Source organism: Caretta caretta, chromosome 18, assembly GCF_965140235.1.
Source record: "Caretta caretta isolate rCarCar2 chromosome 18, rCarCar1.hap1, whole genome shotgun sequence".
Classification (NCBI taxonomy): domain Eukaryota; kingdom Metazoa; phylum Chordata; order Testudines; family Cheloniidae; genus Caretta; species Caretta caretta.
In genome coordinates, this window is record NC_134223.1 from 2,148,516 (window position 1) to 2,220,323 (window position 71,808).

The following is a 71,808-nucleotide window of genomic DNA, read 5'->3' on the forward strand; positions in this document are numbered from 1 at the left end:
GATTTCTTCCCCTTTCTCTCCTTTCCCCCCTTTTTCAGCTTTGCCACTGAAAAAGGGGAAAAAAGGGAAAGGCGGTGACCCAGAACGTCAGCAATTTTTCAGTTTTATTTTTGAGGAAAAATCAGAAAAGAAAACATTTTCAAACATTTCCACGTAACCCAGTGTTGTGATTTTGTCATGAGTCTTTCAATACTTGGTGTTTTGTTGGAAACCCCAGCTGCCGCAGTTAAGTGTGTATATGAGGATCTCAGCTTTCTTTTTAAAAAAAGTAAGTTTCTAGCCTGCCTGGTTGCACAGAAGAGTTTGAAAACGTGACTCCCCGAAGGCACAGAAAAAGACTCCAATGTGTATTATATTTTAAAATCTCCTGATTTTTAAGCCAGTTTTCTGATTCTGGGGGGGCCTGGCTCATGGGAGTTGAAAGGCTGGGTTCAGCAAGAATATGAAATGGACTTACCATTTTTTAAAACTTTTGTTGCATTATTTTGAACTAAGAATCTCTTCCACTACAAAAAATAAAAACAAACAAGCAAACTAAGAGCCACTGATATTACAGGCTGAGGTTTACTGGTTCCAATCATGATCTATGCCCTTATTTTCTGCCCCTTACTAATGGGGAAAAAAGCTCAGCCAAAATCCACAAAGCTCCCCTTCGTCTCCATTCGAGTCCCTTCTCCAAACTCACCTCTGCAGCCAGAAAATCACCATCTGCAAATGGCAAGCCAGGCGGCGAGCTGTGACCGCCGCTCCTGATTGACTAAGCGTGGCCCATACAAAGCTAGCTGATGCTATCACATTTGTTAATCCCCACTCACCCCCTCCTTTGATGTATCTGCCTGCTAAGCTTCACCTACGGGCCAGGACTGTCACTGGCTGCATGTTTGTACAGCTCCAAGCACCACGGAGCCCTGACCTCAGCGGAACCCTTTCGGCATACTGCAGTGTAACCCGGAGGGCTGGTCTGTGTGGGGGCTGCACCTTCCAACAGCTACTCTCCTCTGCTCAGCTCAATCAGTGTGCGGCTCTCAGCACTGCACTCTCAGCCTGAGAGCTGACTTTCCAGTCATCAGGGAAGTCGAGTGCCTAGCCCAGGGGATTGGGAGTCAGGCCTCCATTCCTGACTCCACCACAGGCCTGAGAGAAGTCGCTGTGCCTCAGTGTATGTCCACACTGCAGTGTAAGCCCAGGCTCAGGCTCAATCCTGAATCCCCCTTCTGTCTACACACAGATCGTTCAGACTTGGGCTCAGACTCAGGGTCCGAGAGTTCCAAACCTGAGTCCATCTGGGACCCAGGGTTCAAGCCCTATTATTTTGCAGCGTGATGCAGCCATGACAGACTCTTCCCCGGAGAGTGTGCCAACTCTATCCCACAGCCCCCCTGGCCGGTGTTCCTTGTCATCTCTATCCCACAAGATGCCAGTCAACCCACTTTGTTCAAATACAGCGCAGCATCTAACCTCTGAGCTGCAAAGAGAGTGAACCTCCGGCACTTGCAATGGCCACCGACCAGCCCTTGTTTTCTGTCCCTTCCTTACAGGACAAATGCAGGACCCACAAGACCCACAACTTCCAGGTGGCACGAGCACAACCAGATTTCGGGGACTCTCTGGTGTGAGGCCAACAAACTAACCATTTGCTTTCACTAAGTCCAAGGAATGACTGCACCTACCCGCAAACAGCAAAGTGGCTGGCAGCGTTGGAAATTCCCCAGACCAGGCTGTCAATGCAGAGAGCAGATTAAGCAGCTCAAGAACAACCATTGCAAAGCAAGGGATGAGAACCCCACCTCTGGGAACACGCCATTATCATGCATCTTTTACCAAGACTTTGCCCAGGTGCTGGGCACTGCAGAGAATGGAAATTAAAAATCACAATGGCTTTTTTCTAAGAAGTGCAGACCAGTCCAGGCTCGGGGCAGGGCAGCTCCTGGGGTGTTCCACCTAAGGCGCCCCTACCATTTGAGGCATTCCACACCTTGAAGGACACAAGGGTTTATTCCCCAGTGGCAAGCCAGCCGTGTGTCCCACCAAAGTATTCAGATGTATGGTGATGACCAGCACATCTGTGAGTGGAGTGGGCTGGTCAGCTACCGAAGTGGCCCTGAAAAATATGCCCTTCCCCACAATGTGACTGCCTATCTGGAGTTCCTGCTCTGGGAAAAGTTTGCAGCTCTCAGCACCTGGGATTAGGTCACAATTCATGAGGGACACTACAGGATGCTGCATTAGCATCCATATGGGTTGGTGCCTCCCCATGGTGTACAGAACAGCCCATTATGACTGTATGGAGACACACAGAACTCTGCAGGCGCTCCCCTTCCTTCCCCCCGGCACATTTCTGGGCTGCACTCAACCCCCCAGCATATTTAATCCGAACAAAAGATTTTGCCACCTGTGGACCAGATGGACTACACTGAACTGAAATGGACTACAATTGTAAATGGACCCCATTTCAATCCCCCTTTCCCCAGTTCACTGTTAGCAGGCAGCTTGTTACATCGTTGAGTTAATTATGCCTGCTGAGAGTGTAATCTTTTGGCAGAGTTTCTGAGATCAGTTCCATAAGCCAAGGCAAAAAGGGATGAGCAGGGTCCCTAAGAGGAACAGTGGGGACACTAACTCCATTTAAGACAACGTCACTTGGAGGGAATAGTGCACAGCCTGTCCTTGGACGTAGATTCCTGATCAGCAGAAAACCCTGGCACCATGATCTTTCCCAGTGCAGCCAGGTTGTCATTCAGAAATCAGCCTCTGTGGTCCCCAAGGGCCTGTGTGCCAATGGAGTGGAACCTGCTGCAGTTTACATACCCATCTGCTCCTTGAGGAGGGCAAACTATGGGCACAAGTCCCATCAATGACCCCGGCCCAGTTTGGAAACCCCATTCTCTCAAAGCCAGCAGCTACCTCTGGAATATCTAACGCACGCCACTGTGGGGTAACCCACAAACTGGATCCCCTCAGAAGCCTCCGCCCCGCTGTACCCACAGTTGATTTTCCAGTCCCAGAGTGGTTGGCAATGGACCCGGAACAGTCTAAGGTAGTTTCCAGAGGACTCTAGCAACCAGCGTCAGGACCAGCGTGGCTGCCTCATGCATGCGTGGGCCGTGACGCTGGAGGGGTGGGGCAAGCAGCTCACTAAGCTCCACATATGTAGTTTTCTTCAGGCAAAAGTTCTGGACCCACTGCTGGTCACCTCAGGTCTGCATGACACCTCAGGTCTGCACTGCTCCAGACACGCCCGTCTAGGAAGGGGACATCAGCCGCTTCGAGTCTGCCATGTCTGTGTCCTCCTCCACCTGCTCCATCGTCAGCTGTCGGGTGCCTTCGGTGGGTCAGGTTGAGGCCTCTTGGGAGAAAGGTGTCCTGAGCGGGCGGGAGGCTCAGAGCCGGGGAGGATGGAGGGATAGCGGATCACATCAGGGAGGGGGCTTCTACCATAGGGGCCTCATGGAAGGAGTCCCAGAGACGAGAGGAGGGTTCTGCTAAAAGTGCCCCTTCGGGCATCCTCATCCCTGACTAAGCAGTGATGATCCCTTGCTAAGGTGAGCCTGGAGACACAGAGGGGGCCAGTGGCTTTGCTGGGGGCAGGACTGGGGCCAGGGTCCGTAGCACAGGTCTTGTGGCTAAGTGGCAAGTGATGTATTTGTTTCACAGCCACATGCTCTAACGTCCCGACGCCAGGGGTGTGGGAGCAGAACCATCTCCTGACCAGCTTAGTGCCATAAAGCAGAGGGGCAGGTTCGCTGACAGAGCCCGGCACAGTGCTCAGGACAGGCTCGCCTGTCTCCATGTCCAGCCTCTGCTGCTTGTGATTCACAGTGCTGCCGATCAACACTGACATTATCAGCGCTCCCAAGCGCCTGCTGGGAACGCGCTCGCTCCCTCTTGGTTAGACTGCAGTTACCCCGATCCCACAGCCAGGCAGCCCCAGGCCCAGGCTGGGCGAAACAGTGCAGGGTCAGAAGGCACCCACTAAGCTGCTCTGAAGAGACCAGGCAAGGCTATGTAGGCTTGTGCTGAGCTGGTCAAGTAAAACCCTAGCCTGCCCCGTGCTTTCCCTTAGCCAGCTTAGCACTTGTTTGGACCTGAGAGCGCAGTTCTTCCCCTAGGGAACATGCTGTCTCCAGCCCGGCTGTGGAGGAGGGGTACTCGACCTGTGCTCTCCCCCGGCTTCCCAGCCGTTAACGGTCTCTCTTTAACTGAACCTGAGTCTGATCTGCCCAATTACTCCTCCCCAGGTGTGCTCAATAGGGGCAATGATTTTCTGGGGCCCAGGTTCCCCTCCCCTGTGAAAATGCCTGGGGATGGGGGAGTTGGTGCATATCCCCCACCACGGTGCTGCCAGGGGCAAGATCCAGGATGAAGAACACAATCAACAGCTCCGCTCTTCTGGCCCAGTGGAATCTCAACAAGAGCAAAGCTCGTCTGTGCGGGAGACAGACCCTTCTCGGGGGCTGCTCTGACATGGCAGTGAACTCCCCCATCACACACCTCCCCACCTTCCAGTCTAAGCAGGAGCAGCAGGTCTGCCCTTCTCCCTGAGCCCCCGCCCTCACACTGCCCCTTCCCCCAAGACCCTGCCCCCACACCCTCTCTTCCCCCAAGGCCCCAGCTCCAAGCTGTATCTTCCCCCCAAGACCCTGCTCTCCCCTGTCACTCGCTCCACCCCTTCCCCCTGTTCTGGTGCCCCTGACTCCAAGTGTGAGGCATATTTCTTTGGCCTCCTTTGCTAACAGAAACACACAGCCAAGGTTATATGCACACACTGCCAAGCCAAGTCAAGCCACTGCACATAAGAACATAAGAGCGCCCTGGGTCAGACCAAAGGTCCAGCTAACCCAATCTCCGGTCTTCTGACAGTGGCCAATGCCAGGTGCCCCAGAGGGAATGACCAGACCAGGCCATTGAGTGATCCATCCCCTGTCGCCCACTCCCAGCTTCTGGCAGACAGAGGCCAGGGCCCAAGCCCTGCCCATGCTTCTTCCTTGGAGGCAAGCAAGAGAGACCAAACACCTGAGAGCTGTGTAGTCACAAGGCTCAGTGCATCACTGGAGGGTGTCTAGATGATCTGGAGAATGGTGTGGATTGCACCCTCAGCAAGTTTGCAGATGACACTAAACTGGGAGGAGAGGTAGATACGCTGGAGGGTAGGGATAGGATACAGAGGGCCCTAGAAAAATTAGAGGATTGGGCCAAAAGAAATCTGATGAGGTTCAACAAGGACAAGTGCAGAGTCCTGCACTTAGGACGGAAGAATCCCATGCATGGCTACAGGCTGGGGACCAACTGGCTCGGCAGCAGTTCTGCGGAAAAGGACCTAGGGGTTACAGTGGACGAGAAGCTGGATATGAGTCAACAGTGTGCCCTTGTTGCCAAGAAGGCCAATGGCATTTTGGGATGTATAAGTAGGGGCACTGCCAGTGATTGTTCCCCTCTATTGGACATTGGTAAGGCCTCATCTGGAGTACTGTGTCCAGTTTTGGGCCCCACACTATAAGAAGGATGTGGAAAAATTGGAAAATGTCCAGCAGAGGGCAACAAAAATTATTAGGGGACTGGAACACATGACTTATGAGGTGATGCTGAGGGAGAGCTGGCTGTATTTCAAGGAATCCCTGTTGAGGTTACAGGGACAAACCATCCCGATGAGTCGAAAGAATAGTAAATATGGCAGGCGACCAGCTTGGCTTAATGGTGAAATCTTAGTGGATCTTAAACATAAAAAAGAAGCTTACAAGAAGTGGAAGGTTGGACATATGACCAGGGAAGAGTATAAAAATATTGCTCGGGCATGTAGGAATGTTATCAGGAGGGCCAAATCGCACCTGGAGCTGCAGCTAGCCAGAGATGTCAAGAGTAACAAGAAGGGTTTCTTCAGGTATGTTGGCAACAAGAAGAAAGCCAAGGAATGTGTGGGCCCCTTACTGAATGAGGGAGGCAACCTAGTGACAGAGGATGTGGAAAAAGCTAATGTACTCAATGCTTTTTTTGCCTCTGTTTTCACTAACAAGGTCAGCTCCCAGACTGCTACGCTGGGCATCACAAAATGGGGAAGAGATGGACAGCTCTCTGTGGAGATAGAGGTGGTTAGGGACTATTTAGAAAAGCTGGACGTGCACAAGTCCATGGGGCCGGACGAGTTGCATCCGAGAGTGCTGAAGGAACTGGCGGCTGTGATTGCAGAGTCATTGGCCATTATCTTTGAAAACTCGTGGCGAACCGGGGAAGTCCCGGATGACTGGAAAAAGGCTAATGTAGTGCCAATCTTTAAAAAAGGGAAGAAGGAGGATCCTGGGAACTACAGGCCAGTCAGCCTCACTTCAGTCCCTGGAAAAATCATGGAGCAGGTCCTCAAAGAATCAATCCTGAAGCACTTGCATGAGAGGAAAGTGATCAGGAACAGCCAGCATGGATTCACCAAGGGAAGGTCATGCCTGACTAATCTAATCGCCTTCTATGATGAGATTACTGGTTCTGTGGATGAAGGGAAAGCAGTGGATGTATTGTTTCTTGACTTTAGCAAAGCTTTTGACACAGTCTCCCACAGTATTCTTGTCAGCAAGTTAAGGAAGTATGGGCTGGATGAATGCACTACAAGGTGGGTAGAAAACTGGCTAGATTGTCGGGCTCAACGGGTAGTTATCAATGGCTCCATGTCTAGTTGGCAGCCGGTATCAAGTGGAGTGCCCCAAGGGTCGGTCCTGGGGCCGGTTTTGTTCAATATCTTCATAAATGATCTGGATGATGGTGTGGATTGCACTCTCAGCAAATTTGCGGATGATACTAAACTGGGAGGAGTGGTAGATACGCTGGAGGGGAGGGATAGGATACAGAAGGACCTAGACAAATTGGAGGATTGGGCCAAAAGAAATCTGATGAGGTTCAATAAGGATAAGTGCAGGGTCCTGCACTTAGGACGGAAGAACCCAATGCACAGCTACAGACTAGGGACCGAATGGCTAGGCAGCAGTTCTGCGGAAAAGGACCTAGGGGTGACAGTGGACGAGAAGCTGGATATGAGTCAGCAGTGTGCCCTTGTTGCCAAGAAGGCCAATGGCATTTTGGGATGTATAAGTAGGGGCATAGCGAGCAGATCGAGGGACGTGATCGTTCCCCTCTATTCGACATTGGTGAGGCCTCATCTGGAGTACTGTGTCCAGTTTTGGGCCCCACAATTCAAGAAGGATGTGGATAAATTGGAGAGAGTCCAGCGAAGGGCAACAAAAATGATTAGGGGTCTGGAACACATGAGTTATGAGGAGAGGCTGAGGGAGCTGGGATTGTTTAGCCTGCAGAAGAGAAGAATGAGGGGGGATTTGATAGCTGCTTTCAACTACCTGAAAGGGGGTTCCAAAGAGGATGGCTCTAGACTGTTCTCAATGGTAGCAGATGACAGAACGAGGAGTAATGGTCTCAAGCTGCAGTGGGGGAGGTTTAGATTGGATATTAGGAAAAACTTTTTCACTAAGAGGGTGGTGAAACACTGGAATGCGTTACCTAGGGAGGTGGTAGAATCTCCTTCCTTAGAGGTTTTTAAGGTCAGGCTTGACAAAGCCCTGGCTGGGATGATTTATCTGGGAATTGGTCCTGCTTCGAGCAGGGGGTTGGACTAGATGACCTTCTGGGGTCCCTTCCAACCCTTATATTCTATGATTCTATGAACTGGGATTGTTTAGTCTGCGGAAGAGAAGAATGAGGGGGGATTTGATAGCTGCTTTCAACTACCTGAAAGGGGGTTCAAAAGAGGATGGATCTAGACTTTTCTCAGTGGTAGCTGATGACAGAACGAGGAGTAATGGTCTCAAGTTGCAGTGGGGGAGGTTTAGGTTGGATATTAGGAAAAACTTTTTCACTAGGAGGGTGGTGAAGCACTGGAATGCGTTACCTAGGGAGGTGGTGGAATCTCCTTCCTTAGATATCTTTAAGGTCAGGCTTGACAAAGCCCTGGCTGGGATGATTTAGTTGGGGATTGGTCCTGTTTTGAACAGGGGGTTGGACTAGATGACCTTCTGAGGTCCCTTCCAACCCTGATATTCTATGATTCTAGGCCCCTATACTGTGCTCAGCACCTTCGTGCTCAGATACTCTGGTGACGAACGCAGTATAGGAACCGAGACAGAACAGAACAGAGGAGCTGCAGCCTCAGCTCCGCTCAGGAAAGGACCCTGGAACCCCACAGGCCTGGCCCACTGATTAGGGTGACCAGATGTCCCAATTTTATAGGGACAGTCCCAATGTTTGGGGCTTTTTCTTATATAGAGGCCTATTACCTCCCACCCCGTCCCAATTTTTCACACTTGCTGTCTGGTCACCCTACCACTGATACACACACATCTCCTGCTCCATGGATCTCCTGCCCCAAGTGCCACGCCGGGGGATCGTTTGTGTGGGACGCACAGCTGCCGTATCTCAGGATAACCACGGAGCTGCCGCTGTCCCCGGTGCAGCCGCGCTCTCAGCATCACTCTCTATGGATGAGTAATGAAGATGCCGACTCACTGATCCAGCTAGTGCCGTGTCCCATCTCCTGCCCCTCCGGAGCAAACCACAGGGCTAACGAGCATCCAGCATCTTCCCTCTGACAGTGCCCAATACCTGATGCTCTGCCTGGGAACCCCACACCCTCAGATTTCTCAGCCCCCCTGGTGTGTGCTGGTGGGGTGCTGGGAATGGAGTGAGGCAGCAATAGGGATGGATTACCCATAGGCCTCTGCAGCAGAGCCCAGGCCACAAACTTGCGCCATGCCAGACACTCCCACCACCCATGGCACTAAGAAACCAAGGGCTAAACAGCACTGAGCAGGGCAGGGCCATCCTGGGATCCCTTCCATGCCAGGGGAGGGGCCGGAGAATCCACTCCAGAGGCAGGGGCAGCAGGCTGAGATGGAAACCCCACAGTGACTACACAATAGTCAGCAGACTAGATCCCTGGGCGGGTACCTGGGCACTGCCCTGTAGCCAAATCAGTGCCCACATTCCAGCAGTGGGACAGCTGTACCAGTCCTGGCAACATGAGGGCCAGCACTGGCTGGGCTCAGTGTCCCGAACACCTGCTGCATAGTGGGAACAACATCTGAGCCACACCCGTACCCGCCCTGCAGCTGACACAAGGAACTCAAATCCAGTCCAGGGCCTGCTGCTGAATACACCAGCTCCCACTGCTTGCTGAGCTCAGGCAGGGCTGACCCTTCCCACAGGCAGTGGGGTTGGTGCCTACCCTGTTGTGGTACAAAATAATCCTTACCTGCTGCAAGGCAGAGCTGTGTGTCAGTCGCACCCGCTGACTTCCACAGGGCCCCAGCCTGCCCTGGCTGCTTTAGCTCTCCTGACTTGAGAGCCTGTGTGGCTGGAGCACACGGTGCGGAGTTCAGATCCTAGTGGGAATCTCTGGCTGACTCGTGGAGTATTTCTGGTGGGGTTGGTGGTGCGTGAAGCCTGTGCACCATGCTGTGTCCCCACTCCTGAGGGATAATGGTCTCTAATGTGTATGTCCCACGGCCTTCTACTGGAATATGCCAGAATTGCTCCCCTCTAATGGCTCCTCAGGGCCGGCCAGCTGGGTCCCTGGGGCTGACAGTTACTGGTGTTGGAAGCTGCGAGTTCGAATGCTGCCAGCTGCGCCGGCTGCCTGTGCTGTGCAGAGGGCGCGTGGCTGCGGGGCCCAGCAGCGCTCGGCACGTATCACTGTGATCGCGGGCAGCTCTCCAGAGAGCAAAGGGCTTGGCAGATGATTTGTGGCAGAGCGGAGGTGACAGGGTGACCGGGAACATATGCTTTTGGTGTTTAATTTGTTGAAGGCAAATTGCTATTCACAGCTCTGGCTCCCCAGCAGGGCCGGTGCCTGCGGTGGCGAGGGCTGATTGGAGCAGCTCCTGCCTGCAGAATTGGCCCGGGGGAGATGGCAAGGAGTCGGTGCGCTGCTAACGTAGCACTCCCCTGGGGCCAGCCCCTTCATCGAGGCTGACCAGACAGCAAGTGTCAAAAATCGGGACAGGAGGTGGGGGGGTAATAGGTGCCTATGTGAAAAAAGACACAAAAATCGGGACTGCCCCTGTAAAATCGGGACATCTGGTCACCCTACCTTCATCTATCCCCTCCGAGGCTCAATCCGGGCCTGAAGCATCCCTTGACCAGCTGTGGGTGCGAGCATCCCCCATTTCCCTGCACGCTGGGGAGAGACAAGTGACGAATCTGCTGGGTCAGGCCCCGGAATGTCAGGCTGGCCCCCCCAGGGCAGCGTGTGTGCCACAATGCTGGGTGTGGCCTGGGGTACCCTGCCTGGCCAGGGGGTGGGGGGGAGGGGGAATGAGACACATGAAGGCCGGGGAGAATGGAGATGGGGAGGGAAGAAGCAGAGGCTGGGCAGGGTCGGGGAAGCTGCAAGCAAGGAGGGGGAGGATGGGGTCCAGGAAAGCAGATGATGGTGGGCCCAGGCTGCTGCCTGGGTTCATCTCCCTTCCCCGCATACCCCAGCGAGTGATGCTGGGTGGTGCTGAGTGCCCTCCCACCCTGCTAGAGTCACCAGTGGTGCTCAGCACCATGCAGGATCAAACCTATGCAGGCATGTTATTGTCTTAGTGGTGCCAGCAAACCGGGTCCGTACAGGGGGCACCACTGGTCCCAGCAGCTCTGCTCATGGCCGTAAAAGCTAGAGACTGTGCAGGGTCAGGCTCATTCAGAAGCCATTTAGTCTCTTTACAAGGGTGGTGATTTATGTCATCCTGCCCCCTGCTGGCCATAGGAAAATGGGCACCCTGACCAGACTGGCCAGGCACGTCTGAGGAGCAGGCCGGGGGCTGCTTGGGCTGTGCATTGCAGGAGGAGTCCTGACCCCCTGCTCTAATGACGGCAGTAGCCCAGGGTGGCCTAATAGAAGGGGCCTCCCCAGAGTGGTGGGGCTGGTGGGGAGCCCTCTGCTCCCCCAGCCTCTGGATGTGCAGCTCTGTGCTCCAGCCCCGGAAGGGGAGGGGAAGGTCTCTGATGATGAGCTATTCATCGTCTGGGAACAATCCCAGTTCCCTCAGCTATTCATATTTCAGCTCAGCTCCCAGCCCTCAGGGCAGAAAATCAAAGCCTATGAGCCTCAAATTCCCACCTCTGCCCAGGGACGGCAGGTTTGTATAATTCTTGGTGGTGCCCAGAACCTGCCCCTGCCCCTGCCCAAACTCTGCCCCCCACCTGCCCAAGGCTCTGGGAGGGAGTTTGGGTGGGGGAGGAGGTCTGGGGTACAGGCCCTAGGCTGGGGCAGGGGATTGGGGTGCAGGCTCTGGGAGGGAGTTTGGGGATGGGAGGGGGGCGGAGGGAGGGGTGCAGGGGTGAGGGCTGTGGGGTGTGGTTGCAGATGAGGGGATTGGGGTGTGGGAGGGGCTCAGGGTGAGAGTAGGAGTGTGGGGGGTGAGGGATCTGTCTGGGGCTGGGGGGGTTGGGGGCTTAGAGAGGCTCAGGGCTAAGGCAGAGGGTTGGAGTGCAGGGGGATGAGGGCTCTGGCTGGGACTGGGGATGAGGAGTTTGGGGTGCTGGAGGGGCTCAGGGCTAAGGCAGAGGGTTGGAGTGCAGGGGGATGAGGGCTCTGGCTGGGACTGGGGATGAGGAGTTTGGGGTGCTGGAGGGGCTCAGGGCTGGGGCAGAGGGTTGGAGTGCAGGGGGATGAGGGCTCTGGCTGGGGGTGTGGGCTCTGGGGTGGGGCAGGGCTGGGGATGAGGAGTTTGGGGTGCAGGCAGGCTGCTCCGGGACAGGGGCCAGAGAGGAGGACTCCCCCCAGCCCTTTCCCTGCTGGCAGCAGCGAGCTCTGGGGGAGGAGCCCCCCTTTCCCGCCCCCCCAGCAGCACACTCCCCCCCACCACTGTCCCTGCATGTGCTCCGAGGGCCCCTCTCAGGCCCAGGAATCTCCCTCGCCTCCCCCGTGGTGGGTGCCGGGGGGTGCTGCGTGCGCCTCCCCCCCTGCTGTTGTCCCTGACCGTAGCCTCACTGGGGGTGGGGGATGGGGCTGCCTCCTTGTCCAGTGGGGCAGGAGCGGTGACTGCGGGCGGGGGCCCCTGTGCGGGTGGAGGGTCCCGGCGGAAAAGGGCAGGGTCTGAGGGGGAAGGGCAGGCTCGGAGTCAGTCTGCCCTGGCCGTCGAGTTGGGGGCATTGGGACTCTGCGGCAGCAGCTGCTGCAGGGAGGCGGCATGGAGCTGCAGGGCAGAGGCAGGGCCGCTGGGCTGGGGTGCCTGTGGGCAGCAAGGGGAGGCCGGGGGACACTCGTAGGAGGCGCGGGGGGCGGGGGGGGGGACACTCGGCCCCAAATATGGGTGGAGCTGGGCCCCGGGCTCTGAATATTGCTGGTGCCAAGGCACCAGGTGGAGATAGAACTCATGCCTATGCCATGATTAATTACACTCATTAGCAGCCGGCCTTGGAGGAGGAGCCAGAGAGAGGCATGCTGTGCCTCACTGCCCTGGGCATCTGGAGGCCTGAGAGAGAAGAGAGGCTTGTTTCTGGGATCCACCTTCAACAGATGCTCTGGGGACCCTCCACGGGTGCCTGGGCCAGGTCACAAAGTCTCTGGTCTCTCTGGCTGGAAACCGCAACACACCAGACGGACACAGACCGGGGCACATGGGCTCCTTCTAGAGCCCGGAACTGGATTCCAGTGCCCCACCCCCAATAGTCTGTGCAAAACTAGAGGGGTGACCCACTGAAGGCTCTTTATGGGGGCACATCCCTTGTTGCCACCCTTTCATCTTCATCTCACCCCCTTGCTTCTCACTCACCCTCTGCTCTCTCTCTCCGTCTGTCACGAAAGAGTTAACTCTGATGAGCCACATTCCTCAGCCCATCTCCAGAGCTAGCCAAGGCTGCCTGCTGGCAGGATAATTGCACCTTCCTGTTTTAATTGGCCCGAGGCAGAGCTGTCATGGTAATTGAGCCTGGAGACCAAGGAGGCTGCCTGGGCTCATTATTCCCTGCAATTCAGCTCAGCTCCTTGTAACTAGGGCCTGTCTGGGCAGGAGGTCGCTCCAGGGTTGCAGGTGAAGGGACAGTGGGCGTGGAATGGCTGTTAGTGCAGCCCACAGCCCGCACTCCTCGGCACAGGAGACACTCACAGTCAGAGAGAGCCCTTGCAGAATGAGCTTAGCCCAGCCAGGTCCCCGTGCTGGGGAGTGACTGAACCGGACATGTGCTCTGTCTCTGTGGCTGTAGCAGAGAGGGAGAGACAAGGCCTCCCCTGACCCTTGACTGGGAGCGTTCCTAGAAAATGCCTGCCCTGCTTCCAAGCACATGGACAAAATGTCACCAAACAGGCCTTGCTCCTAACCAATCCAGAGATGGCTTAAATCCCCTTATCACCAGACATTAATGGTAATCTGGGCCCAGGCAAGAGTCCCAGAAGCCAGATGCCCCCAGGGGGAAGGAGAGGTCAGAACAGAAGTTCCCAGAGCCTGGGGAGTGGAGGAGCTGCCATGGATGCTCCAGTCAGACACAGTGAGTGCCACCCATGAAGGTCACATCCTCAGCCAACGTACATTGGATTTGCTCCATTGGAGCCACCTGCTGGGGATCTGGCTCAAGCCTTCACAGTTCTTCGCAGGAGTAGCTCCGTTACTCCCATTTCACAGATGGGGAAACTGAGGAACAGCGAGGCGACTTAGAATCATAGAACATCAGGGTTGGAACGGACCCCAGGAGGTCATCTAGTCCAACCCCCTGCTCAAAGCAGGACCAATCCCCAACTAAATCATCCCAGCCATGGCTTTGTCAAGCCTGACCTTAAAAACTTCTAAGGAAGGAGATTCCACCACCTCCCTAGGTAACGCATTCCAGTGTTTCACCACCCTCCTAGTGAAAAAGTTTTTCCTAATATCCAACCTAAACCTCCCCCACTGCGACTTGAGACCATTACTCCTCGTTCTGTCATCTGCTACCACTGAGAACAGTGTAGATCCATCCTCTTTCGAATCCCCTTTCAGGTAGTTGAAAGCAGCTATCAAATCCCCCCTCATTCTTCTCTTCCGCAGACTAAACAATCCCAGTTCCCTCAGCCTCTCCTCATAAGTCATGTGTTCCAGACCCCTAATAATTTTTGTTGCCCTCCACTAGACACTTTCCAATTTTTCCACATCCTTCTTGTAGTGTGGGGACCAAAACTGGACACACTACTCCAGATGAGGCCTCACCAATGTCGAATAGAGGGGAATGATCACGTCCCTCGATCTGCTGACAATGCCCCTACTTATACATCCCAAAATGCCATTGGCCTTCTTGGCAACAAGGGCACACTGTTGACTAATATCCAGCTTCTGGTCCACTGTCACCCCTAGGTCCTTTTCCGCAGAACTGCTGTCTAGCCATTCGGTCCCTAGTCTGTAGCAGTGCATGGGATTCTTCCGTCCTAAGTGCAGGACTCTGCACTTGTCCTTGTTGAACTTCATCAGATTTCTTTTGGCCCAATCCTCTAATTTGTCTAGGGCCCTCTGTATCCTATCCCTACCCTCCAGCGTATCTACCTCTCCTCCCAGTTTAGTGTCATCTGCAAACTTGCTGAGGGTGCAATCCACGCCATTCTCCAGATCATTTATGAAGATATTGAACAAAACCGGCCCCAGGACCGACCCTTGGGGCACTCCACTTGATACCGGCTGTCAAGTAGACATGGAGCCATTGATCACCACCCGTTAAGCCCGACAATCTAGCCAGCTTTCTATCCACCTTATAGTCCATTCATCCAGCCCATACTTCTTTCACTTGCTGGCAAGAATACTGTGGGAGACCGTGTCAAAAGCTTTGCTAAAGTCAAGGAACAACACGTCCACTGCTTTCCCCACATCCACAGAGCCAGTTATCTCATCATAGAAGGCAATTAGATTAGTCAAGCATGACTTGCCCTTGGTGAATCCATGCTGACTGTTCCTGATCACTTTCTTCTCCTCTAAGTGCTTCAGAATTGATTCCTTGAGGACCTGCTCCATGATTTTTCCAGGCACTGAGGTGAGGCTAACTGGCCTGTAGTTCCCAGGATTCTCCTTCTTCCCTTTTTTAAAGATGGGCACTATATTAGCCTTTTTCCAGTCGTCCGGGACCTTTCCCGATCACCATGAGTTTTCAAAGATAATGGCCAATGGCTCTGCAATCACATCCGCCAACTCCTTTAGCACTCTCGGATGCAGCGTATCCGGCCCCCTGGACTTGTGCTCATCCAGCTTTTCTAAATAGTCCGGAACCACTTCTTTCTCCACAGAGGGCTAGTCACCTCCTCCCCATGCTGTGCTGCCCAGTGCAGTAGTCTGGGAGCTGACCTTGTTCGTGAAGACAGAGGCAAAAAAAGCATTGAGTACATTAGCTTTTTCCACATCCTCTGTCACTAGGTTGCCTCCCTCATTCAGTCAGGGGCCCACACTTTCCTTGACTTTCTTCTTGTTGCTAACATACCTGAAGAAACCCTTCTTGTTACTCTTAACATCTCTTGCTAGCTGCAACTCCAGGTGTGATTTGGCCTTCCTAATTTCACTCCTGCATGCCCGAGCAATATTTTTATACTCTTCCCTGGTCATTTGTCCAATCTTCCACTTCTTGAAAGCTTCTTTTTTGTGTTTAAGATCAGCAAGGATTTCACTGTGAAGCCAAGCTGGTCGCCTGCCATATTTACTATTCTTTCTACACTTCGGGATGGTTTGTCCCTGTAACCTCAATAAGGATTCTTTAAAATACAGCCAGCAATCCTGGACTCCTTTCCCCCTCATGTTATTCTCCCAGGGGATCCTGCCCATCAGTTCCCTGAGGTTGTCAAAGTCTTCTTTTCTGAAGTCCAGGGTCCGTATTCTGCTGCTCTTCTTTCTTCCCTGTGTCAGGATCCTGAACTCGACCACCTCCTGGTCACTGCCTCCCAGGTTCCCATCCACTTTAGCTTCCCCTGCTAATTCTTCCCGGTTTGTGAGCAGCAGGTCAAGAAGAGCTCTGCCCCTAGTTGGTTCCTCCAGCACTTGCACCAGGAAATTGTCCCCTCCACTCTCCAAAAACTTCCTGGATTGTCTGTGCACCACTCTATTGCTCTCCCAGCAGATATCAGGGTGATTGAAGTCTCCCATGAAAACCAAGGCCTGCAATTTAGTAACTTCCGTGAGTTGCCGGAATAAAGCCTCGTCCACCTCATCCCCCTGATCCAGTGGTCTCTAGCAGACTTCCACCACGACATCACCCTTATTGCTCATGCTTCTAAACTTAATCCAGAGACTCTCAGGTTTTTCTGCAGTTTCATACTTGAGCTCTGAGCAGTCATACTGCTCCCTTACATACAATGCAACTCCCCCCCCCTTTTCTGCCCTACCTGTCCTTCCTGAACAGTTTATGTCCATCCATGACAGTCTCCAGTCATGAGTTATCCCACCAAGTCTCTGTTATTCCAATCACATCATAATTCCTTGACTGTGCCAGGACTTCCAGTTCTCCTTGCTTGTTTCCCAGGCTTCTTGCATTTGTGTATAGGCACTTGAGATAACTTGCTGTTTGTCCTGCTTTGTTAGTATGAGGCAGGAGCCCTCCTCTTTCGCGTTCTCCTGCTCATGCTTCCTCCCGGTATCGCAGGTCCCCAGTTTCCTCAGGGCTTTGGTCTCCTTCCCCCTAGTTTAAAGCCTTCCTCACTAGGTTAGCCAGCCTGCTTGCGAAGATGCTCTTCCCTCTCTTTGTTAGGTGGAGCCCGTCTCTGCCTAGCACTCCTTCTTGGAACACCATCCCATGGTCAAAGAATCCAAAGCCTTCTCTTCAACACCACCTGCATAGCCATTCGTTAACTTCCACGATTCGACGGTCTCTATCCAGGCCTTTTCCTTCCACGGGGAGGATGGACAAGAAGACAACTTGTGCCTCAAACTCCTTTATCCTTCTTCCCAGAGCCACGTCGTCTGCAGTGATCCGCTCAAGGTCATTCTTGCCAGTATCATAGGTGCCCACGTGGAAAAGCAGGAAGGGGTAGCGATCCGAGGGCTTGATGAGTCTCGGCAGTCTCTCCGTCACATCGCGAATCCTAGCTCCTGGCAAGCAGCAGACTTCTCGGTTTTCGCAGTCAGGGCGGCAGATAAATGACTCCGTCCCCCTGAGGAGAGAGTTCCCGACCACCACCACCCGCCTCCTCCTCCTGGGAGCGGTGGTCGTGGAACCCCCATCCCTGGGACAGTGCATCTCATGCCTTCCAATCGGCGGAGTCTGCTTCTGTTCCCTTCCCTCAGATGTATCATCTGGTCCACTCTCCGCATTAGTACCTGTGGAGAGAACACGAAAACGGTTGCTTACCTGTATCTGCCCTGCTGGTACATGGACGCTCCCCTTTCTTCTTCTGGAGGTCACATGCTGCCATATTTCTTCCCCATCCTCCTGTCCCCGCTGCGCAGCCTGCTCTGAATCTTCAGAACATTGTGCCCGTAGAAGCATATCCTGACGTCTGTCCAGGAAATCTTCAGTTTCTCTTATGCAACACAGGGTCGATACCTGTTGCTCCAGACCTTGAACCTTCTCTTCCAATATGGAGACCAGCTTGCACTTTGTACAGACAAAGTCGCTTCTGTCCTGTGGAAGAAAGACAAACATGGCACATCCAGTGCAGGTCACAACAGCTGAACGCTCCCCATCCATATTACCTTCCTTCTACGAGCTTCCTCAGAAGTTGTAGTGACTATTCAGAGAAGCCAGCAAGATGTAAGCCTCAGTGGGCTCTCCCTGGACGAACTCCCAGGCAAACTCCCTCTGTTAGCCTCTCTGCTGGTCGCTGGTTCGCAGCTGACTGGCTTTTTATAACAGTCAGGCCCACTCAAGGCTCACCTGGAACAAAGCACGCCCAATTCACACTTTTTTCAAACAACCAATCAAGCACACGGTCAAACTGTCAAACTGTTTTGACTTGCCTGATATCACACAGCGAGTCAGTGCCAGGGCTGGGAATGGGCTCCATGTCTCCTGAGCCCAGGTCTGGATGACAGCCACAAGCTCACCTGTCCCCGCAGCATCACCCAATGGAACACTTGGCACACCCCACTCTGTTGCCAAGGTGCTGGCCTGCTCCCTGGGCAGTAGGGCTGGCCTGGCTACTCCGTTCCCAAACACCCCATAATGCTCCCACGGGCCATGGGGAGCGGGTTTCTCTCAGGCACAAAGCATCAGAGCAGCCCATCGCTGTGGGGAGCAAGTGGCCCCGAGACCTTGCTGCAGAGCTGAGAAGGGTGTGAGCAGCGAGGTGCTGTCAGCCAGGCCACTGTGTCCCAGCCCCCCCCCCCCCCCCCCCCCCGCATGCTGCTTGTGGTGACAGGGCAGTGGGGTTCACTGAGCTGAATGGCCTGTGCACTGAGCCTGGGAAACAAGTGCCCCGGGTCTCAGGGATCAGAGATGGGCCCAAGCACAAGCTTTGCTACTGGGCCCGGAGAGGCTGGTCCCAGATCTGAGCCCCAGGGGGTCGGTCCAGGCCCCTTCTCTGCTGGAGTCACCCAGGAGGTGGCCTCACACCGAGGCACTTGCTTTTGCTGAGGGGCAGCAGCTGGGGAAGGGCGGCGCTGCCTGTTCTGGGGGGTTGGGGATCGTTTCCTCACTGTTCACACCCACCCAGCCCCCTGCCTGTTTAGCCAGCATGACTCCCCTCCCTGCAGTGATCCAGGAGGGGCCCTTAGAGCCTGGCCTTGGTGCTGCTTGGCGCCCCAGCCGCAGGGGGCTGCGTGCCCTGGCTGCCACTCCACTCCGGTATGGCTTGAGGCTGGTCCACAGATCTGCAGCTCTCAGGGCAGCAGAATGCAAGTGGATGTGACAGCCCCAGAGCCTGAGGGCCTCTGCTTATCCTCAGAGGAGGCACATCACTGGCAGGGCCAGGGCATGCATCACACCCTGCACTGTGCTGTCACCCCCCCAGCCCTGCCCCACTCTGTGCTCCCCTGCTGCAGTCAGGGTGAGGCGCAGGGCTGGATGGAAGCACCTGCCAGGAAGCTGGTCCTTCTGGGTGCGCAGGTCCTCCTCCTGGGGAGGAGCTACTGAGCCCAGAACTCAACCAAAGTCGGGGGACAACACAGAAAAAAAAAACCAGGAACAGGTGTGGGGGTCAAAGGGCCAAAACTAGGGAACCAGAAGGGGACACCAAGCAGAGAACCCCGGACAGCACCCACTGCTCCTCAAAAGCATCCAAGGAGGCAGCGGACGCCGCCCAGAGGAACTCTGCCGGGATGTGTGAACGGATGAAAGAACGAAAACAGGCCGCACAGTCTCAGGCCCTCCCCTCAGCCAACCTCCTCTCCCTGGTGTTATAAAAGGCCACATTGGCCGTGGCTAGGAGGTTGATGAGATGGTCCCTCGACTTCGTGGGGCCACGGATGTGTTGAGCATGTATAAAAAGGTGCAGGGAACAGTGCAGCCAGAGCCTCAACAAGAGGTTCTGGAGGAGCCGGAAGAGGGGCTGCAACCTGGCGCACTGCAGATAGACGTGCACCAGGGTCTCCTGCACACCGCAAAAAGGGCAGGCGTCAGGAAGAGGGGTGAACTGTGCCAGGTACACGCCCCTGCTCATGGCTCCATGGAGGAACCGCCAACTAATGTCCCTGGTGGGCCGTGGAACCAGGATGGAATACAGACTGGCCCACTGGGGTCCCCCACCCCCTGCAGCTGGTAGGACGTGAGGGTGGGGAAATGAAGAATGTGGACCTCGAGCGTGTAGAGATGGTCCCATGGCGTGGTTCGGAAGTGAACCGGCTGCAAATCGCGCAGCCAACTTGAGGTACAGAGGGGTGGGGGCCGAGAGGACTCACAGGGCAGGGGCCGGATGAAGAGATCCGGAGGGCCCAGGGTAAGGGGCGGGTGGGGGATACTGTCTCTCAGGACCCACTCGAGAAAAGACTGACAAGTGGAATAAGGCTGCCTCCACCTCCCGAAGTACACGCTGGGGGTACCAAGGGTGGAGAGCCCCATTGCCTACTGAGCGCATAGGCACCCACCCAGTCCCCCCGGTCATAGTCCAGGAGGTCACCGATCCTGGTAACTTCCACCAGGCTCACCGAGGGGGGACTCCGCCACCTGTACATAAAGATGAAGATTGTGTAGCAGGGGCTCTGCGAGGAGATCCGCCCCCTTGGTGGGTACCATGGACCTGGTCGCTGAAACCAGGTCCATAGGAGGTCCTGGTAGAAGACTGGCAGCTCGGAGAGGTCTCGCGGAAGACCTCTCGGAGAGAAAAGAGCTGCCGGTCGTATTGGAGCCCTCGCAGGCAGCAGAGGAAGGTATGCACCAACGTGCTCCACGCCCAGCTACCTGAACCATAAAGGAGCCTCTGCAGGGCCTGGAGGCAGAAGACATGGACCTACATGTGCATGCACGTCAGGCCCTGTCCTCCCTCCTCCAGGGGGAGATGGAGAACCCCCGCAGAGACCCAGTGCAGCCCTGGCCCAAAGACTCCAGAACCAGCTTCTGGAGCCAGGCCAGGAACCCTGGGGCCACCAGGAAGCTGGTGCCAGGGAAGCAGCTGAGGCAGAGCTGCTGCTCCCAGTGCCATGTGGTGATGGGATCCTGGCAGGGCTCCAGCGATGGCTGAGCGGTCTGAATCCCCTGGGTAGTGGCGGGGCTGATGCTCCTCTCCAGAGAGATGGAGGGCTTGGGGCGCCTCCCAGCCTGCACAGAGCATGGGGATGTCTCTCCTCTGGCAGCTGCCCACCTAGGGCCAGTCCTGCTGCTTCTCTCCTCATTGGCTACAAGGGCCATCATGATCATAGAATCATAGAACTGGAAGGGACCTCGACAGGTCATCTAGTCCAGTCCCCTGCACTCGTGGCAGGACTAATTATCTATACCATCCTTGACAGGTGTTTGTCCAACCTGCTCTTAAAAATCCCCAATGATGGAGATTCCAACGCAATTTATTCCAGTGCTTAACCACCTGACAGGAAGTTTTTCCTAATGTCCAACCTAAACCTCCCTTGCTGCAATTTTAGCCCATTGCTTCTTGTCCGATCATCAGATTTTAAGAAAAACAATGTTTCTTCCTCCTCCTTGTAGCAACCTTTTACGTACTTGAAAACTGTAATCATGTCCCCTCTCAGTCTTTTCTCTTCCAGACTAAACAAACCCACGTTTTTCAATCTTCCCTCATCGGTCATATTTTCTAGACCTTTAATCATTTTTATTGCTCTTCTCTGAACTCTCTGCAATTTGTCCACATCCATCCTGAAATGTGGTGCCCAGAACTGGACACAATACTTCAGTTGAGGCCTAATCAGAGCAGAGTAAAGTGGAAGAATTACTTCTTGTATTCTTGGTTACAACACTCCTGCTAATATGTCCCAGAATGATGTTCGCTTTTTTTGCAATTGTGTTACACTGTTGACTCATATTTAGCTTGTGGTCCACTGTGACCCCCAGATCCCTTTCCACAGTACTCTTTCCTACTATGTCATTTCCCATTTTGTATGTGTGCAACTGATCTCGCCCTCCCCACTCTATCTCTCTGCTCTCATCCCCTCCTGCCAGTCCTTTCACCATGCTCCTTTCCACGCTCTCAGCTTCCACTCTTCGATTGTGACTCCCTGTCCCCTCCACCCCCCTGGGCTGAGTCCCTCTCCCCACCCTTCTGGCTGCCCAGGGCTTTGCCCAGCATTTGACTTGTCGCTCCCTGGGGCACAGCGAGCTCAAGGGCAGGAATGGGCCCTTGGTGGCTGCAGTTCCAGGAGCGGGTGCACGGTTCACACTGCCTGTGAGGCTTGAACAGGGCTAAAACCATCCTGCGTCTGGGCTGACTCAGCTGAGTGGAGGGCCCATGGGACGAGGCTTTGGCCTTCACATAGGATGGGCGGCTCTGAGGGGCCAGCTTCTCAGACAGCCTTGGGAGGAAGCTGCCCCATCCTCGCACTCAGCTGTATCGAAAATAAAGCTTGTCATTACAGCCCATGTTACCTAAGCCATCTGGCTAGAGCAGTGACGTCATGCACAGCTGGGCCCTGCACCCAGTGTAGAGGCCAAAGCCTGAGTGGGGACTCAGGTCCCCTCTCCCCTGCCATGGCTGGTGCTGCGGAGTTCAGCTTCCAGGGCCCTGTTTCCGGCTCTCCCCGGCTGCCAGCACTGGGCTGGCTCCCTCATGCCCCCGGCCTGACATGGCCTGTCTCCTCCCAGCCCGGGGCAAAGGGAGGGAGGAAGCTGGGTTGTATTGGAGCAGCGACAGGGAAGGAGGCAGGGCTGCTGCGGGGGGAGAGGGGGTGTCATTCTGGACCCTCCCAAGTTTCTCAGCTTACTCAGACTCCCTGCTGTCAGCAGCCCTCCTCCCTGCCCAGGACAGCACAGCGCCCCCTAGTAGCAACAAACTGTCCGGCTAGGAGTAAGCCAGCATCCTAGGGCTTAAATGGTCTGTTTGGGGGCAGGCTGGAATCCAGGCACGTTTTTGGTGAGGGGCCAAAGTGAACAGTGAGTCTTCACTCTCACTGCTAAGTAGCGCTGCTTCCAGCACTTCCTTGCCAAGAATCATAGAATCATAGAATATCAGGGTTGGAAGGGACCTCAGGAGGTCATCTAGTCCAACCCCCTGCTCAAAAGCAGGACCCATCCCCAATTAAATCATCCCAGCCAGGGCTTTGTCAAGCCTGACCTTAAAAACTTCTAAGGAAGGAGATTCCACCAACTCCCTAGGCAACGCATTCCAGTGTTTCACCACCCTCCTAGTGAAAAAGTTTTTCCTAATATCCAACCTAAACCTCCCCCACTGCAACTTGAGACCATTACTCCTTGTCCTGTCCTCTTCCACCACTGAGAATAGTCTAGAACCATCCTCTCTGGAACCACCTCTCAGGTAGTTGAAAGCAGCTATCAAATCCCCCCTCATTCTTTTCTTCCGCAGACTAAACAATCCCAGTTCCCTCAGCCTCTCCTCATAAGTCATGTGTTCTAGACCCCTAATCATTTTTGTTGCCCTTCGCTGGACTCTCTCCAATTTATCCACATCCTTCTTGTAGTGTGGGGCCCAAAACTGGACACACTACTCCAGATGAGGCCTCACCAATGTCGAATAGAGGGGAACGATCACGTCCCTCGATCTGCTCGCTATGCCCCTACTTATACATCCCAAAATGCCATTGGCCTTCTTGGCAACAAGGGCACACTGCTGACTCATATCCAGCTTCTCGTCCACTGTCACCCCTAGGTCCTTTTCTGCAGAACTGCTGCCTAGCCATTCGGTCCCTAGTCTGTAGCTGTGCATTGGGTTCTTCCGTCCTAAGTGCAGGACCCTGCACTTATCCTTATTGAACCTCATCAGATTTCTTTTGGCCCAATCCTCCAATTTGTCTAGGTCTCTCTGTATCCTATCCCTGCCCTCCAGCATATCTACCACTCCTCCCAGTTTAGTATCATCCGCAAATTTGCTGAGAGTGCAATCCACACCATCCTCCAGATCATTTATGAAGATATTGAACAAAACCGGCCCCAGGACCGACCCCTGGGGCACTCCACTTGACACCGTCTGCCAACTAGACATGGAGCCATTGATCACTACCCATTGAGCCCGACGGACCAATCCCTTCCCCGGGTGAGAGCAACAAGGTGCCCAGCACGGCAGCAGCCCCTCCTCCGTCTCAGCAGCCAGCCCACTTCCCCCTCCCCATTCACCTCCCTGTGGTGGACTCGCCCAGGTCTTGATGGGATCATTTAAAGGTGACCAGCAAAGGGGGAAATTCAGCCACTTTGTGCCTTGTGTTTGCTGATGCAGGACGAGCCCAAAGGGGGTTGTGTTAAAAAGTAATAAAGGTTTATTTTTATGTTAGGGATTCACATCTTGTCTAGCCCCAAAGAGTCACTGGGGTCTGGAGAGCTAGTGAAATTCCATCATCAAAGAGCTGCAGTGGCTGAGAGGGGAAGGAGATTTAATTAGGCTGCTTAAAACGCTGTGCTTTTGGTTTGTTTGTGTTAACACCTATTGAATAGCAATGGCCAATGAACTCTTTGGAGAAAGGTTTCAGAGGAACAGCCGTGTTAGTCTGTATTCACAAAAAGAAAAGGAGGACGTGTGGCACCTTAGAGACTAACCAATTTATTTGAGCATGAGCTTTCGTGAGCTACAGCTCACTTCATCGGATGCATCCCGATGAGCAAGTGAGCTGTAGCTCACGAAAGCTCATGCTCAAATAAATTGGTTAGTCTCTAAGGTGCCACAAGTCCTCCTTTTCTTTTTGGAGAAAGGATGTCATTGTTAAACAGTCACCATTCCCCCCAGCCAACACCTTCAATTAAGGTGTGAGAACACACAATTCACATCTCTGGAGTCCCCCACAAGCCCTGCTAGAAGAGACAATGCTTCATGTTGGGGGTACTTCTAAGATTAAAAAAATAAAGAAGAAAAAACACCCTCTTTTGTGAGCTAAAACCTTTCAGGTCCTCTTCATAATAAGACTCTAATAATACCCCCATCAGCTCCCTCCTGCCCCAACTGCCTTCCGCCCGCTAGTGGCCCCACCATTCGGCACCTCCCCCTCCTTCCCCACACCTCCCACCCACCATGATCAGCTGTTTCACGGCATGCAGGAGGCACTGGGAGGGGGAGGAGCGGGGGAGCATGCTCAGGGGAGGGGGAGGAACAGGGTGGGAAGAGGCAGGACAGGGGTGTGGCAGGATAGGGGTGGGAAGAGGCAGGGTGGGGCCTTGGGGGAAGGGGTGGAGTGGGGGTGGGGCCTGGGGCAGGTCCAGGGGTTGAGTATCCCCCAGCACATTGGAAAGTTGGCACCAGTAGGACAGAGATCTGGAGGACTCCCCCCAGCACTGTAGATGAAGAGCCTAGCAATCCTTTTGCTAAGGTTGCCTAAGCCTTGGTCTACACCAGGAGTTGAGGTCGAATTTAGCAGCATTAAATCAATTTAACCGTGCACCCGTCCACATGATGAAGCCCTTTTTTTCGACTTAAAGGGCTCTTAAAATCGATTTCCTTACTCCACCCCCGACAAGGGGATTAGCGCTGAAATCGGCCTTGCCGGGATGAATTTGGGGTACTGTGGACACAATTCGACAGTATTGGCCTCCGGGAGCTATCCCAGAGTGCTCCATTGTGACCGCTCTGGACAGCACTCTCAACTAAGATGCACTGGCCAGGTAGACAGGAAAAGGCCCGCAAACTTTTGAATTTCAATTTCCTGTTTGGCCGGCGTGGCGAGCTGCAGGTGAGTGCAGAGCTCATCAACAGACGTGGCCATGATGGAGTCCCAGAACTGCAAAAGAGCTCCAGCATGGACCGAACGGGAGGTACGGGATCTGATCACTGTATGGGGAGAGGAATCTGTGCTATCAGAACTCCGTTCCAGTTTTCAAAATGCCAAAACATTTGTCAAAATCTCCCAGGGCATGAAGGACAGAGGCCATAACAGGGACCTGCAGCAGTGCCGCGTGAAACTTAAGGAGCTGAGGCAAGCCTACCAGAAAATCAGAGAGGCAAACGGCTGCTCCGGATCAGAGCCCAAAACATGCTGCTTCTATGATGAGAAGCAGGAGCAGGAGCGCGCGAGAGGGGAGGGCTCCTGCCTCAGACTGAGAAAGGGGGATGATCAGTGAGTTATCTTAAGTGCCTATACATAAATGCAAGAAAACTGGGAAACAAGCAGGGAGAACCGGAAGTCCTGGCACAGTCAAGGAATTATGATGTGATTGGAATAACAGAGGCTTGGTGGGATAACTCACATGACTGGAGTACTGTCATGGATGGATATAAACTGTTCAGGAAGGACAGGCAGGGCAGAAAAGGGGGGGAGTTGTACTGTATGTAAGGGAGCAATAGGACTGCTCAGAGCTCAAGTATGAAACTGCAGAAAAACCTGAGAGTCTCTGGATTAAGTTTAGAAGCATGAGCAACAAGGGTGATGTCGTGGTGGGAGTCTGCTGTAGACCACTGGACCAGGGGGATGAGGTGGACGAGGCTATCTTACGGCAACTCACAGAAGTTACTAGATCCCAGGCCCTGGTTCTCATGGGAGACTTCAATCACCCTGATATCTGTTAGGAGAGCAATAGAGCGGTGCACAGACAACCCAGGAAGTTTTTGGAAAGTGGAGGGGACAATTTCCTGGTGCAAGTGCTGGAGAAACCAACAAAGGGCAGAGCTCTTCTTAACCTGCTGCTCACAAACCGGGAAGAATTAGTAGGGGAAGCTAAAGTGGATGGGAACCTGGGAGGCAGTGACCAGGAGATGGTCGAGTTCAGGATCCTGATACAGGGAAGAAAGAAGAGCAGCAGAATACAGACCCTGGACTTCAGAAAAGAAGACTTTGACAACCTCAGGGATCTGATGGGCAGGATCCCCTGGGAGAATAACATGAGGGGGAAAGGAGTCCAGGAGAGCTGGCTATTTTTTAAAGAATCCTTATTGAGGTTACAGGGACAAGCCATTCCTATGTGTAGAAAGAATAGTAAATATGGCAGACGACTAGCTTGGCTTAACAGTGAAATCCTTGCTGATCTTAAACACAAAAAAGAAGCTTTCAAGAAGTGGAAGATTGGACAAATGACCAGGGAAGAGTATAAAAATATTGCTCAGGCATGCAGAAGTGAAATCAGGAAGGCCAAATCACACCTGGAGTTGCAGCTAGCAAGAGATGTTAAGAGTAACAAGAAGGGTTTCTTCAGGTGTGTTAGCAAGAAGAAGAAAGTCAAGGAAAGTGTGGGCCCCTTACTGAATGAGGGAGGCAACCTAGTGACAGAGGATGTGGAAAAAGCTAATGTACTCAATGCTTTTTTTGCCTCTGTCTTCACGAACAAGGTCAGCTCCCAGACTTCTGCACTGGGCAGCACACCATGGGGAGGAGGTGACCATGTGGAGAAAGAAGTGGTTCGGGACTATTTAGAAAAGCTGGATGAGCACAAGTCCATGGGGCCAGATGCGCTGCATCAGAGAATGCTAAAGGAGTTGGCGGATGTGATTACAGAACCATTGGCCATTATCTTTGAAAACTCATGGTGATCGGGGGAAGTCCTGGACGACTGGAAAAAGGCTAATGTAGTGCCCATCTTAAAAAAAAGGAAGAAGGAGGATCCTGGGAACTACAGGCCAGTCAGCCTCACCTCAGTCCCCGGAAAAATCATGGAGCAGGTCCTCAAGGAATCAATTCTGAAGCACTTAGAGGAGAGGAAAGTGATCAGGAACAGTAAGCATGGATTCACCAAGGGCAAGTCCTGCCTGACTAATCTAATTGCCTTCTATGACGAGATAACTGGCTCTGTGGATGAGGGGAAAGCAGTGGACGTGTTGTTCCTTGACTTTAGCAAAGCTTTTGACACGGTCTCCCACAGTATTCTTGCCAGCAAGTGAAAGAAGTATGGGCTGGATGAATGGACTATAAGGTGGATAGAAAGTTGGCTAGATTGTCGGGCTCAACGGGTAGTGATCAATGGCTCCATGTCTAGCTGGCAGCCGCTATCAGGTGGAGTGCCCCAAGGGTTGGTCCTGGGGCCAGTTTTGTTCAATATCTTCATAAATGATCTGGAGGATGGTGTGGATTGCACTCTCAGCAAGTTGGCAGATGACACTAAACTGGGAGGAGAGGTAGATATGCTGGAGGGGAGGGATAGGATACAGAGGGCCCTAGACAAATTAGAGGATTGGGCCAAAAGAAATCTGATGAGGTTCAACAAGGACAAGTGCAGAGTCCTGCACTTAGGACAGAAGAATCCCATGCACCGCTACAGACTAGGGACCGAATGGCTAGGCAGCAGTTCTGCAGAAAAGGAGCTAGGGTTTACAGTGGACGAGAAGTTGGATATGAGTCAACAGTGTGCCCTTGTTGCCAAGAAGGCCAATGGCATTTTGGGCTGTATAAGTAGGGGCATAGCGAGCAGATCGATGGACGTGATCGTTCCCCTCTATTCGACATTGGTGAGGCCTCATCTGGAGTAGTGTGTCCAGTTTTGGGCCCCACACTACAAGAAGGATGTGGAAAAATTGGAAAGTGTCTAGTGGAGGGCAATAAAAATGATTAGGGGACTGGAACACATGACTTATGAGGAGAGGCTGAGGGAACTGGGACTGTTTAATCTGCAGAAGAGAAGAATGAGGGGGGATTTGATAGCTGCTTTCAACTACCTGAAAGGGGGTTCCAAAAAGGATGGATCTAGACTGTTCTCAGTGGTAGCAGATGACAGAATGAGGAGTAATGGTCTCAAGTCACAGTGAGGGAGGTTTAGGTTGGATATTAGGACAATCTTTTTCACTAGGAGGGTGGTGAAACACTGGAATGCGTTACCTAGGGAGGTGGTGGAATCTCTTTCCTTAGAAGTTTTTAAGGTCAGGCTTGACAAAGCTCTGGCTGGGATGATTTAGTTGGGGATTGGTCCTGCTTTGAGCAGGGGGTTGGACTAGAACCTCCTGAGGTCCCTTCCAACCCTGATATTCTATGATTCTATGAGCTGCATGCCATTTTAGGGGGTTCAGCCACCACTACCCCAGCCATGTTTTTTGACTCCTTCAGTGGAGATGGAGGCAACACCGAAGCAGGTTTTGGGGACGAGGAAGATGATGATGATGATGAGGTTGTAGATAGCTCACAGCAAGCAAGCGGAGAAACCTGTTTTCTCAAGAGCCAGGAACTGTTTCTCACCCTGGACCTGGAGCCAGTACCCCCCGAACCCACCCAAGGCTGTTTCCCGGACCCGCCAGGCGGAGAAGGGACCTCTGGTGAGTGTACCTTTTAAAATAATATATATTGTTTAAAAGAAAGCATGTTTAATGATTAATTTGCCCTGGCATTTGTGGCTCTCCTGGATGTACTCCCAAAGCCTTTGCAAAAGGTTTCTGGGGAGGGCAGCCTTATTCCGTCCACCATGGTAGGACACTTTACCACTCCAGGCCAGTAGCACGTACTCGGGAATCATTGTGGAACAAAGCATTGCAGTGTACGTTTGGTGGCGTTCAAACAACATCCGTTCTTTATCTCTCTGTGTTATCTGCAGGAGATGAAATCATTCATGGTCACCTGGTTGAAATAGGGTGCTTTTCTTAAGGGGACATTCAGAGGTGCCCATTCCTGCTGGGCTGTTTGCCTGTGGCTGAACAGAAATGTTCCCCGCTGTTAGCCATGGGGATGAGGGGCTAGCCACGCGGTGGGGGGAGGCAAAATGTGACCTTGGAACGAAAGCACATGTGCTATGTATGTAATGTTAACAGCAAGGTTTACCGTGAAAGAGTGTACCTATTGTTCTATAAAATGTATCTTTTTAAATACCACTGTCCCTTTTTTTTCTCCACCAGCTGCATGTGCTTCAAGGATCACAGGATCTTCTCCTTCCCAGAGGCTAGCGAAGATTAGAAGGCGAAAAAAACGCACTTGCGATGAAATGTTCTCTGAGCTCATGCTGTCGTCCCACGCTGACAGAGCACAGACGAATGCATGGAGGCAGACAATATCAGAGTGCAGGAAAGCATAAAATGACCGGGAGGAGAGGTGGCGGGCTGAGGAGAGTAAGTGGTGGGCTGAAGAGAGGGCTGAAGCTGAAAGGTGGTGGCAGCGTGATGAGAGGAGGCAGGATTCAATGCTGAGGCTGCTGGAGGATCAAACTAATATGCTCCAGCATATGGTTGAGCTGCAGGAAAGGCAGCAGGAGCACAGACCGCCACTACAGCCCCTGTGTAACCAACCGCCCTCCTCCCCAAGTTCCATAGCCTCCTCACCCAGACGCCCAAGAATGCGGTGGGGGGGCCTCCGGCCACCCAGTCACTCCACCCCAGAGGATTGCCCAAGCAACAGAAGTCTGGCATTCAATAAGTTTTAAACTTTTAAACTTTTAAAGTGCTGTGTGGCCTTGTCCTTCCCTCCTCCACCACGCCTCCTGGGCTACCTTGGTAGTTATCCCCCTATTTGTGTGATGAATTAATAAAGAATGCATGAATGTGAAGCAACAATGACTTTATTGCCTCTGCAAGCGGTGATCGAAGGGAGGAGGGGAGGGTGGTTAGCTTATAGGGAAGCAGAGTGAACCAAGCGGCTGGGGGTTTCATCAAGGAGAAACAAACAGAACTTTCACACCATAGTCTGGCCAGTCATGAAAGTGGTTTTCAAAGCTTCTCTGAAGCGCACTGTGCCCTCCTGTGCTCTTCTAACCGCCCTGGTGTCTGGCTGCGCGTAACCAGTGGCCAGACGATTTGCCTCAACCTCCCACCCTGCCATAAACGTCTCCCCCTTACTCTCACAGATATTGTGGAGCACACAGCAAGCAGTAATAACAGTGGGAATATTGGTTTCACTGAGGTCTAACCGAGTCAGTAAACTGCGCCAGGGCGCTTTTAAACATCCAAATGCACATTCTACCACCATTCTGCACTTGCTCTGCCTGTAGTTGAACAGCTCCTGACTACTGTCCAGGCTGCCTGTGTATGGCTTCATGAGCCATGGCATTAAGGGGTAGGCTGGGTCCCCAAGGATAACTATAGGCATTTCAACATCCCCAACGGTTATTTTCTGGTCTGGGAATAAAGTCCCTTCCTGCAGCTTTTGAAACAGACCAGAGTTCCTGAAGATGCGAGCGTCATGAACCTTTCCCGGCCATCTCACGTTGATGTTGGTGAAACGTCCCTTTTGATCCACCAGAGCTTGCAGCACTATTGAAAAGTACCCCTTGCGGTTTATGTACTCGCCGGCTTGGTGCTCCGGTGCCAAGATAGGGATATGGGTTCCATCCATGGCCCCACCACAGTTAGGGAATCCCATTGCAGCAAAGCCATCCACTATGACCTGCACATTTCCCAGAGTCACTACCCTTGATATCAGCAGATCTTTGATTGCATTGGCTACTTGCATCACAGCAGCCCCCACAGTAGATTTGCCCACTCCAAATTGATTCCCAACTGACCGGTAGCTGTCTGGCGTTGCAAGCTTCCACAGGGCTATCGCCACTCGCTTCTCAACTGTGAGGGCTGCTCTCATCTTGATATTCTTGTGCCTCAGGGCAGGGGAAAGCAAGTCACAAAGTTCCATGAAAGTGACCTTACGCATGTGAAAGTTTCGCAGCCACTGGGAATCATCCCAGACCTGCAACACTATGCGGTCCCACCAACACTATGCTTGTTTCCCGAGCCCAGAATCGGCGTTCCACCGCATGAACCTGCCCCATTAGCACCATGATGCCCACATTGCCAGGGCCCGTGCTTTGAGGGAAGTCTGTGTCCATGTCCTCATCACTCTCGTCACCGAGCTGACGTTGCCTACTCGCCCGGTTTCGCTTTGCTAGGTTCTGGTGCTGCATATACTGCTGGATAGAGCGTGTGGTGTTTAATGTGCTCCTAATTGCCAAAGTGATCTGAGCAGGCTCCATGCTTGCCGTGGTATGGTGTCTGCACAGAAAAAAGGCGCGGAATGATTGTCTGCTATTGCCCTGATGGAGGGAGGAGCGACTGACAACATGGTTTACAGGGTTGGCTTACAGGGAATTAAAATCAACAAAGAGGGTGGCTTTGCGAGAAACTGAATGGCCCCCTCAAGGATAGAAGTCAAAACTGAGTTTAGCGGGCCGTTGATTTCACGGAGGGAGGGAGAAGAAAATGAATACAAAACAAATCTGGTCTATTTTTTGTTTTGATCCACTTCATCTATCTTTATACATCTTGCTGGCAGCAGACTGTGCAGTACGACCGCTAGCCATTGTTATCTCCTGGGTGCTCAGCAGAAGATGGTGCAGTATGACTCCTGGCCATCGTCTTCTGCTGGCTGCTGATTAAAAGACAGTGCACTGCTGGTAGGACTGAATTGCCATGAGATGAAACTTAAAAGGGAATGACCTGGCTGAGTCACTCCCATGTTTGCCCAGGCGCCCCTGACCTCATCAAGGCTGGTTAAAAGAGCACCCAGGACTACGTCGACGATGGCTACCAGTCATACTGCACTGTCTGCTGCCAAAAGGCAATGAGCGGCTGCTGTGTAGCAATGCAGTACCACGTCTGCCAGCACCCAGGAGACATATGGTGACGGTGAGCTGAGCGGGCTCCATGCTTGCCGTGGTATGGCGTCTGCATGGGTAACTCAAGAAAAAAGGTGCAAAACGATTGTCTGCCCTTGCTTTCATTGAGGGAGGGAGGGAGGGAAGGGGGTCCTGACGACATGTACCCAGAACCACCAGCGACAATGTTTTTGACCCATCAGGCACTGGGATTTCTACACAGAATTCAAATGGGCAGCAGAGACTGCGGAAACTGTGGGATAGCTACCCACAGTGCAACGCTCCGGAAGTCGACAGTTGCCATGGTACTGTGGACACACTCCACCGACTACGTGCACTTAGACCATTTGTGTGGGGACACACACAATCGACTGTATAAAAATGCTTTCTACAAAACCGACTTCTATAAATTCAACCTAATTTCGTAGTGTAGACATACCCTAAGGCTTTTCATTTGAAAGGGTCTCGTTGTTCTCACAGGAGCAGCTGCAGGCCTCCCAGCTGCAGGCCCCCCCAGGCCCTGGCATGTTACACACCCAATGAGAGACAGAGCCGGCCCCAGCGAGGTTACAATCTCTGTAGACAGAGAAGGGACATGCCACCCTCTCCATTTTGCACAAGAGAACTGAGCCCTGGGGAGAGTCACACTATTTACAGCATTGCCAGCTCTCACGATCTGTTTGACTTTTGTGATTCTGGGCTGGTTTTCAACCTGTCTCATGAAAACATGGTGGAAGGTGCCAGCTCATGAGTTTTCCCCTGTTCACAATGGCCGCCATCTCCTATCACTCTCAGTGGGCTGAAGCCAGCAAGACGCTGCCATTTCCCTACAGTCTGTCTCCCCTAATAGTGCTGGCTGCCACCTCCTGCTGCTTGCAGTGCGATTAAAGCCAAGCCCACCGGCAACATGGCTGCCGTGCTAGGGGTCGCAGGGCCTGTGAGGAGCAGCAGGGACCCTGCGAAAAGGGAATGGGGAGAGTGAGGGGGGACAGAGCACTGAGGGTAGCAGGAGGAAGTGGAGCAGGGGGAGGCAGGACAGGGTGGGGAGGAGAGTGAGGGCATCCAGAGTAGGGGAGGTATGGCAGGGGTGGGGAGGAAATCTGGGGATGTCTGGAGCAGGGGAGGAGTGCGGGGGGTGGTGAACACGGGGTCTGGAGCAGGGGAGGATGGGGGGGAGGTGAACACGGGGGGGGTCTGGAACAGGGGGGAGGTGAACATGGGGCTCTTGAGCAGGGGAGGAGGGGGAGGTGAAGATGGGGGTCTGGAGCTGAGGGGGGGTGAGGTGAGCATGGGGCCCTGGAGCAGGGGAGGAGATGAACATGGGGGTCTAGAGCGGGGGGGAGGGTGCTGCTCAATCTCAGGCAGTGAAGTGTGCGCAGGGAGGGGAGGGGCAGTGTTGCTTCTTGAAAACGACTAGGCCAGTCCCATATTGGTTTTACTGTGACATTATTGCTTCTAACAAATTTATTTGAGCATAAGCTTTCCTGAGCTACAGCTCACTTCATTGGATGCATTCAGTGGAAAATACAGTGGGGAGATTTATATACACAGAGAACATGAAACAGTGGGTGTTACCATACACACTGTAAGGAGAGTGATCACTTAAAATGAGCTAATACCAGCAGAAGAGGAGGGGTGGGAAGAAAACTTTTTCAGTGATAATCAAGGTGGGCCATTTCCATCAGTTGACAAGAACATCCGAGGAACAGTGGCGGGGGGTGGGGGGGAGGGGAGGGGAATAAACATGGGGAAATAGTTTTACTTTGTGTAATGACCCATCCACTCCCAGTCTCTATTCAAGCCTAAGTTAATTGTATCCAGTTTGCAAATTAATTTCAATTCAGCAGTCTCTCGTTGGAGTCTGGTTTTGAAGTTTTTTTGTTGAAGAATTGCCACTTTTAGGTCTGTAATCGAGTGACCAAAGAGACTGAAGTGTTCTCCCACTGGTCTTTGAAAGTTATAATTCTTGACGTCCGATTTGTGTCCATTTATTCTTTTACACAGAGACTGTCCAGTTTGACCAATGTACATGCAGAGGGGCATTGCTGGCACATGATGGCATATATTACATTGGTAGATGTGCAGGTGAATGAGCCTCTGATAGTGTGGCTGATGTGATTAGGCCCTATGATGGTGTCCCCTGAATAGATATGTGGACACAGTTGGCAACGGGCTTTGTTGCAAGGATAGGTTCCTGGGTTAGTGGTTCTGTTGTGTGGTGTGTGGTTGCTGGTGAGTATTTGCTTCAGGTTGGGGGGCTGTCTGTAAGCGAGGACTGGCCTGTCTCCCAAGATCTGTGACAGTGAGGGATCGTCCTTCAGGATAGGTTGTAGATCCTTGATGATGCGTTGGAGAGGTTTTAGTTGGGGGCTGAAGGTGATGGCTAGTGGCGTTCTGTTGTTATCTTTGTTGGGCCTGTCCTGTTGTAGGTGACTTCTGGGTACTCTTCTGGCTCTGTCAATCCATCCCACCATCAACCTCAGCCTGGACCAGTCCACACAAGAGATCCACTTCCTGGACACTACGGTGCTAATAAGCGATGGCCACATAAACACCACCCTATATGGGAAACCTACTGACCGCTATTCCTACCTACATGCCTCCAGCTTTCACCCAGACCACACCACATGATCCATCGTCTACAGCCAAGCTCTGTGATACAACCGCATTTGCTCCAACCCCTCAGACAGAGACAAACACCTACAAGATCTCTATCAAGCATTCTTACAACTACAATACCCACCTGCTGAAGTGAAGAAACAGATTGACAGAGCCAGAAGAGTATCCAGAAGTCACCTACTACACGACAGGCCCAACAAAGAAAATAACAGAATGCCACTAGCCATCACCTTCAGCCCCCAACTAAAACCTCTCCAATGCATCATCAAGGATCTACAACCTATCCTGAAGGACAACCCATCACTCTCACAGACCTTGGGAGACAGGCCAGTCCTTGCTTATAGACAGCCCCCCAACCTGAAGCAAATACTCACCAGCAACCACACACCACACAACAGAACCACTAACCCAGGAACCTATCCTTGCAACAAAGCCCATTGCCAACTGTGTCCACATATCTATTCAGGGGACACCATCATAGGGCCTAATCACATCAGCCACACTATCAGAGGCTCGTTCACCTGCACATCTACCAATGTGATATATGCCATCATGTGCCAGCAATGCCCCTCTGCATGTACATTGGTCAAACTGGACAGTCTCTATGTAAAAGAATAAATGGACACAAATCGGACGTCAAGAATTATAACTTTCAAAAACCAGTGGGAGAACACTTCAATCTCTTTGGTCACTCGATTACAGACCTAAAAGTGGCAATTCTTCAACAAAAAAACTTCAAAACCAGACTCCAACGAGAGACTGCTGAATTGAAATTAATTTGCAAACTGGATACAATTAACTTAGGCTTGAATAGAGACTGGGAGTGGATGGGTCATTACACAAAGTAAAACTATTTCCCCATGTTTATTCCCACCCCACCCCCCACTGTTCCTCAGACCTTCTTGTCAACTGCTGGAAATAGCCCACCTTGATTATCCGATAAAATGAGCTGTAGCTCACGAAAGCTTATGCTCAAATAAATTGGTTAGTCTCTAAGGTGCCACAAGTACTCCTGTTCTTTTTGCGAATACAGACTACCACGGCTGCTACTCTGAAACCTGTGATTATTGCTTCTGTGTCTGATTCATTTAAGTTTAAAGTTCTTTAAAATGCTTCTCTGTAACTCATTACCCCTAACCAGTAATATAAGTTCTATGTGTGAGTGATTAATAATGAGGCATTAATTAGGTCAGTAGATCTCAAACTAGTTACCATCCAGCCCCTCTTTTCGTGAAGGAGATGAATGAGGAGGGCAGAGAGTCAGGACAGTAACAGGAAATGGCTGGCAGTTCCCCTGTCTTGGGGGAGAGGCGAGGGCTGGCAGAGTAGCCTGGGCGAGGCGTGCATTTCTGTGCACTAAAGGCTGACTTTTCAATGTGAAAGCGGCACAGAGTCCTGTGGCACCTTATAGACTAACAGATGTATTGGAGTTTGACCTTTCGTGGGTGAATCCCCACTTTGTCGGCTGCATGTAGTGGAAATTTCCGGAGGCAGGTATAAATATGTAAGCAAGAATCAGGCTACGGATAAAACGAGGTTAGTGCAATCAGGGAGGATGAGGCCCTCTTCTAGCAGCTGAGGTGTGAACACCAAGGGAGGAGAAACAGCTTTTGTCGTTGGCGACCCAGTCACAATCTGTGTTTAATCCTGAGCTGATGGGGTCAAATTTGCAAATGAACTGAAGTTCAGAAGTTTCTCTTTGAAGTCTGGTCCTGAAGTTTTTTTGCTGCAGGATGGCTGCCTTTACATCTGCTATTGTGTGTCCAGGGAGGTTGCAGTGTTCTCCTACAGGTTTTTGTATATTGCCATTCCTAATATCTGATTTGTGACCATTTATCCTTTTACGTAGGGACTGTCCCGTTTGGCCGATGCACATAGCAGAGGGGCATTGCTGGCACATGATGGCGTAGATTACATTGGTGGACGTGCAGGTGAATGAACCGGTGATGGTGTGACCGATCTGGTTAGGTCCTGTGATCGTGTTGCTGGTGTAGATATTTGGGCAGAGTTGGCATCGAGGTTTGTTGCATGGATTGGTTCCTGAGTTAGAGTTACTATGGTGCAGTGTGTAGTTGCTGGTGAGAATATGCTTCAGGTTGGCGGGTTGTCTGTGGGCGAGGACTGGCCTCTTTCCTTATTTCCACATGAGGAAATAAGGAAACAGATCAACAGAGCCAGACGTGTATCCAGAAGCCTCCTGCTGCGAGACAAGCCCAAGAAAGAAACCAACAGAACTCCACTGGCCATCACATACAGTCCTCAGCTAAAATCTCTCCAACGCATCATCACTGATCTACAACCCATCCTGGACAGCGATCCCTCACTTTCACAGGCCTTGGGAGGCAGGCCAGTCCTCGCCCACAGACAACCCACCAACCCACTGAAATCAAGAGGCAGAGCCAGATTACCCCGTCATTGTGCTCTAGGCAAACAGACGCTTCTGGGTTTCTACCTTCTAATATGAATAACAACAAACAACTGTCCGTTGCGGCCAGGCCGACTGTGCTGCAGATCTGCTGGGACCGGCTGCTCATCCTGCTGCTCCAAGGGGTGCTGCTCACTTGGATGAAAGGGCAGCCTGGCCAGATTTGAGTGGTGCTAGGACCCTTGTGCCAGGCCACAACAGCACCCACTCAAGGGAGCAAAGTTCTTTCAGTTTGCCTGCAAATCCACATTGAGAGCACAAGGAGTAATGGTCTCAAGTTGCAGTGGGGGAGGTTTAGGTTGGATATTAGGAAAAACTTTTTCACTAGGAGGGTGGTGAAGCACTGGAATGCGTTACCTAGGGAGGCGGTGGAATCTCCTTCCTTAGAGGTTTTTAAGGCCCGGTTTGACAAAGCCCTGGCTGGGATGATTTAGTTGGGGTTGGTCCTGCTTTGAGCAGGGAGTTGGACTAGATGACCTCCTGAGGTCTGTTCCAACCCTGATATTCTATGGTTCTATGATTCTGTGGTTTAAAATAAATAAATAAATAAATAAACCTCCATGTTTTGGGCCCCTCCTCCCCACGAATCTGGGCCCCCAGCATATGTCCAGTTGGCCTATGTGTTAATCCAGCTCTGTCAACGGGAGTTAGGCACCTTGAGGATGTGTGCCGTGGGGCTTTCACTAAGGCGTCGCTGGCAGTGCCACGAGTCAAACCCAGATCTCCTGGGTTCCACCCTGGTGCTGTCCTTTCTTTTGCACGTCCTTACAGTGGGAAGCTTTTCCCTTTCAGGGTGAATTGTTCTGGCCCTGGGCAGTGCCTGTGAGTCCGCTGCTTTCTCGTTTTTGAAAGACTGAGCAAAAACAGCTCAGTCAATTTCAGGAACAAAGAAGGTGGGAAAATACTTTTTTCCCCAGCATTAAAAAAAAATAAAATAAAAAGTGACTTCTTTTTTAACAGCTCTGACGCCTCCGTGGTTTGGTGCAGAAACACACATGTTGGCCAGGCCAGGGGAGAGGAGCCAGCTCAGAGAAGTGCCTTTCAGTGGGGGGTGAAAAACGCCTTTTGATTTGGGTGAGTGTGATGGAGTGTTCACCCCTTAACAGCACTGAAGGGGTTACGGTGGCAAGAGGCCAATTAGCCGAAGGCAGCGCCAGCTGGGGAGCTAAGGGGCAAGGACACTCATTGAGACTGAAGCTCATCTGGACAGGTCCAGGAGGGGGCTTTTAGAAAGCCCAGGAGCCGAGGTGCAGTCACACTCCCTGGTAGAAGGGCCGGACTAGGACCCTGAAAAAGGCGCTCTCGGAAGCAGTCCAGGGAAGGAGCAGTGAAGGGAGAATAGACCTGAACGGTGGGTTTCAGGGTCCCTGGCCTGGCACCAGGAGAAGAGGACAGGCCCGGGTTCCCCTACCAGCCACTGTGGGAGGGGCACAGTCAGCACAGGGGATATGGAGACTGCCTGAGACTTGGTGGAAAGAGACTTTGATGAGACCCTGGCAGGGGAGGCCAGAGGGCAAAGCCATGCAGAGCTGCTAGAGCTCCTGGCTAGCAAGAGAAGGACTGCAGAGCAAGTGCTTGAGGCAAGGGCCTGAGCCCGCGCAGGCTGGGGCTCGCACAGTGGTGAGTGAATTCCACAGATAAGCCCCGGGGAGGGGCTGCCACAGCTGGGAGTGGAGCGAAGCCTTTCACGGTGAGTTATAAATACTTGCTAAAACACTTTGTGCGTGTGCTTCGATTGTTTTTTTCTTTTGAGAAAATGATGAGGGATTCTGCAGTGTTAAAAAATTGGGTAGTATCTCTTTAAATAGTTTGGAGCTCTCTGGTGGGCCTCTCTCTCTTCTATTGCAGGATGCACCATCGCCTAAAAGAGCAGCAGAGTGTGTGTCTATGTAGCTATATAGGCCTTTTATGTAGCATATAGTTAGTAAGCCCTGTTATTCGCAGCCCCCTGGTGTCAGCGTGCTTTCTGCATACTCCTAATGTTATTTAAAGAGCAAAGATGTGACAGATTCCTTAGTAACAACCTCCCCCACTGGGCTTAGCACTGGGCTGACACATACAAATCACTGCAATGGGATTTCGGCTCTCAGAAGGTAACTATAAAACCTCCCCTATACCATATTTAACTGGGATTTGGTCCTGCTTCGAGCAGGGGGTTGGACTAGATGACCTTCTGGGGTCCCTTCCAACCCTTATATTCTATGATTCTATGATTCTATGTTTGAAGTTGCCTATGGGATTGGAATGCACCCCTGGACAGAGGTCCAGCACAAACCTTTGTATCTCTGAGGTCCCACTTAAGGCCAAGCATTGCACTGGCTTTCTTTGCATAGGTGAATTTCACCCACCATAAGGTAGAGCTAGTGAGTGTCTTGTATAGGAATCAGCCCCCTCCTGCCCTCTAGCAAATAGTTTCACACGAGGGGATTTCTTTGCTTTATGACAGGTTTCAGAGTAGCAGCCGTGTTAGTCTGTATCCGCAAAAAGAAAAGAAGTACTAGTGACACCTTAGAAACTAATAAATTTATTTAAGCATAAGCTTTTGTGAGCGACAGCTCACTTCATCGGATGCATGCATGCTTATGCTTAAATAAATTTGTTAGTCTCTAAGGTGCCACAAGTCCTCCTTTTCTCTTTGCTTTATCATTTTCCTTTAGAAAAAATGATCTAGGAAATCCTCTACAGCAACTCAGTTGCAAGAGCATTCATGTTGCAATACAGAGGTCAGGTGTTGTGCATTCTTGGCTCTGTCCCCTTGTGTATCTGCAAAACAATTTAGGCTCAGATTGTCAAATGTGGATGTCCAGGTCCTATTAATTTCCAGTGGGAATTGGGCATCCAGACTCCTTTGAAAATCCCACCCACAGTCGTTAATTACATGATCACCTACTATTTCCCCCCAAGACCCCTGACTCATTGCTAGGGTTGGGGAGTTTGCAGTAGATGAGGCTGGGAATCTGAGGATCTGTCCCTGATAAGGAATCTAGTTCTATTTGTGATTACTAAGGTGTAAATGCAAATGAACCTGATCTAACTGAGAACACACGAGGGCCCTCAGTGGGCAGGCTGGATGGTGTGACGTGAAAGCAACAAGAATCCACTCAATGAATAATGGGGATAAAAATAAATATTGCACAGCTGCCTCCTTCACTGTGCTCCAGACAACAAACACAGGGTGGGAATATAACATGTGACCATGTCATTAAAGCTGTATTGCACCATGGGAGCACCAGGGGGCAGAGCGAAGGATACACAGCCAAGCTCAGTATAGACATTTCAGGTCAGATGTTTAAAAGTATGTGGGCACTCAATGGGATTTTCATAGAATGTAGAAATGTGGGGCTGGAAGGGACATTGAGAGGTCACCAAGTCCACCCCCCTGCCCTGAGGCCAAACTGAGTAAACCTGGAGCATTCCTGGCAGGTGTTCATCCAGCCTGTTCTTAAAAACCTGCAAATGATGGGGGTTCCACAGCCTTGCTTGGAAGCCAGTTCTAGATCTTAGGAAGTTTTCCCTAATATCTAACCTAAATCTCCCTTCCCGTAGATTAGCAAACAGAGTAACAGATTAGCAAGCATCTATGCCCCGAAAGAGAGAGTATGGCATTTAAATAGCTATTCATAGTGGCAAGCAGTGTTGCTGACTCTCATGAGTTTATTATAAGTATCACAATATTTGGTATTTTTTGTAAAGCCCCAGCTCCTGGGATTGTGTAAGAATCCCAGTTTTCATTTAATTAAAAAAAAAGTTTCACTCTAATGGTTGGGGAGCAAAGAGAAAATGTGACCTGAGTTTGTCCACGAGGCTCCAAAGGCAGAAGGCAAAAGGAAAGAGCTGCACCGTTCTTACTTTCCCAGATCTCACGATTTTTTCTTTTGAATGCTCTGGGCTGGTGATCCTGGGGTAAGAGTCAGCTCTTGGCGTGGGCTATGTAACCCAGAAACAGCCAGTGTGTTTGAGGCACGATCGCCAGGAGTACTAAAGCGCTTTTTAAGTCTACTGCTACAAGGCTAAGTGGCAGCCCTTGGTTAGGGTGCAAGCCAGTCACCAATGGGGATGTGGGATTACATCCTGCTTGGGGCCACAAGTGTAATGAGTTTAAAGGTCTCATTCAAGTGGCTGGTGGCTCATGTTAAAGAGCCCACCGTGCGCTGGGGCACAAGTGATAGTGTGCTCTCCAGAAAGTCTCAGAAGTGATGTTAAAGCTCAGGAGTTCTGCCCCCATTTACGCAGAGAGCCGCTTTCATGGATCACTGAGATTTCCCGCTCCCATAGCAACTGGCTCTGTCCATGGGGCAGGAGTCAGATAGTCCTGTTCACAGTGGATTCCTTCCCAGCCAGGAGACCAGCCACATTCTTGCTGTAGCTGGGAGTGCAGTGAGGGAAGCAATGGCTGATTTATTGGCGATTCACCCCAGACACTCCCCGTCCCTCTGACGTGGTTCCAGCGGCATCGATCTTGGTGATGGAGGAGTCTGACCATGGAGCAACACCACGTGAATGCCTAAAGAGGAGCGGTGGCTCAGGGGAGAGATGATTATTGTGTGCAGAGGAGCAGAGGGATGTTAGAAAGAGGAGAGGGATCAATTATTTGCATTACTCAGTGTGGACAGAACAAGAAGTAATGACCTGATACTGCAGTAGGGAAAACTTAGCTTCACCACTATGAGAAAGAGCTGTAAATCCAGGAGCAGCTCAGCAATGGAACAAGCTGCCAACGGGAAGCTGATGGAAAGAACCACAGCGAAGACAGGTTTCAGAGTGGTAGCCATGTTAGTCTGTATCAGCAAAAACAACAAGGAGTCCTTGTGGCACCTTAGAGACTAACAAATTTATTTGGGCATAAGCTTTTGTGGGCTAGAACCCACTTCATCAGATGCATGGAGTGGAAAATGAAAGGATGTGAGTTGCCTTGCCAAGTGTGAGGTCAGCGAAGAGAGAGACCCACCCATCCACTGGGGTTGTTCCCAGGTGTTGAGATCAGTCCTGCAGGGGTGCAGGGGGAGTGATGGGAGGCTGCCCCAGAGGGCCCATCCAGTCCTCATTCTTCTCTAGGAGCAATGGCTGAAATGGTGTATGGGAAAATGCAGCTGAATATCATAGAATCATAGACTTTAAGGTCAGAAGGAACCATTACGATAGTCTAGTCTGACCTCCTGCACAACACAGGCCACAGAATCTCACCCACCCACTCCTGTAACAAACCCCTAAACTATGTCTGAGCTATTGAAGTCCTCAAATCATGGTTTAAAAACTTCAAGGTGCAGAGAATCCTCCAGCAAGTGACCCTTGCCCCACACTGCAGAGGGAGGCGAAAAACCCCCATGGCCTCTGCCAATCTGCCATGGAGGAAAATTCCTTCCCGACCCCAAATATGGCGATCAGCTAAACCCTGAGCATGTGGGCAAGACTCACCAGCCAGACACCCAGGAAAGAATTCTCTGTAGTAAGTCAGATCCCACCCCATCTAACATCCCATCACAGGCCATTGGGCATATCTACCGCTAATAGTTGAAGATCAATTAGTTGCCAGAATTAGGCTATCCCATCATCATTCCTTCCATAAACTTATCAAGCTTAGTCTTGAAGCCAGATATGTCTTTTGCCCCCACTGCTTCCCTTGGAAGGCTGCTCCAGAACTTCACTCCTCTGATGGTTAGAAACCTTTGTCTAATTTCAAGTCTAAGCTTCCTGATGGCCAATTTATATCCATTTGTTCTTGTGTCCACATTGGTACGGAGCTTAAATAATTCTTCTCCCGCCATGGTAGTTATCCCTCTGATATATTTATAGAGAGCAATCATATCTCCTCTCAGCCTTCTTTTGGTTAGGCTAAACAAGCCAAGCTCTTTGAGTCGCCTTTCATAAGACAGGTTTTCCATCCCTCGGATCATCCTAGTAGCCCTTCTCTGTACCTGTTCCAGTTTGAATTAATCTTTCTTAAACATGGGACACCAGAACTGCACACAGTATTCCAGATGAGGTCTCACCAGTGCGTTGTATAACGGTACCTCCTTATCCCTACTGGAAATACTTCACCTGATGCATCCCAAGACTGCTTTAGCTTTTTCACAGCCATATCACATTGGTGGCTCATAGTCATCCTGTGATCAACCAATACTCCGAGGTCCTTCTCCTCCTCTGTTACTTCCAAGTGATGCGTCCCCAGTTTATAACAAAAATTCTTGTTATTAATCCCTAAATGCATGATCTTGCACTTCTCACTATTAAATTTCATACTATTACTATTACTCCAGTTTACAAGGTCATCCAGATCTTCCTGTAATGATATCCCGGTCCTTCTCTAAATTGGCAATACCTCCCAGCTTTGTGTCATCTGCAAACTTTATTAGCACATTCCCGCTTTTTGTGCCAAGGTCAGTAATAAAAAGATTAAATAAGATTGGTACCAAAACAGATCCCTGAGGAACTCCACTGGTAACCTCCTTCCAGCCTGACAGTTCATCTTTCAGTGTGAGCCATTGTAGTCTCCCCTTTAACTAGTTCCTTGTCCACCTTTCAAGTTTCATATTGATCCCCATCTTTTCCAATTTAGCTAATAAGTCCCCCTGTAGAACCGTATCAAATGCCTTACTGAAATCGAGGTAAATTAGATCCACTGTGTTTCTTTTGTCTAAAAAATCTGTTACTTTCTCAAAGAAGGAGATCAGGTTGGTTTGACGCAATCTACCTTTTGTAAAACCATGTTGTATTTTGTCCCAATTACCATTGACCTCAATGTCCTTAACTACTTTCTCCTTCAAATTTTTTTCCAAGACCTTGCATACTACAGATGTCAAACTAACAGGCCTGTAGTTACCTGGATCACTGTTTTCCCCTTTCTTACAAATAGGAACTATGTTAGCAATTCTCCAATCATAAGGTACAACCTCTGAGTTTACAGATTCATTAACATTTTTTGTTAATGGGCTTGCAATTTTATGTGCCAGTTCCTTTAATATTCTTGGATGAAGATTATCTGGGCCCCCTGATTTGGTCCCATTAAACTGTTCAAGTTTGGCTTCTACCTCGGATGTGGTAATATCTACCTCCATATCCTCATTCCCATTTGTCATGCTACCATTATCTCTAAGAGCCTCATTATAGACTGAGGCAAAGTATTTGTTTAGATATTGGGCCATGCCTAGATTATCCTTAACCTCCACTCCATCCTCAGTGTTTAGCGGTCCCACTTCTTCTTCCTTTGTTTTCTTCTTATTTATATGGATATAGAACCTTTTACTATTGGTTTTAATTCCCTTTGCAAGATCCAACTCTACTTGACTTTTAGCCTCTCTCACTTTATCCCTACATGTTCTGACCTCAATAAGGTAGCTTTCCTTGCTGATCTCACCCATCTTCCACTCCCTGTAGGCTTTCTGCTTTTTCTTAATCACCTCTCTGAGATGCTTGCTCATCCAGCTTGGTCTACAACTCCTGCCTATGAATTTTTTCCCCTTTCTTGGGATGCAGGCTTCTGATAGCTTCTGCAGCTATGACTTAAGAACATAAGAACATAAGAGTGGCCATACTGGGTCAGACCAAAGGTCCATCCAGCCCAGTATCCTGTCTACCAACAGTGGCCAATACCGGGTGCCCCAGAGGGAGTGAACCTAACAGGTAATGATCTAGTTATCTCTCTCCTGCCATCCATCTCCACCCTCTGACAAACAGAGGCTAGGGACACCATTCCTTACCCATCCTGGCTAATAGCCATTAATGGACTTAACCTCCATGAATTTATCCAGTTCTCTTTTAAACCCTGTTATAGTCCTAGCCTTCACAACCTCCTCAGGCAAGGAGTTCCACAGGTTGACTGTGCCCTGAGTGAAGAAGAACTTCCTTTTATTTGTTTTAAACCTGCTGCCAATTAATTTCTTTTGGTGGCCCCTAGTTCTTATATTATGGGAACAAGTAAATAACTTTTCCTTGTTCACTTTCTCCACACCAAGCATGATTTTATATACCTCTATCATATCCCCCCTTAGTCTCCTCTTTTCCAAGCTGAAAAGTCCTAGCCTCTTTAATCTCGCCTCATATGGGACCCATTCCAACCCCCTAATCATGTGAATTACCCTTTTCTGAACCTTTTCTAATGCCAGTATATCTTTTTTGAGATGAGGGGACTACATCTGTATGCAGTATTCAAGATGTGGGTGTACCATGGATTTATATAAGGGCAATAATCCGTCTTAATCTCTCTCCCTTTTTTAATGATTCCTAACATCCCGTTTGCTTTTTTGACTGCTGCTGCACACTGCATGGTCTTCAGAGAACTATCCATGATGACTCCAAGATCTTTCTCCTGATTAGTTGTAGCTAAATTACCCCCCATCGTATTGTATGTATAGTTGGGGTTATTTTTTCCAATGTGCATTACTTTACATTTATCCACTGTGACTGGGCAAGGCCAGATGGCTATGGAAAAGTAGTGGGAGATAGATATATTAGCTCCAGGCTAAACAAATGCCTGGTACTAGGATAAGTGAAATGGCAGCTGCTCCAGGTCAATTAAGACACCTGGAGCCAATTAAGAACTTTCCAGAAGGCAGGGAGAAGGCTAGGTTGAAGCCTGAAGCCAATCAGGGGCTGGCTGAAACTAGTTAAAGGCCTCCCAGTCAGTCAGGTGGGGGTGCATGTCAGGAGCTGTGGGAGGAAGTTACGCTGTTGGAGAGGCTGAGTAGTACACACCATATCAGGCACAAGGAAGGAGGCCCTGAGGTAAGGGTAAAGTGGAGATTGAGGAAGTGAGGGCTGCTGTGGGGGAAGTAGCCCAGGGAATTGTACATGTCATGTTTCTAAAAGGTCAGCTACCATAGCTGATACTATTAGGGTCCCTGGGCTGGAGCCCGGAGTAGAGGGTGGGCCCGGGCTCCCCCCCTCCCCCACCTTTGCCCCCTGATTAATCACTGAGACTGGGAGACAACAGAGACTGTGCAAGGAAGGATAACTTCTCCTCACCTCCCTCACTGGCTTATGATGAAAATGGCTCAGTAGACTGTGACCCTTTTCTCTAAAGAGAGGAGGGTTACATGGAGGGTCACAGTGAGCCTCTGAGGCTAGCGAAATCCGCCAGGAAACGTGGGACCCACGGAGGCAAGGACAGAGCTTTGTCACACCACATTAAATTTCATTTGCCATTTTGTTGCCCAGTCACTTAGTTTTGTGAGATCTTTTTGAAGTTCTTCACAGTCTGCTTTGGTCTTGACTATCTTGAGCAGTTTAGTATCATCTGCAAACTTTGCCACCTCACTGTTTACCCCTTTCTCCAGGTCATTTATGAATAGGTTGAATAGGATTGGTCCTAGGACTGACCCTTTTAACCAGTTCTCAATCCATGAAAGGATCTTCCCTCTTATCCCATGACAACTTAATTCATGTAAGAGCCTTTGGTGATGGACCTTGTCAAAGGCTTTCTGGAAATCTAAGTACACTGTGTCCACTGGATCCCCCTTGTCCACATGTTTGTTGACCCCCTCAAAGAACTCTAATAGATCAGGAAGACACAATCTCCCTTTACAGAAACCATGTTGACTTTTGCACAACAATTTATGTTCTTCTATGTGTCTGACAATTTTATTCTTTACTGTTGTTTCAACTGATTTGCCTGGTACTGGCATTAGACTTACTGGTCTGTAATTGCCAGGATCACCTCTAGAGCCCTTCTTAAATATTGGCGTTACATTAGCTATCTTCCAGGCATTGGGTACAGCAGCTGATTTAAAGGACAGGTTATAAACCATAGTTAATAGTTCTGCAATTTCACATTTGAGTTCTTTCAGAACTCTTGGGTGAATGACATCTGGTCCCGGTGACTTGTGACTGTTAAGTTTCTCAATTAATTCCAAAATCTCCTCTCATGACACTTCAATCTGTGACAATTCCGCAGATTTGTCACCTACAAAAGACGGCTCAGGTTTGGGAATCTCTCTAACATCCTCAGCCATGAAGACTGAAGCAAAGAATTCATTTAGTTTCTCTGCGATGACTTTATCATCTCTAAGTGCTCCTTTTGTATCTTGATCGTCCAGGGGCCCCACTGGTTGCAGGCTTCCTGCTTCTGATGTACTTAAACATTTTGTTATTACCTTTTGAGTTTTTGGCTAGCTGTTCTTCAAACTCCTTTTTTGCTTTTCTTATTGTATTTTTACACTTAATTTTGCAGTGTTTATGCTCCTTTCTATTTACCTCACTAGGATTTGACTTCCACTTTTTAAAAGATGCCTTTTTATCTCTCACTGCTTCTTTTACATGGTTGTTAAGCCATGGTAGCTCTTTTATAGTTCTTTTACTGTGTTTTTTTATTTTGGGTATACATTTAAGCTGAGCCTCTATTATGGAGTCTTTGAAAAGCATCCATGCAGTTTGCAGGGATTTCACTCTGGTCACTGTACCTTTTAATTTCTGTTTAACTAAGCTCCTCATTTTTGCATAGTTCCCCTTTCTGAAATTAAATGCCACAGTGTTGGGCTGTTGAGGTGTTCTTCCCACCACAGGAATGTTAAATGTTATTATACTGTGGTCACTGTTTCCAAGCAGTCCTGTTTTAGTTACCTTTTGGACCAGATCCTGTGCTCCACTCTGGACTAGATCGAGAGTTGCCTCTCCCCTTGGGGGTTCCTGGATCAGCTGCTCCAAGAAGCAGTCATTTAAAGTATCGAGAAATTTTGTCTCTGCATTTCTTCCTGAAGTGACATGTACTCAGTCAATATGGGGATAATTGAAATCCCCCCCCTATTATTGAGTTCTTTATTTTGATAGCCTCTCTAATCTCCCTTAGCATTTCATCATCACTATCACTGTCTTGGGCAGGTGGTCGATAATAGATCCCTACAGTTATATTCTTATTAGAGCATGGAATTACAATCCATAGGGATTCTATGGAACATGTGGATTCATTTAAGATTTTTATTTCATTTGATTCTACATTTTCTTTCACTTATAGTGCCACTCCCCACCCCCGCACGACCTGATCTGTCTTTCCGATATATTTTGTATCCCGGAATGATTGTGTCCCATTGATTGTCCTCACTCCACCAGGTTTCTGTGATTCCTATTAAGTCAATATCCTCCTTTAACACGAGGCACTCTAGTTCACCCATCTTATCATTTAGACTTCTAGCATTTGTGTACAAGCACTTTAAAAACTTGTCACTGTTTATTTGTCTGCCCTTTTCTGATGTGTCAGATTCTTTATGTGAATGTTTCTCGTCTGATCTGGCCCATACTTTATCCTCTTCCATCCTCTCCTCCTGACTAAAATCTGGAGAATCTCTCTCACTAGACTCTCCTCTAAGAGAAGTCTCTGTCTGATCCACATGCGCCTCTGCAGCGATCGGCTTTCCCCATCTCTTAGTTTAAAAACCTTTTTAATGTTTAGTGCCAGCAGTCTGGATCCACTTTGGTTGAGGTGAAGCCCATCCTTCCAGTATAGGCTCCTTCTATCCCAAAAGTTTCCCCAGTTCCTAATAAATGTAAACCCCTCATATCTACACCATCATCTCATCCACGCATTGAGACTCTGAAGCTCTGCCCACCTGGCCCTGCGCCTGGAACTGGAAGCATTTCTGAGAATGCCACCATAGAGGTCCTGGATTTCAGTCTCTTTCCTAGCAGCCTAAATTTGGCCTCCAGGATGTGTCTCCTACCCTTCCCTATGTCATTGGTACTGACATGTACCACAACCACCAGCTCCTCCCCAGCACTACATATAAGTCTATCTCGATGCCTCGAGAGATCCGCAACCTTCACACCAGGCAGGCAAGTCACCATACGGTTCTCCCTGTCATTACAAACCCAGCTATCTGTGTTTCTAATGGTTGAATCTTCCATTACTAACACCTGTCTTTTCCTAATGACTGGAGTTCCCTCCCCCGGAGAGGTAACCTCACTACGAGAGGATACCCCAACATCACCTGGAAGGAGGGTCCCAACTATGGGAAGGCTTCCCTCTGCTCTCCTTCTCTGGGCCTTTCATCCTCCTTAACAGCGCAGGGGCTGTCTGACCAGAGTTGGGACAAATCTACAGTGTCCTGGAAAGCCTCATCAACACACCTCTCTGCCTCCCTTAGCTCCTCCAGTTCTGCCACCCTGGTCTCCAAAGCCTGCACGTGATCTCTGAGGGCCAGGAGCTCCTTGCACCGAATGCACACATACGCCACCAGCCCACAGGGCAGGTAATCATACATGCTACTCTGAGTGCAATAAACTGGATAGCCCCCACTCTGCTGCTGGGCTTCTGCCTGCATTTTCTCCTACCGTTACCTAGGTTAATGATAGGGTTTTTGTTTAAATCAGTAAGTTTTGATTATAGTTTAGTTTAAAGGTTTTAAAGAATGGCAAGTGTACCTCGCCCCCTTTCCAAACTCCCTCTCGAAACTCCCTGTTAGCGGTCCCTGTTCGCAAAAAAGTAAAGACTTGAAGTAATTCCAGGCCTCCTCCACCTTTAGATCCACAAGTTCTTCAGTCCAATCCACTTCCCTAACTAATTTCCTTAATTTTTTAAAGTTAGCCCTTTTGAAATCAAAAATCCTAGTCACAGATCTATTTTTGTTTATCCTTCCATTTAGTTTGAACTGAATTAGCTCATGATCGCTCGAACCAGGGTTGTCCCCTACAACCATTTCTTCTATGAGGTCCTCACTACTCACCAAAACCAAATTTAAAATGGCATCCCCTCTTGTTGGTTCAGCAACTCCTTGGTGAAGGAATCCATCAGCTATCGCATCCAGGAAAATCTGAGCCCTATTATTATTACTAGCACTTGTCCTCCAGTCTATATCTGGGAAGTTAAAGTCTCCCATGATCACACAATTCCCATTAGTATTTACTTCATTAGAAACATTAAAGCGGGCTCAATCCATATCCAAATGAGATCCCGGCGGTCTCTAGCACACCCCAAGCACTATCCCAGGGGAAACTCTAGTAGATTTCTTCCCCAATGTAATTTTTGCCCAGAGAAGAGTCTGTCTTATTCATATCTTATCCTTATCAGAATAACTTTGAGAGCTATTAGGCTGTGGAATAGTCTCTCCCAGGGAAGGGATGGGAGCCCCATTGCTTAAGTAATTTAAAATTTGTTTGGGCAAAATGCTGAAGAATATATAACCCAGGTGACAAATCTCTGTCCTTGTCTCAGTGGGTCCCACACTTCCTGGCAGATTTCGCTAGCCTCAGAGGCTCACTGTGACCCTCCACGTAGCCCTTCTCTCTCTAGAGGCAAGGGTCACAGCCTACTGAGCCATTTTCATCTAAGCCAGCAAGTCTCTGTTGTCTCCCAGTCTCAGTGACTAATTGGGGAGGGGAGCGGGGGAGCTCGGGCCCATGCTCTACTCTGGACTTCAGCCCAGGGACCCTAATAGTAGCAGCTATGGTAGCTGACTTTTTGGAAATAGGACATGTAAAATTCCCTAGGCCACTTCCCCACAGCAGCCCCCAATTCCTCAATATCTACTTCACCCTTACCTCAGGACCTCCTTCTTTGTGCCTGATATGGTTTGTACTGCTTAGTTCCTCCAAGAGCACAGCTTCCTCCTACAACTCCTGACATGTGTGCCCACCTGACTAACTGGGAGGCTTTTAACTAGTTTCAGCCAGCCCCTGATTGGCTTCAGGTGTCCCAATCAACCTAGCTGTCTTCCCTGCCTTCTGGAAAGATCATAATTGGCCCCAGATGCCTTAATTGACCTCGCCACTGACTCACTGTGTAACCTTGGAAAAGTCCTTGAACCTCTCTGGCTGTGTCTACACTAGACTTGTCTGCCAAACACTTGCCATCAGTGCTACCAGTCCTTTGGGACAGGCAGTGGTAACATGATAGCAGTGGAAAAGAAGGTTTTGGGCTTCAGGTTTGCCATCTGTAATACACCTGGTGATGACAGTAAATCTTTATTGGGTATGAGAGACCCTTGCTCTGTGCCTTGGGAGAAGATGGAGAATAGGACTCCTGAGGGAACAAAGGACCATGAAAAGTGATACGGAGTCTGTCTACATTATTGAAAAGGATCTGTGTTTCTATCTCCCCATCCACACCCATCTGTGCTCATATGTCTGTCTGTCTGTCTAAGCTCCAATCCACAAAATGAGACTGATTCAGCAAGGAGCCTGCACTTCCTGTTCCTCTCAGGTCTATTCTCGGTTCTGGCAAGTCCCCTTGGCATCTCTGGAGTCAGCTCCACACCTGGCAGCTGTTCCTCTGCAACATCATCACTCATCCTGTTTCATCTTGTTCCTTTTGTCCTGAAACGACCGGTTGCTTTTTGTCCATGCAGCACATGGGTGGCTGCCATCTCAGGCTGGGGGAAGCCCCAACAAGCCATCAGCTCAGCCAGCCCCATCACAGGAGATTCATTGCGGTATCTGTTAGCTAACAACAAACATCCCCTTACTCCCTAACTGATGGAATGTGTCCAGAGTGCCTGGAAGTGAACTGGAAAGTTTAGTTAATAAAGGCATGTTCCCCTCCCTGGGATTAATTAATCATGAGTTAGTCATAAGGTAATTCATCAGCACAAATGAGAATGTGATGAAATGTAATTACGGCCAGAGCATTTGGCAAAGTAAAAGCTTTTATCCAACTGATCCTTCTTGCCAGAGCGATTGGCTGGGATGCCGCAGATGGATGGGCTAGCCTGTTACCTGCCAGCAGGACTCGCATCCCGCAGCAGCGCCAGCCCCATCTGAAAATCAGTGCCCAGTGCATTAGCACCATGTCCAGCCAGCGAGTGCAGGCTGGATGCAGGTGCAGAACCTGCCCTGCTGCCGGTGGCAAGCGCCTGCCTCCTGTATGTGGGGCACCATGCTGATCATGCAAGCTCAGAATTGGGCCCTGAAAGCTGAAGTGGCAGCTGGTGGGTGGAATTCACCCCTGTGCTGAGGGCTCTGCACCACCTGGGACTTCATGGTGCCTCGGGCTGGGGCTGGCTCTGGCTCTCTGCATGGGGCTGAAATTCACCCTCTGGCAGTGACTCCAGGAGGGAAAAAAAGTGATTTATTAGGAATTCACATTACTGTAGCACCCAGGAGCCCCAGTCCTGAGCCAGGAACCCCTTGTGCCAGGTGCTATACAAACAGACAGTCCCTGACCCAAAGAGCTTGCAGTCTAATTGCACGGTGCAGAGGAGCTGTCCCCAGATGGGCTCCTTAGTAACCAAAGCAGAGAGGAATAGGAATTCAGAGGCACTGGGAGAGGAGGAAAGAGTGACAGTGGCTAAGACTGCTCAAGGCACCCAGAGCTGCAGAGGAGGCGGCTCTCGCTCCAGGAGTGGTGAGAGGCTGGGATGGGATGATATCCACCAGCTCATTTCTCTAGGCCATCAAATAGTCACAGCTTTTTATTGTGACCAACCCATGGCAGCTTCAAACCAGCATCCTGTCTCCTGTCACCAAAGTCAGCTCTTCCCTTCCCCTGTGGTCCCTAGGATTGTCTCGGAGACTAACCCTGTTCAGATGCCAGGTGGCATGCTAAGGCTCACCCTTCAGATGCTGGAAATGGTCCCGCAGGCCTTTAGCACCCACAGATTCCCCAGGAACACTCCTACATAGGGCTCTGCAATGCAGTGTCTGCTCACACCGGTGGTGTAAGGGTTACTGTGGCCATGAGAGACCAGTGAACACACTTGGTTGCACCTGGAGGGGGCCAGGCCTGATTAAAGATGAGGTCCAACTAGGGAGAGCTGGGTAACTTCTGTAAAGGGAGGAGGCCCAGATTAGAGGGGGCTGCAGGGGAGAGGGACAAATGCTGCAGTCCCTCTCTGAGCATAGGGAGTGGGACCCAGAGCTACAGAGAAGCAGCCGGGGTGCAGCGTGCTCCAGTGGAGAGCCCTGACAGAGCACCAGGGAAGAAACCAGGGAGGTGTTTGACTGAAGAGGGCACCTGGAGATGGGCCGTGATGGGAGAGGGCAGCAGGGGTGAAGGAGACTCCTGATTTGGGTCAGAGAGAGGCCAACCCACAAACAGCGGCCTTGGAGGTGGACAGGAGTGGGGGAGCAGAGACAAGACTCCAGGGAGGCAGCGTTCTGCAGAGGACCGGAGAGCTGGGCAGGACCCACATTGATTACGTTTAAGCCCAAGGGAGAGGGCAGAAGTAGCTTCCATTGTGGTTTGTGGTTTTGTTGAGAGCCCCAGGGAGGAGCTGCAGGGTCCTGATCTGACGGCAGAGGAGCCCCGGAGGGCGGGAAACGTTGTCTTAATGACCCGCAGCATGAGGGACCCTGTCCGCGTGGGCTGTTGATGCCTGGGAGTGACCTGGTCAGAGACTGAGTCATGGAAGTGGACAACCACAGGGCCAGAGCAACCGCTGGTAGAGAAGAGCCTGCTACACCCTGCCCAGCCATGGGTCAACTCTCCTGCAGGCTCCCAGGCAGGGGAGGATGCAGGGCCGGCTTTAGGGAAAATGGCACCCTGGGTGAATTTTTGGTGCCCTGGCCCCTGCTGCCTCCCCCTCAATCCCCCCTGGCCCCTGCTGCCTCCCAGGCCTGCCCTCCCCAATTGCCACAGTCCCCACTACCTCCCCCCATTGCTTCAGCCCCTGCTGCCCCCCCAGGCTCTCCACCCTTCCCCTCTGGCCCCCACTGCCTCCCAGAGCCCTGCTGCCTCCCTCCCCCTTCACAACAGTTTCCTGAGCTCCCTTCCACAGCCTCGCACTCAAGCCCACCCCACTCCTCCACTCCTTGCCTCTGGATCCTGGTGCCCTCCCCCCCCCGGCAACCACAGCACCCTGGGTGGACACCCACCCATAAGGTTGGCCCTGGGGAGATGGAAGTGTGCGCAGTGTGAAGCCTTGCTCATTAGAGACACGCAGGTTGGCTGGGTGTCAGAGTAGCTGTGTGTTAGTCTGTATTGGCAAAAAGAAAAGGAAGTACTCCTTCACAGTTTGGATGCTGGCTGAAGCCCCCAGGAGGCAGGTGCGAGGAAGAGGGCCTTTCCCTCTGGGCTCCTCCAGTCTATTAGCTAGAGGCCCCCTTTCAGTCCATCCCTGGGGGGCCTGGATCAGTGTTCATGCCGCACTCCCTGTCAGTGCCCAGCCTGGGAATCGAATGATCCGCCCAGTGGACCAAATTCAGCGATGAATCCCGGTCAGGCGCCACCTGAGGCATGCGGTGCACACACTAAGAAGTCCGCCTGCCAGAGCTGTAGCAAAAGACTAAAGTGATGAGTGAGAGGAGAGCCCCGGCTGCTGGGTTGAACACCCGGGAGCCCCGCTGTGTCTGCACGGCCTGGCTAAGCCACCCGTTGTACCAGGTGCTTTGGGAGAATCCTTCAGTCACTGCCTCCCTGGCTCACCTGTCGTTCCAAAGGCAGGGTCCTGCTAAGCACCCCTGTGAGCAGACACGGCCTCAGTGCCGTGTGTGTGTTTGGCCATGTGCAGTTGCCCCGAAGACACAAGATGAAAGTGGCTGTGAAAGTGCGTGTGTGGGAGGAAGCACATGCATTTGGGTGAAGGAGCTGGTGTGTGTGTGTGAGCATGTGTGTGTGTGTAAAAGGGGTGTGCGTCAGGGCACGTGTGTGTGTAAGCATACACACATCTGTAAAGGGGTGTGTGTGAGAGAGCACACATGTACTTGTGTAAAAGGGGTGGTGCGTATTGGGGTGTGTATGTGTAGGAACATACATCTGAAGAGGCATGTGTGTGAGAGTGTGCTTGCGTATGTGTGTAAAAGGAGTTGTGTGTGTCTGTGTGTGTAAGCATACATACAACTGGGAAGGGAGTGTGTGTGTAAGAGAGCGCATGTGTACATGTGTAAAAGGGTGATGTTGGGGGGGGTGGGCAGCATGCGTACATGTGTAAAGGGGAGTGCTGGGAGCTTGCATAGGTGTGTAAAAGGGGTGTGTGTGTTGGGATGTGTGTGTGGAGCATGTGTAAAGGGTGTATGTTGGGGGTGTTTGGGGAGCATGTTTATGTGTGTAAAAGGGGTGTGTGTGTGTGTTGGGGTGTGTGTGAGGAGCATGTGTATGTGTGTAAAAGGGAGAGGTGTTGTGGAGTGTATGGGGAGCATGCATACATGGTATGTGTGTTGGGGTGTGTATGGGAAGCATGCGTATATGTGTAAAAGGGGGGGTGTTGGGGTGGTGTGGGGGAAAGGGGGAGCATGCATACATGTGTGAGGGGGAGTGTGAGTGTTTGGAGAGTGTGAGCCTGGAGATGCCAACGTGGGGAAGGGGTGTGAGTGTGCATTCCTGAGAACGTAGGCCCAGGCTGTGCCCCAGAGCAGGGAAACCCAGGCTTCCCCTTCCCCACTTGAGTGTCCCAGCTCTCCCTTGCAGAAGGACACTCCCTGGAAGCCTCCCTGTCAATCCCAGGGGAATCTTACCTGCTGATACAAACTGCGTCCCCAGGGGGCAGGGAGGGGTGGACAGGCTGGGACGCGCCTGCCAGTTTTGAAGGGCACAGAACCTGTTTCTTGATTTCAATCAGGGATGGTTTATTGCTCGTTAGGGTTGCAGCCTCACCCAACTTTAAAGACACCTCTGGGCTGTGTCCCATTAGGAGCGTCAGCCTGTGTCCTGGTCACATGGCTGGGAATTCATCACAGTGAATGCTTGAAATATAGCGTGGTGTTAAGAACCGTGATAGATAGAGATGTGTGTGTGTGGGGATAGATGGCTCGAGTGATCTGAGACCAGAATAGGAAAAGAACAAGTTAAAGAATATTTAGGTAAGTTAGAAGTATTCAAGTTGTCCAAGCCAGATGAAATTCACCCTCTACAGTACTTAAGACACTAGCCAAAGCAATCTCTGAACCGGTAGTGATTATCTTTGAGAATTCATGGAGGACAGGTGAGGTCCCAGAGGACTGGAGAAGGGCAAACATAGCACTTATCCTCAAAAAGGGGGGGAAAGGGGGACCTGCACAGCTATAGACCCGTCAGCCTAACTTTGATACCCAGAAAGATACTGGAACAAATTATTAAACAATCAGTTCGTACAAACCTGGAGGATAGCAAGATGATAAGGAATGGCCAACATGGATTTGTCAAGAACAAACCATGTCAAACCAATCCAATCTCCTTCTTTGACAGGGTCACTGAACTAGTGGATAGGGGGAAGCAGCAGACATGATATAACTTGACTTTAATAAAGCTTTTCACACTGTCCCACATGACATTCTCATAAGCAAACTAGGGAAATAGGATCTAGATGAAACTACTATAAGATGAGGAGTCTGGTGGCACCTCAAAGACTAACAGATTGATTTGGGCATAAGCTTTCGTGGGTAAAAAACCTATTTCTTCAGATGCATGGAATGAAAATTAGAGATATAGGCATAAATATATTTTGGCACATGAAGAGAAGGGAGTAACCTTACAAGTAGGGAACCAATGTTGAAGGCCAGTGTAGGCAGGGTGGATGTGGTCCACTACCAATAATTGATAAGGAGGTGTCAATACCAAGAGAGGGAAAATTGCTTTTGTAGTAAGACAGCCACTCCCAGTCCCTATTCAAGCCCAAATTGATGGAGTTAAATTTGCAAATGAATTGTAGTTCTGCAGTTTCTGTTTGAAGTCTGTTTCTGAAGTTTTTTTGTTGAAGAATGGCTACTTTTAAATCTGTTATCGAGTGTCCAGGGAGATTGAAGTGTTCTCCGACTGGCTTTTGTATGTTACCATTCCTGATGTCTGATTTGTGTCCATTTATCCTTTTACGCAGAGACTATCCAGTTTGGCCAATGTACATGGCAGAGGGGCATTGCTGGCACATGATGATACTAAACTGGGAGGAGTGGTAGATACGCTGGAGGGCAGGGCTAGGATACAGAGGGACCTAGACAAATTGGAGGATTGGGCCAAAAGAAATCTGATGAGGTTCAATAAGGATAAGTGCAGGGTCCTGCACTTAGGACGGAAGAACCCAATGCACAGCTACAGACTAGGGACCGAATGGCTAGGCAGCAGTTCTGCGGAAAAGGACCTAGGGGTGACAGTGGACGAGAAGCTGGATATGAGTCAGCAGTGTGCCCTTGTTGCCAAGAAGGCCAATGGCATTTTGGGATGTATAAGTAGGGGCATAGCGAGCAGATCGAGGGACGTTATCGTCCCCCTCTATTCGACATTGGTGAGGCCTCATCTGGAGTACTGTGTCCAGTTTTGGGCCCCACACTACAAGAAGGATGTAGATAAATTGGAAAGAGTCCAGCGAAGGGCAACAAAAATGATTAGGGGTCTGGAACACATGACTTATGAGGAGAGGCTGAGGGAACTGGGATTGTTTAGTTTGCAGAAGAGAAGAATGAGGGGGGATTTGATAGCTGCTTTCAACTATCTGAGAGGTGGTTCCAGAGAGGATGGTTCTAGACTATTCTCAGTTGTAGAAGAGGACAGGACAAGGAGTAATGGTCTCAAGTTGCAGTGGGGGAGGTTTAGGTTGGATATTAGGAAAAACTTTTTCACTAGGAGGGTGGTGAAACACTGGAACGCGTTACCTAGGGAGGTGGTAGAATCTCCTTCCTTAGAAGTTTTTAAGGTCAGGCTTGAGAAAGCCCTGGCTGGGATGATTTAATTGGGGATTGGTCCTGCTTTGAGCAGGGGGTTGGACTAGATGACCTCCAGAGGTCCTTTCCAACCCTGATATTCTATGATTCTGTGATTCTATGATGGCATATATCACATTAGTAGATGTGCAGGTGAATGAGTCCCTGACGGTGTGGCTGGTGTGGTTGGGTCCTCTGATGGTGTCGGTAGAGTAGATATGGGGACAGAATAGGCAACAAGGTTTGCTACAGGGATTGATTCCTGGCTTAATGTTTCTGTGGTGTGGTGTGTAGTTGCTGGTGAGTATTTGCTTCAGGTTGGGGGCTGTCTGTAAGCGAGGACTGGCCTGCCTCCCCAGGCTTGTGAGAGTAAGGGATTGTTTTCCAGGATAGGTTGTAGATCCTTGATGACGCGCTGGAGAGGTTTTAGCTTGGGGCTGTACACGATGGCCAGTGGTGTTCTGTTATTTTCCTTGTTGGGCCTGTCCTGTAGTAAGCGACTTCTGGGTACCCATCTCGCTCAGGAATGGGTAACATACAAAAGCCAGTAGGTGAACACTTCAATTTTCCTGGACACTCAATAACAAATTTAAAAGTAGCTATTCTGCAACAAAAAACCTTCAAAAACAGACTTCAAAGAGAAACTGCAGAACTACAATTCATTTGCAAACTTAACAGCATCAATTTGGGCTTGAATAGGGACTGGGAGTGGCTGGATCACTACAAAAACATTTTCCCTCTCTTGGTATTGACATCTCCTCATCAGTTATTGGGAGTGGACCACATCCATCCTGACTACATTGGCCTTCAACATTGGTTCTCCGCTTGTAAGGTTACTTCCTTCTCTTCATGTGCCAATATATATTTATGCCTGTACCTGTAATTTTCACTCCATGCATCTGAAGAAGTGGGTTTTTTACCCGTGAAAGCTTATGCCCAAATCAATCTGTTAGTCTTTGAGGTGCCACCAGACTCCTCATTGTTTTTGTGGATACAGACTAACACGGCTACCCCCTCTGAGTCTTATTGTAAGATGGAGGCACAACTGGTGGAGAGATCGGACTCAAAAAGTAGTTAGCAATGGTCCGCTGTCACACTGGAAGAACAGGCCTGGTGGGTCCCACAGGGTCAGTCCTGGATATGGTATTAGTCAATATTTCCATTAATGACTTGCAGTGTTGTATGTAAGACACAGGAGGTAAGTGTCCTGATCTACTTGGCAGTGGTCAGGCCTCAGCTGCAGTACTGTGTCCAGTTCTGGGCGCTGCACTTAAAGAAAGAGGTGAATAAACTGAAGAGAGTCCAGAGGAGGGCAACAAAAATTATAAGAAGGTATATCATGTTTTCCATTGAGGAAAGGTTGAATGAATTGGGCATGTTCCACTGAGAGAAGAGAAAGCTGAGGGGGCCAATATAACAGTCTTCAAATATGGTAAGGGCTGTTACAAAGAGGACAGTGATCAATTGTTCTCCATGTCCACTGAAGATAGGAGAATAATTAATTGGCTTAATCTGCAGCAAAGAAGATTTAGGTCAGATATTTGGAAAACTTTCCAACTATAGGGATAGTTAAGCTCTGGAACAGGTTACCTAGGGAAGCTGTGGAATCTAGATTGTCGGGCTCAACGGGTAGTGATCAATGGCTCCATGTCTAGTTGGCAGCCGGTATCAAGTGGAGTGCCCCAAGGATCGGTCCTGGGGCCGGTTTTGTTCAATATCTTCATAAATGATCTGGAGGATGGTGTGGATTGCACTCTCAGCAAATTTGCGGATGATACTAAACTGGGAGGAGTGGTAGATACGCTGGAGGGGAGGGATAGGATACAGAAGGACCTAGACAAATTGGAGGATTGGGCCAAAAGAAATCTGATGAGGTTCAATAAGGATAAGTGCAGGGTCCTGCACTTAGGATGGAAGAATCCAATGCACCGCTACAGACTAGGGACCGAATGGCTAGGCAGCAGTTCTGCAGAAAAGGACCTAGGGGTGACAGTGGACGAGAAGCTGGATATGAGCCAGCAGTGTGCCCTTGTTGGCAAGAAGGCCAATGGCATTTTGGAATGTATAAGTAGGGGCATAGCGAGCAGATCGAGGGACGTGATCGTTCCCCTCTATTCGACATTGGTGAGGCCTCATCTGGAGTACTGTGTCCAGTTTTGGGCCCCACACTACAAGAAAGATGTGGATAAATTGGAGAGAGTCCAGCGAAGGGCAACAAAAATGATTAGGGGTCTGGAACACATGAGTTATGAGGAGAGGCTGAGGGAGCTGGGATTGTTTAGCCTGCAGAAGAGAAGAATGAGGGGGGATTTGATAGCTGCTTTCAACTACCTGAAAGGGGGTTCCAAAGAGGATGGCTCTAGACTGTTCTCAATGGTAGCAGATGACAGAACGAGGAATAATGGTCTCAAGTTGCAGTGGGGGAGGTTTAGATTGGATATTAGGAAAAACTTTTTCACTAAGAGGGTGGTGAAACACTGGAATGCGTTACCTAGGGAGGTGGTAGAATCTCCTTCCTTAGAGGTTTTTAAGGTCAGGCTTGACAAAGCCCTGGCTGGGATGATTTAACTGGGAATTGGTCCTGCTTCGAGCAGGGGGTTGGACTAGATGACCTTCTGGGGTCCCTTCTAACCCTGATATTCTATGATTCTATGATTCTATGATCTCCATCACTGGAGGTTTTTAAGAGAAGATTAAACAAACTCCTGTCAGGGATGGCCTGGGTTTACTTGGTCCTGCCTCCGTGCAGGGGGCTGGACTTGCTGACCTCTTGAGGTCCCTTCCAGCCCCAGATTTCTGTGATTCAATAGATTGATATAGATGGAGGTTCAGCTTGGGCAGCCCAGTAAGCTGCTGCTCTCAGGGATCCACTGAATTGTGTCCAAGTGTGAGTTCAAGCTTTTCTCACAGAATATAAAAAAGGCAGCCTCCATTTGTACATCAGCAGTCATTCTCTTAACCTCTCCTCTGCAAGGATATGAGTGTGGGCTGGTGCCTGCCTCTATTTCCAGGCCATCCATTTCCCATCTGTTCCTTCTTACACGTCTCATGGCTGTTAGCTGTGAAGTAGCCTCTGCAGAGGTGGCTGACTATTCCATTCAGTGGATCATCCAGCAGGGGGTGCTCTGGAAGAGGCAGCTCTTCAGGCCAATCTCTGATGTCGGCTTTGTGGGCTCTGAGGTCAATGATAGTTGCCAAGGCTCAGTCTGAGAGAATCAGGAGAATCAGTTTTAAAAGAGATGTTGAAAAATTGAAGAGGGTGCAGAAAACAGGCACAAAAATTGAGGGATGGAAAAAATACAGTGAGAGACTTAAAGAACTTAATCTACATAGCTGATCAAAAAGAAGACTGAGAGATCACTTGATTACTGTATAAAGTACCTTAATAGGATATCAGGAGAAGAGGTTTTGGAACAAATTGATAAATTAAACAGTAATAAGTCACCAGATGGTATTCATCCAAGAGTTCTGAAGGAACTGAAGGACTATAAAATTGCAGAACTACTAACTGTGGTATGTACCAGAGGGGTAGCCATGTTAGTCTGGATCTGTAAAAGCGGCAAAGAGTCCTGTGGCACTGTAACGAGGCTGGTTCTGGAGGGACCCAACGGAGAGTGCCAATCAGAACAAATTGCTTCAAGCAGGGCAGTCACAGCCCAAGGCTGGGGTTTCTCCATCTCTAAGGCAAACCAAACCGGCCAGACAGAGAAGACTTCAGTTTTATCCCACTGGCTAACCACAAGTCACACAAGCAATTCCCTTAGACACTCCACTTTCCCAGTATCACCATGAGTGCCACTCGTTATGGGGACAAATAGTTAAGAAAACCAATACCCCAGTAAAAGAAAAAAGGTTCTCTCCATCCCAAAGGGCCCAGATCCAGACCCAGGGCAATATACAAATCAGATTTTACCCACCAATCACGCTATTGCCAATCCTTTAGAATCTAAAATCTAAAGGTTTATTCATAAAAGGAAAAAGATAGAGATGAGAGCTAGGATTGGTTAATGGAATCAATGACATACAGTGATGACCAAGTTCTTGGTTCAGGCTTGCAGCAGTGATAGAATAAACTGCAGGTTCAAATCAAGTCTCTGGAGAACATCCCCAGCTGGGATGGGTCTTTCAGTCCTTGGTTCAAAGCTTCAGTGTAGCAAAGTCCCTCCAGAGGCAGGAAGCAGGATTGAAGACCAGATGGAGGAGCTGCAGCAGCTTTTTATATTCTCTTGCCACATGGTCTCTTTCTTTCTTTGTCCCAAAGACACGCTGTCCATCCCATGGCCTGGAAACACCTCAGAGTTCTGTCCCTAGGCAGGTCCCTGCACACCTTGCTGAGTCACAAGGCGTGTCTGCCTTCTCTCAATGGGTCACTTGTATCGCTGATGGTCCTTAATGGGCCATCAAGCAGGCTAAGCAGAGCTGACACCAACTTATTTGGGGCGTCACCCCGAAGCATAGCACAGGTTTGAACTACAGACAGTATAGAGCCAATATTCATAACTTCAACTACAAAAATGATACACACAGATAGACAGCATAATCATAACCAGAAAACCATTACCTTGTCTTAGACACCTCATTTGGCCCACTTTATCTAAGATTTGGTGCCACTACAGAACCTTGGTTGCAACAATGATCTATACGGTCCCAGCTTATGTCAATAACGTCACAGGCACCTTATAGACTAACAGACGTATTGGAGCATGAGCTTTCGTGGGTGAATACTCACTTCATTGGATGCATGTAGTGGAAATTTCCAGAGGCAGGTATAAATATGCAAGCAAGAATCAGGCTAGGGATAACGAGGTTAGTTCAATCAGGGAGGATGAGGCCCTCTTCTAGCAGCTGAGGTGTGAACACCAAGGGAGGGGAAACGGCTTTTGTCATTGGCGACCCAGTCACGGTCTGTGTTTAACCCTGAGCTGATGGGGTCAAATTTGCAAATGAACTGAAGCTCAGCAGTTTCTCTTTGAAGTCTGGTCCTGAAGTTTTTTTGCTGCAGGATGGCTGCCTTTACATCTGCTATTGTGTGTCCAGGGAGGTTGCAGTGTTCTCCTACAGGTTTTTGTATATTGCCATTCCTAATATCTGATTTGTGTCCATTTATCCTTTTACGTAGGGACTGTCCTGTTTGGCCGATGCACATAGCAGAGGGGCATTGCTGGCACATGATGGCGTAGATTACATTGGTGGACGTGCAGGTGAATGAACCGGTGATGGTGTGGCCGATCTGTTAGGTCCTGTGATGGTGTCCCTGGTGTAGATATGTGGGCAGAGCTGGCATCGAGGTTTGTTGCATGGATTGGTTCCTGAGTTAGAGTTACTATGGTGTGGTGTGTAGTTGCTGGTGAGAATATGCTTCAGGTTGGTGGGTTGTCTGTGGGCAAGGACTGACCTGCCTCCCAAGGCCTGTGAAAGTGAGGGATCGTTGTCCAGGATGGGTTGTAGATCACTGATGATGCGCTGGAGAGATTTTAGCTGAGGACTGTATGTGATGGCCAGTGGAGTTCTGTTGGTTTGTTTCTTGGGCTTGTCTTGCAGCAGGAGGCTTCTGGGTACACCTCTGGCTCTGTTGATCTGTTTCCTTATTTCCTCGTGTGGGTATCATAGTTCTGAGAATGCTTGGTGAAGATCTTGTAGGTGTTGGTCTCTGTCTGAGGGGTTGGAGCAAATGCGGTTGTACCTCAGTGCTTGGCTGTAGACAATGGATCATGTGGTGTGTCCGGGATGGAAGCTGGAGGCATGAAGGTAGGCATAGCAGTCGGTGGGTTTTCGGTATAGGGTGATGTTAACGTGACCGTCACTTATTTGCACAGTGGTGCAAATAAGTGCATCCTGGCTGGGATGATTCCTGGCTGGGATGATTTAGTTGGGGATTGGTTCTGCTTTGAGCAGGGGGTTGGACTAGATGACCTCCTGAGGTCCCTTCCAACCCTGATATTCTATTATTCTATGATTCTATGGTGTCTAGGAAGTGGACCTCCTGTGTAGATTGGTCCAGGCTGAGGTTGATGGTGGGGTGGAAGCTGTTGAAATCGTGGTGGAATTCTTCCAGGGTTTCCTTCCCATGGATCCAGATGATGAAGATATCATCAATGTAGCATAGGTAGAGAAGGTGCGTGAGTGGACGAGAGCTGAGGAAGTGTTGTTCCAGGTCAGCCATAAAAATGTTGGCATATTGTGGGGCCATGCAGGTGCCCATGGCAGTGCCACTGGTCTGGAGGTATATATTGTCACCAAATTTGAAATAATTGTCCGTGAGGATAAAGTCACAAAGCTCAACAACCAGTTGTGCTGTGGCATCATCAGGGATACTGTTTCTGACAGCTTGTATTCCATCTGTGTGTGGGATGTTTGTGTAGAGACCCGCTACATCCATGGTGGCTAGGATGATGTTTTCTGGAAGATCACCGATGCATTGTAGTTTTCTCAGGAAATCAGTGGTGTCATGGAGATAGCTTGGAGTGCTGGTGGCATGGGGTCTGAGTAGAGAGTCCACATATCCACCAATCCATGCAACAAACCTCAATGCCAACTCTGCCCACATATCAAGAATCTACAACCTGTCCTGAAGGACGACCCATCTCTCTCACAGATCTTGGGAGACAGGCCAGTCCTTGCTCACAGACAGCCCCCCAACCTGAAGCAAATACTCACCAGCAACCACACACCATGCAACAGCACCACTAACCCAGGAACCTATCCTTGCAACAAAGCCCGTTGCCAACGGTGTCCACATATCTGTTCAGGGGACACCATCATAGGGCCTAATCACATCAGCCACACTATCTGAGGCTTGTTCACCTGCACGTCTACCAATGTGATATATGCCATCATCCGCCAGCAATGCCCCCTTGCCATGTACATTTGCCAAACCAGACAGTCTCTACATAAAAGAATAAATGGACATAAATCAGACGTCAAGAATTATAACTTTCAAAAAACAATCAGAGAACACTTCAATCTCTTTGGTCACTCGCTTTCAGACCTAAAAGTTGCAATATTACAACAAAAAAACTTCAAAAACAGACTCCAACGAGAGACTGCTGAATTGGAATTAGTTTGCAAACTGGACACCATTAAATTAGGCTTGAATAAAGACTGGGAGTGGATGTGTCATTACACAAAGTAAAACTATTCCTCCATGTTTATTTTTTGCCCCTACTGTTCCTCACACGTTCTTGTCAACTGCTGGAAATGACCCATCTTGATTATCACTACAAAAGGTTTTTTTTCTCTCCTGCTGGTAATAGCTCTCCTTACCTGATCACTCTCGTTACAGTGTGTATGGTAACACCCATTGTTTCATGTTCTCTGTGTATATAAAATCTCCCTACTGTATTTTCCACTGCATGCATCCGATGAAGTGGGCTGTAGCCCACGAAAGCTTATGCTCAAATAAATTTGTTAGTCTCTAAGGTGCCACAAGTCCTCCTTTTCTTTTTGCGGATTCAGACTAACAAGGCTGCTACTCTGAAACATATCTATACCAGTGACACCATCACAGGACCTAACCAGATCGGCCACACCATCACCGGTTCATTCACCTGCATGTCCACCAATGTAATCTATGCCATCATGTGCCAGCAATGCCCCTCTGCTATGTACATCGGCCAAACTGGACAGTCCCTACATAAAAGGATAAATGGACACAAATCAGATATTAGGAATGGCAATATACAAAAACCTGTAGGAGAACACTGCAACCTCCCTGGACACACAATAGCAGATGTAAAGGCAGCCATCCTGCAGCAAAAAAACTTCAGGACCAGACTTCAAAGAGAAACTGCTGAGCTTCAGTTCATTTGCAAATTTGACCCCATCAGCTCAGGATTAAACACAGACTGTGACTGGGTCGCCAACGACAAAAGCCGTTTCCCCTCCCTTGGTGTTCACACCTCAGCTGCTAGAAGAGGGCCTCATCCTCCCTGATTGAACTAACTTCGTTATCCCTAGCCTGATTCTTGCTTGCATATTTATACCTGCCTCTGGAAATTTCCACTACATGCATCCGATGAAGTGGGTATTCACCCACAAAAGCTTATGCTCCAATACGTCTGTTAGTCTATAAGGTGCCAAAGGACTCTTTGCCGCTTTAACTGTAGTATGTAACCTATCACTTAAATCAGCCTCTGTACCAGATGACTGGAGGGTAGCTATGTAATGCCAGTTTTTCAAAAAGACTTCAGAGGGGATCCTGGTGATTACAGGTGGGTAAGTCTAACTTCAGTGCCAGGCAAATTAATTGAAACTATAGTAAAGAACAGAATTATCAGACACTGTCAAGGTTCCTTCCCCACTCTGAACTCTAGGGTACAGATGTGGGGATCTTCATGAAAGACCCCCTAAGCTTATTCTTACCAGCTTAGGTTAAAAACTTCTCCAAGGTACAAACTTTGCCTTGTCCTTGAACCGTATGCTGCCACCATCAAGTGTTTTACACAAAGACCAGGGAAAGAGCCCACTTGGAGACCTCTTCCCCTAAAATATCCCCCCAAGCCCTACACCCCCTTTCCTGGGGAAGGCTTGATAAGAATCCTCACCAATTTGTACAGGTGAACACAGACCCAAACCCTTGGATCTTAAGAACAATGAAAAATCAATCAGATTCTTAAAAGAAGAATTTTAATTAAAGCAAAGGTAAAAGAATCACCTCTGTAAAATCAGGATGGTAAATACCTTACAGGATTATCAGATTTAAAACATAGAGAATCCCTCTAGGCAAAACCTTAAATTACAAAAAGACACAAAAACAAGAATATACTTTCCATTTAGCACAGCTTATTTTACCAGCCATTAAACAAAAGGAAATCTAATGCATTTCTAGCTAGATTACTTACTAACTAACAGTTGTAAGGCTGCATTCCTGATCTATTCCCGGAAAAAGCATCACACAGACAGACAGAACCCTTTGTTCCTCCCCCCCACCCCTCTAGATTTGAAAGTATCTTGTCCCCTCAATGGTCATTTTGGGTCAGGTGCCAGCGAGGTTATCTTAGCTTCTTAACCCTTTACAGGTGAAAAGGTTTTGCCTCTGGCCAGGAGGGATTTTATAGCACTGTATACAGAAAGGTGGTTACCCTTCCCTTTATATTTATGACAGACACCTATATGAACATAATATGTTGGGAAAGAGTACATGACTCATATCATCAGTTTCTCCTCCTAACAGACACTGTCTTGCAAGGCTCCATTATTGGCTAACCGCTCAGGTCAAAGGGCAACATTATTATTGTGTAACAATCTCATGCTCATTTGGAACTGACTCATGATTGCTGACAGCTTGGGGTTGACCATACTGTGTATGATTAGCTCAAGGTCACACATCAAGTCATTGTCCAAGCTAGGAATATGAGGCAGGATCTGGCTCCTTGGGTAAGTTTTGAAAAGTGATTTAGGAAACTACGTTTCATGTTCATAAATGACATAGGCACTCAACAGCCTAATTATCATTGAACATCAGTGAGTCCACATCTACACTACAAACTTTGGTCAACACAAGTTACATCAGCATACAGCCACCAAAGTTGTATATAACTTGGGTGCAGGCACATGTTGCTGCTTGCACGGCTGCTGCGTGTGCTCACCAGGAGGGCTTGTGTTGATGTGAAGTGCCATGCACCATGGGTAAGTATCCCAGTGTGCCATACGCTGCCACCTGGAACAATGCCTTTTGGGACATTTTTTCAGTGGTACATGGATTAGTAATGATTCACCCAGGGATCTCTGGGAACTAGGGGTTAAGTTCCCAGCATACAGCTTTCTCCATCCACTAATGCCATCCATATCCCATAATTTTTGTGCCTCTTTTTAAAGAATCCCATAAACCCATGTGATTCTTTTCAGTGTCCACCATCTCTGACAGAGACATGGAGCCTGCAGAGTTCTGCATTAGTCTCATGAACATTGCAAATACAGGATGCACAATTCTCCTTGATTTTCAGACCCTCAAGAAGTACCACACCAACCAGGGATGTGAGGATTTTGTCAAGGACAGATTGCTGTGGGACACAGTGAAAAAACAATGTAAGGTTGTTGATGGCATTCCCAGAGCATCTGCAGATGATGGAACAGCACTTCTGGGCTTGTGAAATGAGCATTGATTTATGGGATTACATCGTAATATAAGTTTGGGGCAGGGTGACCAGATGTCCTGATTTTATAGGGACAGTCCCGATATTTGGGGCTTTTTCTTATATAGGGGCCTATTGTTCTGTCTCTTATTACTTGAAACCACTTAAAGCCTACTTTTTATACTTAATAAAATCACTTTTCTTTATTAATTAACCCAGAGTAAGTGATTAATACCTGGGGGAGCAAATGGCTGTGCATATCTCTCTATCAGTGTTATAGAGGGTGGACAATTTATGAGTTTATTCTGTATAAGCTTTATATAGAGTAAAATGGATTTATTTTGGGTTTGGATCCTATTGGGAGCTGGGTGTCTGGCTGCTGGAGACATATGACTTGCTGAGCTGTTTTCAGTTTAGTCTGCAGTGGGTGGGGACCAGACCTGGGTCTGTGTTGCAGCAGGCTAGCATGTCTGGCTCAACAAGGCAGGGTTCTGGAGTCCCGAGCTGGCAGGGAAAACAGGCTCAAAGGTAATTCCAGTATGTCAGGTGACAGTCCCAAGGGGGTCTCTGTGACTGAACCCGGCACAGGGGTGATGAGCAGCAGCTGCAGAACTTTCAGATGAAAAAGGCCACACTCTGGATCTGTGCTCCCTGCTCGCCCCAGCCCTCCAACTCAGGGAAAACAGAATGAGAGCTGCACTGACAGCAGAGAAGTATGTCGAGATTGCACTGTGGAGGCTTGCAACGCCTGGTTACTACTGATCAGTGGGAAATTATTTTGGAGTTGGAAAATCCACAGTGGGGGCCATTGTCGTGCAAGTGGGAAGGGCCATTAATCATCTCCTGCTATGCAGGACTGTGACTTTCAACCATGAGCAAGACCTAGTGGAGGGATATGCAGCCATGGGATTTCTTAGCTGCAGTGGGGCAACAGATGGCATGCATATCCCTATTTTGGCACCAGCCTACATTGCCACAGAGTGCATCAACAGAAAGGGCTACTTTTCCATGGTTATGCAAGCATTGGTGGATCACCGGGGACATTGCACCAATATGAGTATGGGCTGGTCAGGGAAGGTACACGGCCCTCACATCTCTAAGAACACAGGACTGTTCAGAAAGCTGCAAACTGGGATATTCTTTCCTGACCAGTGGATTACCATTAGCGATGTTGAAATGCCAATAGTGATTTTGGAGGACCCAGCCTACCTCCTGCTCCCCTGGCTTATTAAGCCATACAGTAGAGTGTTAGATAAGTTAATGGAGGATAGATCCATCAATGACAATTAGCCAAGATGGTCAGGGATGCAACCCCATGCTCTGGGTGTCCCCAAACCTCTGACTGCCAGAAGCTGGGACTGGATTATGGAATGGATCACTCAGTAAAGTGCCCTGTTCTGTTCACTTCCTCAGAAGCATCTGGCACTGTTAGCAGCAAATATCCCCAATGGCCAGTGATGGGACACTAGGTGGGGAGGGCTCTGAGTTACTACAGAGAATTCTTTCCCAGGTGTCTGGCTGGAGGGTCTTGCCCATATGCTGATCACCATATATGGGGTTGGGAAGGAATTTTAATTTTCCCCCAGATCAGACTGGCAGAGACCCTGGGGTTTTTTTGGCCTTCTTCTACAGCAGAGGTGGGCAAACTATAGCCCGCGGGTCACATCCGGCTCGAGGGACTGTCCTGCCTGGCCCCGACCTCCTGGCCTGGGAGGCTAGCTCCTGGCCCCTCCCCTGCTATCCCCCCTCCGCTGCAGCCTCAGTGCACCCTGCCACCAGCGCGGGAGGGGGGCAGGGGAAAGCAGGGAGGGAGGATCACCTGCAGCCTCAGGGGAGCAGCGGGCGGTGGAAGCATGGCGAACACGGGTGGAGGACTCAGGAGGAGAGAAGTGGCCAGAGAGAAGTGGTGCTTTGAAGGGGAAACCGCTGCTTCTCTCTGGCTGCGTGGCTGCCCCTGCTCCTCCTGAGTCCTCTGCCCATGTTCGCAGGGGCGCATTCTGAAAGGGGCTTTTGAGGGGGCCCTGTCAGGGGGCGGGGGTGTGGATAGGGGTCGGGGCAGTCAGGGAGCAGGGGAGGATGGATAGGGGGTGGGGTCCTGGGGGGGTGGTTAGGGGCAGGAGGTCCCAGGAGGGGGTGGTCAGAGGACAAAGGAGTAGGGGGGGGGTTGGATGGGTTGGGGGTTCTGAGGGGGGCAGTCAGGGCATGGGAAGTGGGAGGGGGCAGATAGGGTTAGGGTTTGGGGAGGCACAGCCTTCTCTACCCGGCCCGCCATACAGTTTTGGAACCCCGATGTGGCCCTAAGGCCAAAAAGTTTGCCCACCCCTGCTCTACAGCATGGGGCATAGACCACTAGCAGGTTTAAACTAGTGTAACTGGTGGATTCTCTATAACTTGAAGTCTTTAAATCATGATTTCAGTAACTTAGCCAGAGCTTAGGGGTATATTACAGGAGTGAGTGGGTGAGGTTCTGTGGCCTGCGATGTGCAGGGTCAGACTCGATGATCATGATGGTCCCTTCTGATTTTCAAGTCTATAAGTCTGAGCCCTGGTCTACACTACGAGTTTAGGTCGAATTTAGCAGCATTAGATCGATTTAACCCTGCACCCGTCCACATGATGAAGCCATTTTTTCCGACTTAAAGGGCTCTTAAAATCAATTTTTGTACTCCTCCGTGGATGAGGGGATTAGCGCGGAAATCGACCTTGCCAGGTCGAATTTGGGGTAGTGTGGTCGCAATTCGACGGTATTGGCCTCCGGGAGCTATCCCAGAGTGCTCCATTGTGACCGCTCTGGACAGCACTCTCAACTCAGATGCACTGGCCAGGTAGACAGGAAAAGACCCTCAAACTTTTGAATCTCATTTCCTGTTTGGTCAGCGTGGCAAGCTGCAGGTGAGTACAGATCTCATCAGCAAAGGTGACCATGATGGAGTCCCAGAATTGCAAAAGAGCTCCAGCATGGACCAAACGGTAGGTACGGGATCTGATCGCTGTATGGGGAGACGAATCCGTGCTATCAGAACTCCGTTCCAAAAGATGAAATTCCCAAACATTTGAAAAAATCTCCGAGGGCATGAAGGACAGGGGCTATAACAGGGACCTGCAGCAGTGCCGCATGAAACTTAAGGAGCTGAGGCAAGCCTACCAAAAAACCAGAGAGGCAAACGGCCACTCGGGGTCAGAGCCCCAGACATGCTGTTTCTATGATGAGCTGCGTGCCATTCCAGGGGATGCAGCCACCACTACCCCACCCCTGTGCTTTGACTCTGTCAATGGATTATTATGCAACAGGGGTGCACATTTTGGGGACAAGGAAGATGAGGAGGAGGAGGAGGTTGAAGATAGCGCACAGCAAGCAAGCGGAGAACCCGTTTTCCCCGAGAGCCAGGAACTGTTTCTCACCCTGGACCTGGAGCCAGTACCCCCTGAACCCACCCAAGGTGGGCTCCCGGACCTGCCAGGCAGAGAAGGGACCTCTGGTGAGTGTACCTTTGTAAATATAATACATGGTTTAAAAGCAAGCGTGTTTAATGATTAATTTGCCCTGAAGACTTGGGATGCATTCACAGCCAGTACAGCTACTGGAAAAGTCTGTTAACGTGTCTGGGGATGGAGCGGAAATCCTCCAGGGACATCTCCATAAAGCTCTCCTGGATGGTCACTTCTCATGGTCACCTGGTTGAAATAGGGTAATTTTATTAAGGGGACATTCAGAGGTGGCCGTTCCTGCTGGGCTGTGTGCCTGTGGCTGAACAGAAATCTTCCCCACTGTTAGCCATGTGGTGGGGGGAGGGGTGAAGCGATCATCCCAGAGAATTGTGTGTGTGTGTGGGGAGGGGGGTTAGTTGGGTTTGTGCTGCACTTTAACCTGAAAACCACAGCCCCTCCTTTTAAATGGCCAACCCAACGGGTGCTTGGTATGGGAAAGGAGGGTGCTGCTGTTTGAAACCATTCCCACATGTTATGAAGGTTAAAGAAGCCAAAAGACTGTGGCTTACCATGGCTGCCTGCAAGCTGAATTCTGTTGCCCGGCCCTGCATGTGTGATCTCTCACACCAAACCGTCAGACCCTCAATATAGGAGGCAAAATGCAACCTTGTACCGAAAGCACATGTGCTATGTAATGTTAACAGCAAGGTTCACCATGAAAGAGTCTACCACTGTTCTCTAAAATGTGTCTTTTTAATTACTACTACTCCCTTTTTTCCCTCCGACAGCTGCAAATGTTTCAACACTCACACTATCATCTCTGTCCCAGAGGCTAGCGAAGATTAGAAGGCAAAAAAAACGCACTCGCGATGAAATGTTCCCTGAGCTCATGCAGTTCTCCCACACTGAAAG

General features: G+C 50.1%; 1 long non-coding RNA gene across 1 annotated transcript; it reads left to right on the top strand.

The window, feature by feature from the left end:
* Positions 1–10,976: 10,976 nt before the first annotated feature.
* On the top strand, positions 10,977–29,845 carry LOC142069530 (uncharacterized). Its single transcript, XR_012665398.1, has 3 exons — positions 10,977–11,114; positions 28,422–28,627; positions 29,201–29,845. It is a non-coding gene; the product is annotated as an uncharacterized LOC142069530 (long non-coding RNA).
* The last annotated feature ends 41,963 nt before the right edge of the window (positions 29,846–71,808 follow it).